Here is a 72,089-nt window from a genome sequence, read left to right as displayed (position 1 = left end):
TATTACCATACAAAACTACTGTATAGTTAAGCCTTTAGCGTAATAATTGGTTTTTAAACCTCAAACTTTGTTGTTTACATTATCCTCATTTTTGTTATTTGAGTACAAAGTTTTGCATGGCCTGGTGTCTAAGTTATCTGTACGCTTTACTCACGTATTCATATCCTGCCAAAACTTGGGTTTGCAACATAAATAATTGCAAAAAAGAGAGCGTTCTTCCTGGCTGTCAGCACAAGGCTGAGCACTCACCAGTACAGCGAGCAATTGCGATTCGCTAACCATAACGGTGTAGCTTCCACGCTAGCCATTTAGACCATCCAATCAACTATTTGTTTTTCGGCAGCTGATTGTAGCAAGAATTCACGGCGATAGAATCACTCGGCAGCCTCATGAGCGAAACACGGTATTTATCAATTCTTGCTACAATCGGCTGCCGAGAAATTCATTTTTCTATGTTTGTATAGAAAAAACAAAAATTTAATTAAATTTAAAGCTCGCTTGAAAACATTCTATTTTACTGAACGTCATAATCAAATCAATTATTTTATTGCAATCGCAAGTGCTCTTATTCTTATAATGTAGAACGACAAAACTAACTTAAACATACTTGCATACTTAAACATCCTTTGGCATGCAATCTTGCTTTTTTGTTGTCTTTAAAACAGTACAATTAACTAATAAGGCTGTGAAACTATATTCAAAAGTTCAACCTGCGATCTAGGTTTACACGAATGTTACAGTTCGTGCAGGACACTAGAGTTTCTGCTGACTGTCTCGTTTAATCAATTGACTCCAGTTATTGCCTCCACTGGAAATGCATAAGATCACCAAACTGTGTGTTTATGTTACTTTTTGCAAGGAACATTAAATTTTACCTGTCACTACTTTTGTTAGCTTTGTTGATGGCGTACTTGTACTGCCTCCTTGGTTTGAACAAACCGCGACGTCGTAATTAGTCCGTGGTGAAAGTGAGGTGATTATATACTGAAAAATTAAATCGGACTAAAATTTTTCTGATATGTATCAATACATGAATAGTTAAAAAAACTTCAAAACAAATAAATATATTCGTACCTGATGTAATTTATTTCATTGACATTAAAATATCCTCAGATACAAAATAACGTTGTTAGCTTGCGTGGTGCAACGTCACGTGTATTACAATATGAAAGTTACGATTGATAAAAAGCTATCTATGCTAGGAACTGCAAACAATATTTCCAAAGCTGACCAGCACAGCCGTCATTAGACAACACAAATTACAAACGATAGACCTTCCTCTACTCCTTTTCAAATTGCTACGTCAATCATGCCGAGAAGTATCTGTATTCTGACCACATTGGAAAGAATTCAAATCAAACATCGCTTTATTTGCAGCATCGCTTACTAAAACTATGGTTGGATTGATTTGTTTAAAATTATTATAATCTCTTCTTTAAGAAGTAGTTGCAGAAGAGGTATTGTTTGTAATCTTCAACATAGTTAAAGTTTACTAATTGTAACTTTTATTCTATGAATATAGTCTTCACTTGCATGACAAAACGTTGTAATTTGATTAAACCTAACAAGCTAAACAAACTAATAGAATCTGCGTGGGTGCTGTCAGGACAATTTTGTTGCAAAAATTTATAAGTGGGAAAGGATAGGGATGGGAAAAATATGACACGAAGTAACAATAATAAAAAATTCTTAGCCTATAAACGATACAAAAAACAAACTCAACACAAGCTGAGCACAAAAGATGCCCTTACGACATGAAGCTGCGTGTTGAGATCATAGCCGCAGGTTACTGGGTCAAAAGCTTCTGTAAATTATGCAAACGCACCATGCTGATCTTCGTAACCATTGAATACCAATATTATTTGAATCTGGCCAATTCCTTAATGCAACTGCCCAAAACAACATGATGTGCCCATTTTATTGAACATACTGTATATGTAATATATAGATTCTATGCTGCATTTCTGTCATAGGCGTACGAGCCAGAGCGAAAACTGCCTCTCTTGTTGTAAAAAGTATTGCTAATTTGAACAAAAGTCTACAATTATGTGGGCTGAGGTTGCTAAACAAAAGGCCTTAAATTACATTTAAAAAATTACAAATTGCACAACATATTATTTTGTTGAAAAGAAAATACAAATACATTACAGAAAATACAAAGTAATTCTGCATCTGAGCAAACCTTTTATGAAAATGCCCAACTCAACACGACATAGTTGTTTCAAACCTCTAATTTTGTTTATTTACACAACAGCATCACTGCATCACGCATATCTCGGCATCTACAAATCATCAAATTATTTGCATCTTGGTTAATTTCTTCATGTAACTGCCCAAAGTAACTCGATGTTGTTGCTCATTTTGTTAAACATGATGCACTTAGTTTAGACGATGGCGTAGCTATCCGATGGATGTTGTGGAAAAATTCAAGGATTACAGGCTTGTGGGGACGGCAATAAAGGAAGGAAACATAATTAATGAATAAGTTTTCTGAATAAAACATTTATTTTATTAAAATAAAATCCTGTTTATTGTTGCAAAGTGAAGCAATGAGACAGTCATGAGCATATTTTAGAGCAAAACTAAGGTTTTATGAATTTTCGAGCCACTACATCGTATTGATTTGGTCAGTTTCATAAAAACGATTAAACAGATTCCAAATAATTTAATGTTATTTTACTGACCAAATCAACATAATGCAGTTGTAAATAAATGAATTTCATAAAATTTTGTTATTTTGTCATTGAAACATCTGCGAGTCTGCCAACTTAAATTCTACAGTGGGCTACATATTTATGACAACTTGCAATTTTTTATATTTATTTAGCAACCTCTGCCCCAAATAATTGTTGATTCTTGCTCAAAGTTGCGTCATTTTACGACAACAGGAGTCTGTACCTTTTGCCCGTGGTTGAGACTGGACTGGCCTATTTTATCCACGATGGTTTTTCGACTTTGTCTTTCATAAAATAATAAATTCATGAATGTGACTACGATGAAGCTGTCAGTCTGCACTTGATTAATTCTATCAATTAATATTTCTATTTGGGAGTTGAATGGCCAGCACAAAAAATAGGAAAAAAATAACAAAATATACTTACAGGTGAGTGCGCATCGTCAACTTGTGCACCGTTACAATTACTAAATGCTGTACCAGTCAAAACGGCTTTGACTTTATAAGAATCTGCACCATCAACGTCGACCCATGATACTGTCACGCTTGTGGATTGACTTAATTCTCGCTTTGGTATGCCAGGAGGATCAATCCCGTGCTGGAGAACATAGTAATCTGTTTAGAAAGTTTTGAGACAAATCACAAAAAAAATAAAAATTTTGATATAACGTACAGCATGTAATTTTCTTCAAGAATAAAAAATCTAATACGTTTTCATAAACTTTAGGAAACTTCTTAGTAGTAACTTATAAAATGACTGTTTGAAATTTGACGTTGAGGCAGGCTCACCCAGCTGGATCGAAGAGGCTAGCGATCGAAGAGGAAGCACGTATAGGCTACATTACCGGAAAACATAAAGACCATTCAGGGTGGAATTTTGGAGGCGGCTGCATCGAGTTGATGGGGGGATCATGTTGTTCAATGCGTTGAAAGCAAAGCAAGGTTGATCAGAACGGGCAAGAACAGCGTTTCAGGGCGAAGACAGCGTGTGATATTTCGAAAGAATTGATTGATTAATACATATAGGCTACAGATCCAGTGATGAATGAAGTTATGTAATTGATATTAATCCAGTCCCAATTCGCAGTATACACGAGGCATTTTATTCCTTTCCTTTTTAATGTTGAATGCTTGGGTTTGTTGAGACTGAAGCATGTTGATAAAACGACACTGATTTATAGACATGTTGATAATGGTGATGGATTTATGAGGCAACAATTATAATGTTATGCCGTCATATAACGTCTAAACGGTTCGCTGTCTTACGCGCTCGGATACTTACTGCAACGTTTTTGTTGTTGGGGAATAAGATTCTGATTGCTGAAGTCGTTTTTGCTAAGACGTAGCCCATCCACGAGTGAGCCCGGCGTTCCGAGCTTTCCAGACGCGAGAGGATCCTTCGATTGAAAGGAAGGCCACTTTTCTAGCCACTTCTGCTACCCACGAGCAGGAACGACGAAGGCCGTTAGAGCTCGTCGGGGCATAGCTCTCGAGGGAGCCTACGACGAACGGAAGTGACAGGACGTTCCTGCAAGGGCGCTTCTTGTCTTCCTTTATGTTGACACAAAAGCTGTGAAGCCTATCTACACTTTATTAAAAGTATGTAGGTTACAGTAGATTTTGTTGTACGTTTTCACATAAATAATTTGTACTTACACATATCGTGCATGCGTGCATGTAAATCATTCCCGTCAGCAACAGCTTTTTCTTCCAACATGAAATCATTATTCGATAAAGTTATGATACTTTGCAGCCAATCTGTGGTAGTCACATAAAACACTTTTCACGAAGCTTGAACCGCTTTCAGAGCAAATATTTCTTTTGCGCTATTAAATTGACTGTATTATTGCCCAGTTTATTTTAATATTAATAATGATATGTATTTTTTTCTTCTAATAAAAGCAATTTCATTAGTTGTGTAATACAATATCTAACAACGCAGTCTTCATTATCAGTATACTTTGCATCATTACTGCTGCTAAAATACAATATTCTGTAAAATAGCTGTTAGCTTACATCCTAACAACCTACAAAGCTGCCTGAGTTTAAAATTTTACATTCACCTTCAACAATTTCAGTTGATTCAAATGACGTCAGTTATTCTGGTCAGTTACTTTACATAAGCCTCAGTATTTGAATTGCAGTGATTACAATAAGCGGAACTCGTTGTATGGATTCTTAATGACTGAACAGTTTGTGTGTTCTAAGTAAGTAGGTAGCTTGTAATTGTGAATAGCTTGTAAATAGGCTGATCTAGCCTTCCCAAGAACAACAGTTCTTTACCTTTGTCATCACGATAACAATATTTCCTGTTGCGTATGGGATTGCTACAGCAACCTATTTCAACAGTTTGGTTTTGCAAGTTTACAATTTTAATATTTCTAAAAAAAATCTTCCGAAATTAACACACAAATGCCTTCCCTGTATAGTATTTTAGATTTCGATACACGGTGTACTTGGCAGACTTTGAACACTTTCGTATAGTCTTATAGTCAACCCATGCAACTAGCCCTTTCACTTTTGAATAATCTTTCAGGAATAACTTTTAATCAAGAAATAACGAGAAAGCAAAATAGCAGCTTAACAAATCGTCTCACACGCATAATTGGTAGCAAACGCTCTCTCGCAGTCAACGCTATTCTGTGAACAATTCGTGATACACATGTAAAATTATTTCAACATTACGATGACTGGTGAGGAAATATTTGACTTGACGTGTTGTTTGGACGCATAACAGAGAGTGAGCTTGCTGTGTAATTTGTTAAAACTTTTCGTCTACATTTCCATTCTACTGCAAAAGACTTTCACTTTAAGAACAAATTCTATTCTACAAATATCAAATCAAAACTTCACTGCAGTAAATAGGCTACTACTAGCTGGATGTATGCTGGATGTTATGCTTATGCTGCATCAATCTCTTACACCACATTTTCTGACCAAGCGTTTCAAACCAAATTAATCCTGAGTACGGTACGCTTGTAAAAAATATCCTGAAAGCTCTAGATTTAGTTCTCTGTGCTGTTTCACCTTCAATTGATTGGTTGGTCTTTAATGATATTATGGTTTAATTTATTGTCGCTCTACAACTGGTACAAGGTCTTTTAGCGACAAGGCTCATTTTTAATTTGTATCAGGTTTACGAGGTCATCACATTATTACTACTCGACCTATTCTCGCTGCGCTGTGGCTTGTGCAAAAAATAACACAATTGGTGCCGTTTTTAAAGTCTTCGGTTTGACCCGACTTGGAATCGATCTCGGATCTACCAGCACCAGAGCCGAAGGCGATAATCACTCGGCCACTGCGCTGGTAATCGGTCACTATTTCTTCTGCTGAAACGCACAAAATGTTTTCGTGTCAGTCAGTATTTTAATTTGTTGTCAAAAAAAGCAAAGTTAGTCATTTTTGCATCAACGTCTGCAGAAGTTGAATCGTTGAATGCAAAAGTGACGGATTTTGTTGGCTGGGTTTGTAGAAGTTTGTTGCAGCGGTTAATTAACAGTTTAATGAAAGATTCCAGGGCATAGATTGCTATGACCAGATTTCAGTCTTAGGTCGCAACAGACTGGACATTATAAAAGTTGCAAAATTATTCATTTATAAATAAAATGTATTGCAAATCACTCTCTAAATACAACTAGGCCTAAAGTTAATTAAAGATTTTAGTGCAAAGACTCCAGAAGTTTGAGTATTCCACTCCTGAAAATCGGATGACAATTGAATACGTGAATTCAAGAAGGTCCCAACTCCCACCATGGTGTATGCTTAGATAAAGCAGTAAGAAGAATATGCCTGAAAATTTCACTTGGTGAAGATTCTATGGAAAAGCTATGAAAAAATTGAAGCCCGATTGCTGGGGATGGGGGCCTTCTTGAAATGAATGGAAATATTGACAAGATATTTTTTTGTGTGTTATTAGACTTAAAAATGTGCTGTTTTAACATGTATCATTCAGAAAACATTGAAAGAAGTCGACGATGTCCAAAAAGTAAAATTTAAAAAGACCCATTTGAATTCATGCATTTAATTGCTGAAGCTCAATCGTCTGCGGACTGCGGTGGGCCGTTTCAACAGCAATGTTCCAATGGGGTCTTGCCGACTCACCATCTTGTGCATTTGGTTCAGATTCTCAGACTACACACCGCATTATCTACCATTGTGCTGCATATCGACCCCAGGACAGATATGTGGACCTCACAACGCTCGATGAACACACAATCCATTGGCAGCTGCGCGTGGGTGTAACAACGTAATCTGCGGCGGCTTCAAACACAAGAAAAATCGCGGTTGGGGTATATAGATAAGTAAGATATGAAAGGGCTTGGCTATGACGAAAAATATTCATTTCAATGACATCTATCAATCATGAAACTGGGTTTTATCTGCATAGTAGCCTAATAGAAAATCATCCAATTCTAGTATAGGCCTATTTGTTATGCAAAAATTCAGCTCTGGCCCAAGTTTACGATAGCTTAGCTGGCCTAATGTTTTCAAACAATGGTGTTAGATGCACTTTGGGCTAAAGAGGAAGCTTGGTCATCAATCACAAATTCTACAGAAGCTGAAGTTAAATGTTTAGGTGAAAAATTTAAGAAGCTTTTATGTTAATTAAGAGATGAATACTGTTGGAATGGTGAGAAACTTTTGGAGATCGTTGTAACTGTCTAATGTCTTAATGTTTTGTTGTAACTGTCTAATGTTATTGTTTTGTTGAAATGGCAACGAAATTTGTTTGTGAATGTCCGTCCAACGTGTTTCAACCTTTTTCTTATAATATACAAGGAATACTTCATGACGTAGGCTACCTCCATTAAAAGTAGTGATGGAAAACATCCTCCGGCTGCTCCCAGGTTTTTCAACTCCGGCTCCAGGCCGGATGTGATAATGACTAAGTGGTGTCCATGAACAAGTACCGTAGTGTCTTTCCCTAATCCGCTATGGTCTTGATATAAATTACTGTAAAACAGTCTTTCACAAAGTGACAAAACCACGTACAATTGGCAGATCAAAGATGAAGTAGTGGGGCATTATACATAGGTTGTGAGTTCAAATCCAGCAAAGAGTACAATTTTTTGCAAATTGTGACGCTGAAATCGTATGAGAGTTCTTTGTGAATGTACATCAAAGCCACTGCGACATCATTTTTTGTCACATCACACAACACGATATGGCTGAGGTAATCACTCTACTTGTATGAAAAGTAACCTATTGTTTTTTAAAACTTGTAATCTGTAGCCCACAATAAATATATTTTACTTACATTGATGTCCGCCCCGTTTGCTCAGTAGTTATGCGGCCGATTTTTTTACACGAAGAAACCTCAAGTTTAACCGACGCTAGTTCGACTCTCGGGGTGTGCACGCAACATATTTCTGGACTGCTCTCCATTCAGCGGCACCTGGTAGATGGAATATTTCACAGCCAACAACACTTAGACAAGCGGAGACTTCATTCTGTCAATCTCGGCAACCAGCCTTGCTTTAGTAGTTCAAAGCCTCTATAAGTATGCGAAACTGTCAGGAATAACCTATCAGAGGCTTTGTCCGTGCGAAGATAAAGATTCAAACCCACCAATGTATAATTTAGTTATCTCACCTTTGAGTCTGTTTTAAAATAATAGCCTGCAAACTGGTAGAAAAATATTACCTACATTTATTGGCTAATCAAATAAAAAGAATGATTAAAAACTAAATAAACACTAACTATGCTCACACTTCCAACCTAAAGATGTTTACCGTAGTTCAGTGATCGCACTGGAAGATTGTAAAAAGAAAACTATTTCTCACGAAAGTAGACAAGGGTAGGCAAACGGATACCTCTCAACTCAAGGGCTCAAACGACTACTTTAGAGCAGAAGAAAATAACAAAAATGATTAACCAACAAATAGGTACGGTAAGTAAAGGTGAGTCCCATACTTGAATCCAAGCATCAGGGGAGGTTCTTATTTTACTAAGCCTTCGGCACTAACGAGGGTAGGGTGGCCGCAGTTTTATTCTCTCGGGCGCCTTTACTTCAGCAACTACGCCCACCCAACTTATTACACCCTGGGTAAAGGTGAGCGGTGTTTGTCAACAACCAGCATAGTCCGGTAGTCAAACCAGGATTGCGTGATTGGAAAGCGAGCGCCTTACCCCCTGCGCCATCCACCGCCCAACAAATAAACAATTCAATATTCAAAAGTTAGTTTGATGTATTTCGTTTGGTTGATTGTAACAATGGTGAAATCTGTGGTGCAACATTTCTTCTTACCAACCTATGACTGTTATTTTGTTTGCTTGGAAAATTCTTGCGTTTTTCAATATTTGAAACAAAGTTTCGCACTTTTTTATTTTGCAAAAAATTCATCAGCACAAACCAAAAATAATTAGTTTGCAGTTATTTGTTGTTCCTATTATGGAACAACGATAGAAGGGTTTATTCAGCAAATTGTGCAACTAAGCCGAATGTTAAATCGAAGCTGAATTGCAATGGATTGATCTGAATTCAATAATTTACTCCACTCGCAACTGTTATAAGTAGACATTGTGATTGTGAGGATAATTTGGACCCGTACCAATAAAACTTTCAAGTCCCAAATTAAGACACTTCTAAGAAAAACGCACCATATCCAACAAATACTAGGTGGTCTCTTGAAGTTCCCGGGCCTTTGGAATGGTTTCGCAGTGATGGGCATTGAAGAGAACAACAAAGTGTTTGATTTAAGCCATCACCACTTGATGTGCAGCGGCGTATCCTGGTGGGTTGAGCAAGGCAAGTAATAAAACTGGTGGGAGGTTAGAGCGTGCCTAAGGCCGCGTATCCTAGATAGGTCCGAGGCATGCTCCCCCGGAATATTTAAAAAAAATTACACTCAAATAATGAATTATTGCGCTTTCTGGAAACACTTTTAGGGTAATATTTGTATGAAATTGATTGATTGATTAACCTTTATCCTCGGACTAGGAAAGCTTCTTGCAGAGCTTAACCCTGGCAGTTTCGCATACTTGTAGAGGCTTTGAATCACTGACGCACGCCCGGTCACCGAGATTGACAGAGTGAAATTTCCGATTGTTGAAGTTTTGTTGCCTGGGAACTATTCCATCCATTAGATGTCGCTGAATGGAGAGCAGTCCTTAATGTGCGTTGCTCAAACGCACACCCCGAGAGTCGTACCAGCGCCGCTATTGATCTTGAAGCTTCTACTTTCCAGAAGTGACGCGCTAACCAATTGAGCTATCGGGGCGGCTATTAGCAGATAAACAGCTATTAACTTGTTAAAGGTAGCTTTTACACACGAACGGGCAAAACTGAGGCTGAAATTGGAGAACACCAAAAACTCAGCTACGCAAAAACCCAACAGAGTAAGCCATTCTGAAATTGCTTCCACAAATTAGTTCAAAGAAAGGTAAATCGCGTAAAATTTACGCTTATTTACGATTTAATTTACGTAATTTACGTAAATTAATTTATTTACGATCTGCAAAATTTATTGGTGTTTTTCTGTGTGTCTAAATCAAGTCCTTGGAGGTGTTAATAACCAGATGTCTTGGAAAACGTAATAAATTTCTACAAATTTTATTGTATTTTTAACAAAGGGCTCAACTTCGGAATCCAAACTTTAAAAATTTGGGGGTGCCATGGCCCCTTTCGCCCTCCCCCCTGGCTACGCCTATGAATACGAGGCTGCTTTTAAGTAAGAATTACAGCAGAAAGAGAAACCTGATTGCAGCATCGTGCATTTTACCACACTTTTCAAAATCAAGACTCTGGAGAGTGAGACTTTATTGCATAGTTTAGGCTTAGATTAGGGCCGTAGCAAGTTAAAAGTTGTTCCTGTTTAAAGTTAAAGAAAATTAGCCATGCAGGAAGTATGAAGTAGATAGGCTATGTATGACCGTCGAGAAAAAATGAAAGAGCAATACAGTAGGCTTATAATCAGGGTTGCCATTGACATGAACCCAAAAATGAGGACAACCAACAAAAATTTATACGAGCCGTGTCATATCACATTCCATCCTTTTTGCCAGAAACAATCTGCTCCAAAAACTCCTTGTTATTAGAAATTCCTTCATGGATCTCACGGCAGCTCAGGTATGGTTTATCTTTACTTGTAGCTGGGATTTGACGGTCATTTCACTAAGTCTGTTCCTTTCCTTGGTTCACTGCGCCGAAACAAGAGAACACACTCTTTCCACAAACGCATTGCTGACCAGAAAGGAGAAAGTGATGCTAACCAGCATGTAGAACAGCGGAAAAGAGTTGTTTCCGGTAAAGATCTTCATCCACTTGTCCTCAGGCTCATCCTTGCTGAACACATCATTTGGAATCTTCTTGAGCAGAGCGTTAACAGCCGAGACCTCATCGAACAGCTTATCTTTCATTGCCATTAGTGGATCAACTTGCTTCGCCAACCCCTTGACTTCTTCGTACTCGATTGCTTGATGTTTCAGCAGGGTCCAGTTGATGTGCGTCGGATGCTTCTCAAATCGATATCACTTGTTGATATATTCCAAAGTAATGGTGTAGAACTTCTGGAAGCTCGCTTTGATAACCTTAGCATGCTCTTCATCAACTGTTCTTAGTAGTTCTTCTGTTTTTGCTCCAAAAAACCTGAACAATGGCGTTGCAATATTTTGATCTTGAAAAATTCAATTATCTCTGCCAGTTCTGGAAATAATGCAGTTGACTTTTGTAGGAGTAACAGTGGTTTATTGAAGAGCAATAAAGCGCTGTGGAGGAATGCTACGATGATCAGTGATTCTTCTGATTTAAAGAAATCTTCCAATATTCTTGGTGGATGTTTCAGCAAAAGAAAATGCGCTTTGAGTGGTTCCCAGAGATCGATCATTCCCTCGAGTACAGCATCAAGTGTGGTCTATCGAGTCGGCGTGTGTGTCTATCGATTTGGTAAAGTCGAACAATTGCTACCAAGCTCCTCACAGAAATGCTTGAGCCTCATCGTTCTACCAGTTTGGGTTTTGAAGTGACTACCAATCTTCAGCACGATTGTTTTCATGTCAAGTGTGAGGCGCTCGGATCCCTTCTCTGCTGCATTGTGCAAAATATGAGCAGGGCAGCCAACTGGGATCAGGTGCAATGTTTGCTCTAAGACGAGAGAAGACGCTGTTTTTTTCTACTATGCTGTGATCCTCCAAAATTCACTGGTGCATTAATTATCAGCACAAAAGGATGACAGCTGTTTCATGTCTAGGCCATTCTCTTGAATAGAGGAGAGAATAAAGTTTGTGATCTGTGCCGAGGTCTCGCCTGGCATCGATCGCAGGTCAAGAAGACGCACTCACACTTTCGTTGAACAATCTGATGATTAGAGGAAATTAATTAGATTAATTTTAGATTATTATGCAACACCGGATACCAGAGGAAAACGATCGAAGTTGTGTAATTGTTGAAAATAAGATAAAACAAGGACGCAATTCGAAAATAAGGACAAGAAAATAATTCAAAAATAAGGACAAATATAATCTCTTAGAAACAGGGACATTTAAGTTTTCTAAGATCTGGCCCTTCAAAATAAGGATAAATCTTAGAAATAAGGACGGTATGGCAACCCTACCTATAGTTTAGTGCTCTCGCCAGAGCGAAAAAAAGTTGGGAGGGGGGGCACCTGCCCAAAGTGAGAAAGCACCAAAATGTTAACCTAATGAACAAGTCATAAAAAAGCCGGCCACACAATAAACGCCATAAGTTTTCGTGGGGCAACAATATTATGAATGTTGAATGGTAATTTTGCAAATCAGAGTTAGCAAATAACTAATCAACATGATAAGAAATCGGTTTATAAGGAGAGGCCACAGAAACAAAAACGTAACAAATAATAGCCTAGTGAATTTGAATTAAAAATCATTAAAAATTCAGCCAGAGAACTGGGAAAGCGCTGCAAACTCACTCAGTGGAATCCGAGAATCGGAAGCTCAGGGAGTTTATCAGAGAGTTTTTGGCATTAAATGGTTAATTTTAACATTGATAAATACGATATTGTTGTTCGGATATAAATTTCGTTTGATTTTGCGTTGTTTGGAATTTTTTCAATTATTGCTGACTTTGCTGTAAACAGCCCTTTAAGCAGAAAGCAAAATACAAAGTTTGGAATTTTTTATGGTATTTTCATTTGATTTAATTATTTTGCCTACTGCACGTAAGCGGCAGTGTAACTCAATTGATAAAAGCATCCAACTGGTATCTGAAGGTATAATTATAAGCACGGCGGTTACCTCAGTGGTTTGATTCTGGATCAAGAGGTTGAAGATTCGATACCCACTGCCGCTGTTGCGATTCTTATAACGCATAACTTACAAAACGTTTTGTCCCTTTACAGTATAATATTATTATGTTCGATTTTTCGTCACGTTGATGAAAACAGTTCGTGCTGCATGGGATGGGGCAGCGCTATTCAAGAAAAAAAAAAATCGTTATCGGACATTATCGGCGATAATTTTATCGTTTATCGATTATCGCTTAACTGAAAAATGAGTTGTCGCGCCCAACACTGAGTTTCAGGTCCCTTAAATCAGTGGTCTTCAACCTTTTTTACAAAATCGCCCCTTTGTTGAAAGTTCGGGTCCAAATCGCCCCCTCAAACGAGGCCTCGAAATTAACGGCGGCCGTGGCCGCCGAAGGGTTCAGAAACGGCCACCGAAAGTAAGCTCTGCTCGGCCGCAGGTAACTCGAGAAGGATACAAGTAACTATCGAGGGCTTTGTATGCGTATTGCGAAAGCAAAACTCGTTTTCTTCTTATCACCATCGGAGATTCGGCGAACCGCGGAGACAAGGCAGTTTAGTTTCACTGCAATGATTTTTGATGGGTGTGCGGCGCACACACCCTGAAAATGGGTGTGCGGCGCACACACCCTGCACAAATCAGTCAGTTTTTTGAAGTGCAGTACCCTACGACAAATAAACGTCCGACTTGCAAGCTACCGATTGTCGAACGAAATTACCACGTGCTTGATCAGAGCACACTCAAAATCGCGCAGGCACACACGCATTTGCATTGCAACAAACGACTCAAACCTGAGTCGAACAAACCAAAAAGTAGGCTAGTTTAAGGATCCAGAACGATCTTGATCGATAATTGCGCTCGGCCTTACCAATCGCCCCCCTAAACAGTAAAATCGCCCTCCAATTTCAAAAATTGTACAAATCGCCCCCGCAATGGCCAAAATCGCCCCTCGGGGGGCGATATCGCCCCCGTTGAAGAACACTGCCTTAAATCATCCCAGGCCCCTTAAATCATCCCAGGCTCGGGTCCAAAAGTACCTTCTGGACCTCCCCTGTAAACGCTACTGTAAGTAGGCCTTGGCACTTTAAGGCACGTGAAGATTATTTTGTTTTATAAACAACAAAGAAAACTACTATAGTCGTACATCAAGAGAATTAGGTTTGTTTATTCAACCATCCGAGTAAGTTATATTAATGAAGCATTTGCTGCGGTATACTTCAGACCAGTTAAGCTGCACAATTTCTTGCTGCAAAGTCTCCTGCGTCAGGCCATCATCATCATGGGTCTAATTAAAAATACAACATTATTCCTGCTTCTCGCTCTCATCAACGAGTGCACTAAATCCCCTTTTCCGCTAAGTTGGTAGTGGAACTGTGCACAATAACTTTGAGTGCTTAGATTGCTATTTTTAAGTCCTTTAAGAGCTCCGACCACAATTGAGCATGTTTTCCATGGTTAAATACACCATTCGCCTCATAAACGTATTGCAAAACAGCCTTTCGTTCTTTTGTAGTGTATACGTGAACAAATAGCATACTTCTAAATTATTAACCCAAACGAACACTAGTCGAAAAGATTGCGACTTGTGAAACTTTTCTTGTGAGAGCGAATCAAAACTAGCCCAAATTCGCAAGAAAACTGCGCAACTGGCAACCGTGAAACAAAGTCAACCACATTAAAAGATTGAATTGGCATGACGGAATCAAAGACATAAGGTTATTGCTGATTACAAATGGTTTATTTGAATTATTGCACACAAATATAAGTAAAAATGATTAGCATTTTCATCTGTATTACAATTTTTTTCATCCTTGCAAGTGCGTACCATCCCACTGAATCTAAAGCATTGTGCTGGACAATTGTAACGTAGCGTCATAACGCCAGTTAATTACGTACAGTATACGTAACCTTACGAAAATTGTAATGAAGCATCATAACGAAACGTATTGAAGTTTATCATCAATATTTAGTTTGCTTTTCAGTCACATGCTCAACTCGCTGTAGGTTTGTAAAACTTCTGCAGTCATTTTTCATAGCCTACGGTGCATTTTGTAACAGTGATTTTCTGAGATTGCGCTGTAGATTAAGGACATTAACTTACTGTATGCATTTTTTTGATAAATCAACACAACAGGAAAATAATTAACGTAACATAATTTAATTGAAGATGTACATACAGCAGTACCTGTGTGAAAACAGTTATAAGAAGCTGAAATATATGGAATTTAACAATGAACATTTAAAAAGTAGGCTACAATACAAAAAACCTAAAAAATGCAGCAACAAGGAAAAAGGCAGAATCGGAAAGCCACATAAAAGTACATTCAATGTCAATAAAAGGGACGCAATCAGAAATATAATTATCAAAGAAAGGGCAAGCTTCATATAGTCAGTAACCAGTAAGACTTTCAGGTAGGAAATGTGTTGATGATTAGGTAGAGTTAGTGGCCAATGAATTGGCTCAAATGCAACAGAAGAGCCAAGACCGAAGACGGCAAAATGAGCTTGACAATATTGATAACACTTGCAAGATGAATAATGATATTCGAAATGGCATGAAAGAAACAATAAAGACCATCCGATAACTGTGGCATGGGTGATTGATGATGACCGTGAATTAAAAAAACACCAATAACAAGTAGGCTAAACACACATATAGGAAACTAAAATCATACAATTTATGAGAGTATGTGATTAAAGAAATATTTCCAAACCCCGATTCAACGATATGCAATCATGGAATCTTAAAATTGTTTGGAACTTTAGCATTCATTGCCCACTTGAGACCATTTCCCAATCACATATCGTATCAAGTCGCACATTACGACAAACTGGCTGTAGAAAATCAGCACTGTATGAAGCTTTAGACAGTATTCTCATATTGTGAAGAGAGTGGAATTGAAGTTTCGTAGGCAGATGAATTTTGATGATCACGATTTCCGTTATTGAAAACAACTTCATACGTAGGAGCCAGGAACTCTTGCACCATATTGTGAAGTAGCATGTACTGCTTCTGAAAAATATGAAGATTAAAGGTTCATTTAAGAAAGTAAATTGGTTCACACTTCAGAAACTTGGGTTTTACCTCATTTTCAACCATCCCCATCCTTTGCATTCTAATTTGATAAACAATTCCAAAAATATCGACGGTTGAGTGTTCTTGCAAATGCTGCATTATGTGATCAATTGCTATGTAGCTTCCTGTTCTTCCTGCACCAGCGCTGGAAAAAGAATCAAGTTATGTAACATTTTTGTTGAAACAACGTGTGATTTTAAACAAAAGTTCTTTGACTGCCATTAAATGATTATAAAATAAGTAGGCTAACAAAACCTCGACTAGCAGGAAAAACAAGAAGATGAAAAAACATAATTTTAAAGTATAACTAATTGAATTGTAAATAATTGCATATAATTGACAAACAAATCAAATGTAGTTATTACTATCTGAAGCCTTTACAAATTGTTTCACCTAACGGATCATCAGAAGGTCTGCAAAAAACATGTAAACAGTAAAGAATCGATAATTCTGAAAAGATATTAAATATTACAACTGTAAATTAATCTGCCAAAAAAAACTCTAAACCTGTACTTCCTGAGAAGATATTAAATATTACAGCTGTAATTTAATCTGCAAAAAAACCTCTAAACCTGCATTCCTGAAAAGATATTAAATATTATAACCGTAATCCAATCTGCAGAAAAAAAACTCCAGAATTACTAAGGACAGCCTCCATCCGCCACGATAAAGTATCAATCAATTTGTCCCAATGGAAACCAAGCAACAATGATGGCAACATCTATGACATCACAAAGAAGCAAAATGCTTGTTATGATCGGCTTAACCTGTAGTAATCTGCACAGAATGAATAAAAATTGTTTTTAAACCTGTAAAAACCAAATGAGATTTATAACCTGTAAAAATCAAATGAAATTTAATTTTTTTTCAAAATTATAACCTGTAAAAATCCCAAGGAATTGTGATGATGTAACCTGTAGTGTCCTGAACAAATGAAATAAAATCCGTTTATAAATCTGTAAAAATTAAATGAGATTTATAGCCTGTAAAAATCAAATGAAATTTTAAAAAACCTGTGAAAATCAAAAGGAATTTATTTTATTTTGAAGTACTTGAGTTTAAATTTGTTTCTATGACGACATTTGCCGACCAGTTCCGAACGCTTGTTCAAAAGGTGGCCACTATCAGCCTTCAGAATGGCCAGCTTTTCAGCCAAACATAGGCCACAATTGTTGCTTGGTTTCCATTGGGACAAATTGATTGATACTTTATCGTGGCGGATGGAGGCTGTCCTTAGTAATTCTGGAGTTTTTTTTCTGCAGATTGGATTACGGTTATAATATTTAATATCTTTTCAGGAATGCAGGTTTAGAGGTTTTTTTTGCAGATTAAATTACAGCTGTAATATTTAATATCTTCTCAGGAAGTACAGGTTTAGAGTTTTTTTTGGCAGATTAATTTACAGTTGTAATATTTAATATCTTTTCAGAATTATCGATTCTTTACTGTTTACATGTTTTTTGCAGACCTTCTGATGATCCGTTAGGTGAAACAATTTGTAAAGGCTTCAGATAGTAATAACTACATTTGATTTAATTCGCTCTGCTTTGCCTTTTTGCTTGGCATTGAGCACTTTTTGTAGTATTAATAGTTTTCATTGTTTTAATTGACAAACAATGTACCTTGAATGAACAATGAAAGGTCCATTGTTGTCCACATCGCTGTCAACTCGACGTCCTACGAAGCGAGCAAATGTCATCAAATCTTCTGTACTTTCTGGCAAACCATGATCTGGCCAATGGAAGAAGTTGAATTGCTGAATACGACGATGGACTGATCCCTGCAAATCATTTTCTATATCTTTAAAAGAACCACAGATGCAGGATATGTTTCCCTAGTTTCACAATTGTTTGTTTCGATTTTGAAAAGCAAAAGTATTAAGCCACTAACCGTTACACTGTAATGTAAAAAATAAACAATTTTTTACTGCTTAAAGTTAGACGACATTAAAATGGAAAAAAATATAACTTTATCTAGTAATATGACATTTCAAGGCCATTCAAAATTCTTTCAACATTACTTTCACGATGTTAAATTCTCGGACACTCCACATTTCGTGCATTGACTTAGAAATCCAAGTGATGGTGAGATCACGTGACGTAAACGATTCTCCCTCACATGGCCAGTAAATGTCGCTTTTATGGTTTTCTATAATATAACATGGAATTATTTTAATAATGACACAATATGCAGTTACATAGATTTACTTTTGATTAGATTTACCTTTTGATAGATTTACATCAGTTAATTGTTTAGTTACTTGTGTTTTTTTTCTGTTTTGTTGAGTGTAACTTGATCTAGTTTAAACCCACCCAACTCGTCAGTTTGAGCGATCATCACAATGCTTCTGCAATTCTGCTCCCAGACAAGTCTCCAAAAGTCAGCTTTTGTTCCTGGAAGAGGTGCTTGTGTGGCAATGTAATCTCTACAACTTGATACCCCCTGTTTAAAAGCAATTATTTAATAATAAGCTGTAATAGGCTATGTGCTTAATTGTCCAACCACAAAGAAAATGTAAACTTTGACTTGGTGGTTTTGAAAAACATGTTCATTATGATATTCACCATACATTTTTAACGTTTAATACAGCTACTTCAAACCAATGCCCACTATTTCGCATTAGATTCGTTTGTTTGCTTTAGTTACTTGTCTTGCTGATATCTCAATGTGTGGTTTGTTTTTTGTGAAAGGGAGTGTCTCCCAAAAAGTACGTTGACTTCGCTTAAAATGTATTAACTTAAACAACACTTAAATCTACGCTGCAGTTTCTTATGTAACTAACATGATTCTTACCAAAATATGTGAAGCGTTGATGTAATCGGATCCAAGTTTATTATTCACTATGCTAAGCTTGACTCTGTTGCTGTCATCTGAAAGTAGATATTATTTCTCTGTGTGGAAAATATGTTTTCTTGCGATATCCGTGACTTCAATTAGTCAGGTACAAAATTAATATCAAGATATTGTCAGAAAAAATATTTTAGTTGTTGGTTGTTGGTTGTAGGAGGCTTATGCTTGAAGACTGAAGATGAAAATGAAGTAAAGTGTTTGGGTGATCAAGGAAGTCAAACTGCTGGACAAATACAATGCATGTCATATTAACTTACTTCTCATGATAAATTTAGCCTACACCATTTCGAAATGAGATTCTCTCAGTCTTCCATTACTTGGCCACACAACTGACAAGATTTTGATAATATATTTCAATTAGGATGATAAAACAAAAACAAGAGAGCACAATGCACATCTACACTATTGAATAGCTTGCACAATCAAGTATTGGTGACAAAGCAGACAAAATCTATTGCATTCCAACAGACTTATTTGATTGAAAATGTAGTTTTAAAACAAAATGAAAAATTAAAAAATCTACAAATTGAAGAATATTCCATCAAGCTGTTTTGATACTTACATGGATGAATGTTTTTATGTCGATTTTTTTCTTTGTTAATAGCCATTAAACCAACCTCTGCCGCTTGATTGCTGATAATACTGACAAGCTCCTGTAATTCAGCATGATTTAACTCCATTTTGAGTTTCAGAATTTTTATTTATCAGTTTTGATGTTGCAAAATGGTGCTGCTATGAATTTTGAACAACACTAGTGGAGCAATTCACTTTCTAACACCAGAAGAACTAACTTGGTCAAATGACCGAAAATGGTTGTGTGCTTGCATTGTCTTGATGAGATTAAATTTTACTCTCTGGTGTTCTGTATAACTTTTATTTTGTACAAGATAGCCGTGACCACACATTGGATAGTCTACTTTATTTCAGAAAAATCGCTTTTATTTTGCAAAAAATTCGGTGAAATGTGTATTGATTTTTATGATGCACCAGAAAGATTTAAGGTCAGTGAAAAAGGAAAGCGTAAAGCTGAAGAGCAAAGAGATGCGGTCGTGACATTCTGCAGTGCAGCTTTTGGCATAATTTTAAAAACAAATTTATGTACAGTGCTTTTTTTATTCTGATTGTTAAGAAAAAGGAACCTAAAGCACAAGTTAAGTGAATTGATTATTAGATTTTGTTTAACCCTTTTTCCTGTGACGTATTTTGGCCAGTTGACTTGCGGACGGGGGGTCGGTTCGACATTATCACTTTGAGCTCGTGTAACTCAAAAACTACGCAAGATAGATCAATCAAATTTTCACATGGTGTAGATAATTTATCTGACAACATAACATCGAAACTATTTTGCAATTTGTTCAACAGCGCAACTTGAAAAATCAAATAATTTGATGGTTGGTCATATTTTTTTATTTGACTTGAGAAATTGCTTCTTAATTAACTTATAATTGAGTGTGACGGGTTAATTCCATTGTGTAGATTTTAATCTCTTACGCGGAGACGTCGTCCACGCTTCAATGAAATCGTAATTGACGTCCGACTCGCGTTTGCTTGTTGTTTTGCCGGAGGCATTGTAAAAAAAATTTGCTTTGTTTCAACATTTGCAGAGAATGAGACAAAACCACCGCAAAAAAACTATTTCAAGTTCTTTTTGAGCCACATGTTTATAGTCTACACTTTTTCAAACGTACTGTCATTACTTGATATTGGAACTAAATCAAGCAAATTTTTTTTCACGTTCACACTGTCGAATTTGGTTATGCTTGATCAATTGATCAACAAACACTTTGTATTTCACAGCACATCTCAGGAAGCTATTTATTTGTTTTTAACATTATTTCAACGTCTAAAGAGGTTGAATCGATGTATAAAGTGTCTGATTTGCTGTCTGGGACAATAGCACTCGGCCTGAAAAAATCTTTCAGGCCGAGTGCTATTGTCGTAAAAAAACAAAAAATCACTGAAGTGTTGACTTTTTCCTTGGGAAAAATTGAAGGTTATTGATATTTTAAAAATGCACGTTTGTGTCAAAATGATGGAAGTGTTTTTTTTCATGTTGTTAACTAGATTTGCAAAATAACGTTTTCTGCATTTTTTTCTAATTTGTTGGACATGCATTTTGTGTCAAGTTATTTATTACGCATTAGAAGATTCCTTTCTGTTCAAATTTTGAAATAGCATTTTAGATGCAGTTTGCGGTTGATGGCGTTACTGCAAAAGCCATCTTTTGTTATTGACACAGATCCAAAAACAAAAGATGCATAAACTACTGTTGGCTGATAGACCACGTCACAATACATCATAATGATGTTTTTCCGAACCGAAGACCCAGAAAACCAATTTTGTCGTATATTAGTTTAGACGTCTGCAGACGTTGAACCAATGACAAAAAGTGATTTGCTGATTTGAAACAAAGTGATTGCTGTTTCCAATGTGCAAACATTTTGATAAAAAGTAATCAAGTTTAGGCCACAGTTTTCTGGTCCATTTAGGCTACTATGGTCAATCAACTCATGTTGCAAATAACTTGTTTTGTGTAAAGTCTTGCTTGTAAAAAACTCGAAGTAAAAACACAAAAATAAAGTAAGCTATATTTACAAAGTATTATATTCTTGAACGAACCATAGTTTTAAAAAAAATAGTTTGAACAGGTTTCATCTGATAGAAACTATAATTAATATCATCGCGAAGGATCAAATAGCTGCGAAAATCACTTCAAGCAATTTTTTGGGGTGATTTTCATTATGCAAGCCAAGGTGAACCTCAATATACATACTTTTATGTGAAGAAAGGCGTTCTTCCCGGCTATCAGCACAAGGCTGATTACTCACTAGCACAGCGAGCTGCAGTGACGCTTCGCTAACCAGAACGGTGTAGCTTCCACGCCAGCCATTGAGACCTCCAATTAAACGTTTAAGTTATTTTGGCAGCCGATTGTAGCATCGAATAGACAGCGATAGACACGTGTTTCGCCCATGAGGCTGGGCTCATCAGTATCGCACCGTATTCTTGCCACTTGAGTAATCGACCGCCGCTTTACCAGTCAGTTTAACTCTTATCTTTGTGGAAAGAAAGAGCCAACAAAACCAGCAGGTGCCAGGGGTAGGTCAATGTGAAGAAAGGCGTTCTTCCCGGCTATCAGCACAAGGCTGATTACAGCACAAGCACAAGCACAAGTAATCAGCCTTGTGCTGATAGCCGGGAAGAACGCCTTTCTTCACATTGACCTACCCCTGGCACCTGCTGGTTTTGTTGGCTCTTTCTTTCCACAAAGATAAGAGTTAAACTGACTGGTAAAGCGGCGGTCGATTACTCAAGTGGCAAGAATACGGTGCGATACTGATGAGCCCAGCCTCATGGGCGAAACACGTGTCTATCGCTGTCTATTCGATGCTACAATCGGCTGCCAAAATAACTTAAACGTTTAATTGGAGGTCTCAATGGCTGGCGTGGAAGCTACACCGTTCTGGTTAGCGAAGCGTCACTGCAGCTCGCTGTGCTAGTGAGTAATCAGCCTTGTGCTGATAGCCGGGAAGAACGCCTTTCTTCACATTGACCTACCCCTGGCACCTGCTGGTTTTGTTGGCTCTTTCTTTCCACAAAGATAAGAGTTAAACTGACTGGTAAAGCGGCGGTCGATTACTCAAGTGGCAAGAATACGGTGCGATACTGATGAGCCCAGCCTCATGGGCGAAACACGTGTCTATCGCTGTCTATTCGATGCTACAATCGGCTGCCAAAATAACTTATACATACTTTTATGCCAAACGATAAAAATCGTTCTTACTTTTTTTCAAGGACAAGGAAAACGATCCGTATATAATATAATTCAATTCAACATATTTTCCTTATTTTGTCAGATATGCATTTTGTGTAACAAAGCTTGAGAAAAATTGCTGAGTATGGTATAGCGTTTGAGATGCAGTCAGAGAATACAACTCTATGGTTGATGGCGTTGTTACAAAAGCCAATCTTTTGTCACGGAAATGTATTCGAAAACAAAAAGGCACAAAAGCGCTGACTGATAGATTACGTTACGATACGTTACAAAAACGAGGCATTGATTTCAGATTCTTTCAACCCAACAAACAACTTTGCTCCAAATGACACAAACGTCCAAATTTATGGAGAAAAAGATACAGGCCTACACCGTTTTGTGAAAATAAGCTTTTGAAGATCAGCATTTGAATGAAAAGTTTGAAGTTATTGAGTTGGTCCTAATAGTGTTTCTGCTGAGATATATCAAAACTTTTCAATCCTCGTATAAAAAAATAATTTTGTAATCTCTCAAGCAACTGCAAAATTACCATTTAGGTAAAGATTCAGTGATGATACAATATGCACAATGCTTGTCAAAGCACAGTAATTTAGCTGCGCGTGTTTTTCCACAAAAGCCAAGCAGTTTAGATAGTCTGTGTCAAGTTCTTTTCAGTATCCATCAATCTCTCGTTTTCATCAAACATTTTCACAACATCCATAAATATTCATGTGAATATAAGTGTACAGGTACATGCAAAAGTTTATTGGCGGGTCAAGAACGCACTCCTTGCTTTCCGACAAGAAATCAAGAAACTTACCACATCAGTATGTTTGTTTTATGAGATAAACAGAGTTTTGTCAAGAATTTTCCTACTACTTCTTGTTATAAGTTAGAAACAAAATGTATTGGCGATAGAAAACAACGTAAAATTACATTTTTTGAGCATAGCTTATCGGAGGCTCTCTGATAATTTCAAAGCAACTCAGATGTAATTAAAAGATTAATCAAAGCAACTCAAAACTCGAGTTTGCAAACAAAAGGCGGAATCATTACGGTTGAAAGCTTTACAACAAAACCAACTCATGAGATATCTGCGTCGCATTTCCACGCACGTCGGCGCTCAGTAATCCTATTAATCCGTATTATTTGAAAACAAAAGGGCTAGCTAGTAGATAGCTAAAATATCAGAGTATGTTATGAAAATCATGCCATATCTCTAAAACTATAGACAATAGCAACGTCATTTAAAGCGGAATAAATACTTGAATAATTTTTAGGAAAAGTCAAGAAATTTTAAAGCTGTGGATCGCGTAGTTCTTTAATGATATTGCTTTGAAAAGTACCAAGTCCCCACCGACCCCCATCCCATAGGAAATAGGGTTAAGACTGTCTAAGAAAAATAATGCAAACTGCTGCAATTTTTAATTTACAATAAACTGCTTGAATTTTACAAAAAAAAAAATTTAAACTATATATTTAAATAAATTTTCTGGAAGATTTAAAGTTATATAAGTTGGAAAGAATCCCACATTCAATATAGAAATTTATTTTAAGAAAATTTGAGGCAATGTTGAAATCTAGTACACAATCAATGTTTATCAAACCAACATCAAGTAGGTCAAAGGTCAACTAACTTCAAATTCCAATTTAAGTTTTGCACCGAAGCATTTCGACATTTCTATCATGCACTCACTGATGTCCGACAGCTTAATAATTCTGAAAATAATTTGAAAGAGTTAGTTCGAAAAAGGTAAATATTGCAAACGATTTTGTTTATTAATGTTTCATACAAAATACAACATTTATATCAAGTTTCAAATTTTGTTTTGATTTTAAATTTTTGTGTCTTGGTTTATTTTTAATTTGGCGAAGTTTGTTTCAAGCATTTCAAGTTCATGGAGATTTACCACGTTTTAGAAAATCAAATAAATTAGTTTAGCAACAAAGCATCTCAAAATTGCAGGTTAGTACGGCCCACCATAGTTTTGTGCCTAGTCATGTGAAAGTTTTGTGTATTCGCTACTGAATAACGATGTTAATGCAACCATCAATATTGAAAAAATGTTGTTATAATGCTGTAACATTTCCTTAGGATCTGTACAACTTATCATCAATGGCTCCTATTTTTTTGCCTTTGAGTAAAAGTGCACTAATGCTAAGACAAGAAATTTAAAGAAGGTTAACAAAAATGTTTTGCCTACTCTACAGTACAAATAACACATGAAGCATATATCTCAGTATTCTTTCTACATCGAAGCATTTATGACATAGGACAACGCTATGAAAAATGTCATTGTGGAACTCCTTACACAGAACGAAACGAACACACTCACCGAGACGGTGAGATCGAAGACTTTGATAAAGCAATATCATTCGTGATCACTTCAAGTCCAGGTCTGGAACATATATCTTGTTATCACAGGTAACAAACTCAAATTTCTATGTCACGAATAAAACACCAGCATTCAATTCAATAATCTTTAACAATCCTTTCTTTGTTAACATAACCTTACAACCAACAACTAGCAGTGGCTCCGAGAGGGGGGTGAAGTCGGGCCAGTTTCCCCCCTAGCAAAACATTGTAAAGGAAAAACGAGTAGTTTTTTGTTTTTGCACTTTTGAGGGGGGCCCATTTTTAGCACTAAAGTAAAAATGTACCAACTAAATAATCAACAAATTCTTAAATGAAGTGCGTAGTTCCAAGTATTTCTCAATCATTGCAAATGTCACTCTCGATGCTTCTCATCAAGAACAAATCATTTTCGTGTTAAGGTAGGCGATGTTGAACAGCTTCAAGGCGTAAAATCTGAAGCTGAAATGATTTCTGTATCACTGAACGGTTTCGATTGTATTGATAGTTTCAACTTGAAAACTGGCGCTGTGTTAGCTAAGCGGGAACTATTTTTGCTTGACAACTGAACCTTAACTTCAAAATCTGCGTTGGCCAGGCATAGGATGTTGTATCCAACATAAGTTATCTGGGAAAGTTAAAGGTGTCAGTCCAAGCACGATTAAAGAAAGTAAATCCTGTATAGTTTTTGTTTATGGATCATCATCATCATCAGTCATTATTTCCGCCTGCATCATATTGCGCATCAACATGAGTTATTTGCTTCCAAGAGTGACGATTTTGAGCCAGCTCGCCCAGTGTCGCCAAGTTGAGTCCGGTCCATGATTGGATGTTGTCTTGCCATCGTTTTGGTTGTCTGCCACATTTTCTTTTTCCTTCTACTTTTCCTTCTGTGCAAACTTTGCTGATTCCGAATTGTGATATTTTAATGTGGCCGAACAGTTTTAAAACTTTTGATTTTATTAACTTATTGATGAAATTGGATGTAATTTTGTCATAGGTAAAAGATCTTCTGTTTTCGTGTGGTCAAGTAGCCTTTTGTTGGTCATGCTTCTCATGATGTGATTTGGAAGGTAGTGAGTATTTTCTTTCTTTGAGTTTTTTGTTTATGGATGTTGTTGCTTAAAGCTAGTTGGAATTCATAATGTTGCCTACAGACAGAGTTGTTCAAATGTCTTATCCTTTTTGGAGTAATTGATTATCTGTAAGCTTGTTGTGGCATCTTTAAAGTTATAGACCAGTGACAGAAAAATGTCTGAAAAATCTAAAGAAAGCTGTCCTATCATTTTGCAAAGAAAATTGACTTCGAGAATGTCATGAAGGCGGGGTGCAGTCAAACCCAATGCTTTACATTACCCTTTTGCAATTGGAGCTCTAAAGACGTTTCTTAAATGCATCAAGTTAGAACCAACAAGAGCTTGATCGGAAGCTGAGACAATGCTAAAGTAGCTTACAACTAGCAGTTTTAAGTTTGTGACTGCTTTGCATTAGGCCTATGTGGATTACGGTCCTAAACAAGATTCACTGATGAATTTAATGAAATTAAAGGAAGATGTAATCTAAGTAAGAGAAAGCTGAGAAGAGTAGGCTACTACTCGCAAGCTAAAGTTGCAGTGACAATTATAAATTTATAAGAAAATGACTTTGTTTTCCTGAGGATAGAACGCTTTTATAACTCCACTTAACTAGCTGAATCATTCGAAGAAAATGTATTCTACCGTACATTGCAAAGGATTCGATCGTTGTTGGAATTGACAAATGCATCAACAAACTTAAACATATCGTCGATGAGTTTGAAGTTCCATGAAAATTTCATCGTATGTCTGTTGTGCAGTTGTGGGCATGTGGGACAAATTTAAACCATCTGTAGGCTACAACAATGACATTTTTCAAGACATTTTGGATGAGTTGGTACTTTTGACAGAAAGCCACACAGCAAACTTCAGCTGCAAACCAGAACGAACCACCCCATAATCTCTACACAAGGAATCATTGATTGCAACTTTCAAGAGGTTTTTCCAAATAATTTTGTTATGATTTTTTTTTTGTGTTCTTATGATTTTTTTTTGTGTTTTTTGTGTTCAAAGCACAACCGTTGGAGGTAGCTACCGTTGGAGGTAGCTACCTCCAACGGTTGTGCTTTGAGAACGTGGTTTCAGCAATTACTGAAATTTGTAAAGAATTGTTTGCGCTCCAGTACGTCTATGACTCAAAACCGATTGAAAAGCCTAACTAGACATGTTGTGCATCAATTCAGACGTCGCAATATTTTATCATTTGATGCTGTGATCCGTAACTTTGCATTGCAAAAAGTCTAAAAAGGGTTGAATTAAATCAGGGATGTCCAAAGTCCGGCCCGCGGACCAACTCCGGCCCACGAAACGTTTTTGTATGGCCCGCGCCTGTTGTACAATGTGTTATTTTTGGCCTGCAGACACACAAAAAACATATAAATTCAACTTGCAGTTTTCAGAAAAATTATTGTGTCTGTTGGCCCGCGAACACTTATTATCAAGACTGGCTCGCGTGGGAAAAGTTTGGACACTCCTGAATTAAATGCTTGGTTGAACTATTTTCGTTGCCTGTAGGTCTATTGTGTGTTTACAAAGCTTTCTAGACAAAATAGTTTGCCTCAATGGCATTTTTGCTGCAAGTGTAATCCAGTGATTATATATTGATGATTTTTACATTGAACGAAGTTCTTTTCATGCTGAGGAAAGTAGGCTAATTTTAGCTTAACACGGACATGCAATGCAATATTTGCTAAAAAATATTATGGGGCCCATTTTTCGTGTTGTTTCCCGACCAGTGCTGATTTCTCTCGGAGGCCCTGACAACTAGGCTACTTATCACACCTTCTCCTAAAATGTTGAGAAGTATAATTACTTACAATTCAAAATTGAATGAGACTGTTCACCGCAGGCATTCAGTTCAATAATATGATACGGTCTTTTGGTACAAAATAAGCTAAACTATCACAAGGTGCTTCAGGTGAGAATCGACATTTATTCCGACATTTCGTTTATGTGGCTGTATTTCTAGTCAAAGTAATGGCTATATTTCTAGCATGGCAAAACACATACTATTTAACTGTGAAACCACTAAACAGACAAAATGCAATTCAATTAAAAAAACCTCGCAAAAATTTTAAAACTGAAAAAAGATTTTTTAATGTTATCAGTCAACGGTCAACAAAGAACTTAAAATGGGAACAAATGAGAGAGTGACCAGTATGAGTCATAAAGAATCAAACATCACTGCACGATTGAAATACGTTAAACAAGTATTTACAGTAATTTTGTTGTAAACATCAGGAAACGAAATGCCATTATTTCGATTCAGTACATGAAACTTTGATGATGATGGCGTATGAGCGATCTTTTCAGGCTAGATTGGAGGGCAGAAAATCTTCAGCCACTCAGCAGTCTCGTCGTCCAGGACCCTCAGACCATGCGCACCGTGTGGAGGCCGGTGGATTAGGCAGTGGTGGATGACATGGTCTGCGGTCTGTTCAGTGGCACCACACTCGCATTCTGATGAAGGAGACTTTGTGGCGGTGGCATGGCGCAGCGGATAAGGCGCTCGCTTTCCAATCATACAATCCTGGTTCGACTCCTGGCTTCAGCTGGTTGTTGAAAAACACCGCTCACCTCTACCCAGAGTGTAATCAATTGGGCGGGTATAGTTGCTGAAGGAAAGGCGCCAAGAGAGAAAGAAACTAGCAACTGGCCACCCTACTCTCGTTAGTGCCGAAGGCTTAGTGTAATGAGAACGTTATCTTTTCACCCCTGATGCTTGGATCAAGTATGGGACTCACCTTTATCTTACATGAGACTTTGATTAATAAACCAAGTTTCAGAAAACAATCGTCTTTGCAATCAGTTTCAACTTCATGAAGCAATGCTACGAGTTATTAAGTTGAAAGTGATTACCAAAATTGAAAGCTATATTTTATTGAATAAATTTAACTTTTTTTTTCAAATCTAAGAGTAGTCTACGTTCCTTAAAGTGCCTCTGACAGGAAAATAAATTTGCTAAATTTACCTAAGATGCCAAAGAGACGACACTAACAAACTTCCCTGACCAACAAATCGTAAAAAATATCAACAGGCTACTAAGTTACACGCTTGCAAACTTTCGTTGACTTTCGGCAAATCTGGCACTCATTCAATTGCGAAAATAAAAACGGCAACCTCGCTGTGACGTCACCATGGGTGGGAAGGATACATTCTTTCTCTGTGGTGAGTTGGTAAGGTATGGTACGACTGCTCCAAAACGTCATTGTGTGGAGCTCTATTGGTCTACTCTAAAGCATGTGCAAAATGAGAATTACCGAAATGAAAAAGTCAACATATTATTACTATCAGGTTTAGATCAAATAGATGGAGTTTATTTTTATCAAACAGCATCTCAATTCAATTGAAATTGCAGTTTTTCTAAACAGTTGTAGGGCTACAATTTGGATAATTTTTTATTTGTCCTAATCTGGCTATAGCCATTTGCAGTGTAACAGCAGTATTTCACAGACAGTACCCTTAATTTATGGTTGAGGTAATGCCTGGAAATTGCTGTTTATGTGACAGAGTCAGTAACAAAGTCGTGTGCTATCTTTTCATGCTTTCAAACAAAACAAGGTGCTGAGAAGAAAATAGTAAAAGTTTTCTTCAAGTCTTCGAAAGTGGGATGGACCATACAAAACTAGTCGTACATCTTCTCTTCACTTCAATGGAGATGATTTTGTTAACACCACTAACCCGATTTGGATCTTCTCAGCAATGAGTGGCGTGCTGGGAACTGTAGGTGGTGCGTTTGCCACAAGTGCGAGTCTATGTCCCAGCCCAATGAATGTGTATGTTGCCATGAAGTGCCACAGGAGAAAGAAGTTTTGAAGAAAGACGCATCTAGCTGTGTTACCAATTTGACCAATTTTGAGGCACACTTACATCCTGCAGTTCTGAGGACTTTTTTTATGAGGAGCAGGAAGAACTGGAGAAAAAGCAATAAACCGAAAGGAGAAAACGGAGACCTATCAAAAGAGTAAGGATGCTACATTAGGCTAAAAATACCCTCAACGCTAAAGAACGCACATTAAACGAAGTGATTTTATTTCCTTGCAGGCAGTATCGGTATTTAGTCGCTTACAGGCATGTAGCCTATTGGAGTGGATACTACAAGGTGATGCTCTCGGAAGCAACAATCGGATTGTGCTTCCGTCATGCATTGTTTGGCGAATCCGAAACAATTTTCAAGTGCAGATGGCCGTTACACCGGATTTCAATGGCCAACTGAAGGCACATTATGAGAGAGAGAGAGAACTTTTATTTATTTATGAATAGTGATGAATGATGATGAATTAAATATGAATGATGCCGTGGCCGAGTGGTTAGCGCGTTGGGCTCGCAGTCGAGAGTCTGCATGTTCGACTCCAGCCACACGCACTTGCTGTTGTTTCTCTGGGCAAGAAACTTTACGATAATTGCCTCTACCTAGTGATCGATTTCGAGTAATGGGTAGTACCAAATTTAAGTCATAAGTAGAGTAGACAACCGGAAACAGACATGTCGGCAGTCGGCTGCAGCGTGGGTCAGGTGTATGTCGGAAGGCGTACACCGATGCATAGCGCTCAAGTCCGCTTTCCCGCAATGCAGGATAAAGATAAACAAACAAACAACAAACAAACAAATGATGATTCGTACGATTTCTTCATTTTTCACTTCAAGTATATTTTAGGTTTTGTAGGAACATATCCAGTACAGTTTTATTAAACTGCAAAAAACAATAAATCTTCGAAAAAAGCAACCTCTTGTACCAACTCCGACAAAACTGTGATCCACCAATTAGATCTAGAAAGCATTTGTTTTATCCGTCGCTAACGACGCCCACCCACGATGACGTAACACCACCAAAGTCGTCCCAGAGCAGTGAAATATGGAGTTTCGCCTGTGGTGGCGCTGCGGAACTGTCGTTTTGTATAAATTTTGCCCTAACCAGTCGAGCTTCGAGATTAAGATTAAAAAGTTCGCTAAGCATAATTCTGCGCTAGAAAATGCTTAGAAAAGTTATACTTTACTTGGGTCCAACCTGTCAGGGGCACTTTAAAGCAAACAGTCAATTAAGAGGTTTTTTTTTCAAAATGCTTTTAAATTTTCAAAGATTTTCAAAATAAACATTGGTTGATTTTGCCTTTTTTGTAATGACGTAATGTGTTGTATTGCAATGATAACGCCAAGACGGCAATTTATTTGAAACGAATAAACGTTTCTAATGTTTGAGATTGAAATAAGAATAAACAAATTGAAAGTTTCACACACAAAATATTTCATAGCTTACATAACAACTTACTTTTTGGTTAATCTTTTCTTTCGAAAGAAATATGTTAAGATTGCAATGATTATAACAAATTCTGCAGCAGCAATTGTCCATCCAACTATCATGGCTATATTGGCTGTGTTAACAAATCAATGTTGTAAACAATATTTGTCGAAGTGAAAGAATTACTTGACAATTTTATCAAAATACAACGTGAAAGTCTAAGTTTAAAAAAGAGTTATAACGAAAATAAAACAAACTCAATAGAATACTAAAAAAATGCAAGCGATAGGCCTATTGCTAAATTACATGAAATCACAATTACGTCACTTGCCTGACTTAGGAACCTTATTTGTGCTCTCTGTTTGGTATGACGTCACATTACTAGAAGAAAACGCAACGCTGACGTCATCAATCGGTGTGGCTGAAAGAGCGTAGAAGCTAAAATCGTAACAAATCAATGCTTTAACAAAATGTATTTTTTTCCTAATTTTACTGTAATAAACAAAAGTGTAAGACTTAGAGGAAAAGTTTTTCAACTTATGGGCATACAAAGAGGCAAATATTGTACTAATCAAGTCAGTGGCGGATCCAGGGAAAGGCGATCGCCTTCCCCTCATAAAACACACAAAAGTAACTTTATTTATGGTATATTTGCAAGGTCAGGTAATGTAGACCTACACATCATAGTGTTTTGATGAAATCGCCCACCAAGGCTACTGACTGGATCCACCCCTGAAACTACAATAGTATAGCCCATGTGCTTAATTTCTACATGCGCGATAACTAAAGCACTATTTTATCACATAGCCTATTATATAGCCTATGTCAGCCTAGCTTTTGTCTGTAAGAGAAATACTTATCCATCGAGCGTACCTCCTCAGCCAAAAAAGTATTTTTTTTTCGATCAAGAACTAAAAATTTTGATTTAATAAAACTAAGTCTTCTAGTATGCTTAAATTTTTAAAACCTGTAAAACTTTCCAGAAATAAGGTTTAGGTTTGTTGCCGAATAGATGTTTTTGTTCGTGTATGTTGTTGGCATCGTTGAAACAGAGTTGATGTCGCACGATGTTACTGATCCATCTCCTAACGTCACATTGATGCTTTTCATTCTAATGATGAACAGAAAGTTCTTGATATTGTTTGTGCATTTGCATTAACAAAGTAGGTATAAGCTACTGCACAGTATTTGTCATTTCTGTACCCTATAACGCGTAATATAAGCAATATGATAAAAGTAATTACAATATACGTACCGGATCTATGGGTGTAGCTAAATTTCAGGATTGAATAATATAAAAAATCTCGATTATAAAAATAAAAAGTTTTAGATCAAGCTCCGGTTTAATTAAAACCAAATTTTATAATAACATTAATTTGCAAGAAGTTTATACTGTATTGTTCAAGTTTAGTTTCAACTATTTTCAAATTGTTTCAAGTGTGTTTTCCAATTTTTTTCTCACCCTATCTCTGCTACAGCAAGATACTCTTCTCCCGGTTGAAGGTTGGCAATGTCATTGCTTGCGATTTTGTCGAGGAATGCCTGTGTAGGTTGTGGTACTGACGGAATGGTGTCATTGGTAGCAGAATATTGACCGATAATAAATATACAGCTGAAAACATTTTTTAATTAAAAATTTCTAAAAATAAAATCACTTAAAAAAGTATATCAAGGTCGTCGGACCACTTGGCATTGCGACAACTCAGCAAGTAGCCTACATTTCAGCTACTCTCAAGTCAGCAAATGAGAATTACGTGCTCACGTCGGACTTGATTGATCATCGCTTGCTAAAGTGAATTTGCTGACTTGTGACTGGCAAAGTTTCGGCTTGCTTAGTTATTATGTACTTTCTCAGTTTTATCATTAGCCACCTTCAGCCACTTGCTGATGTGTTGCTAGCTCAGTTGTCACTTGTAGCAGGCTCGTCTATAAATCTACGAATTAATTTTGAAAACAATGATTACTGATTACAGAACAGTTAGGCCTACTAAAACAGCAACAATAACTTTAAAACATTCTGATAAATCCATTAAATCATTGACGAATACCTTACTGGTCCATTAGTTTGACTCACAAGAGGATATGACAAAGCGATTTCACCTTCATCAGAAACGGTTATTTGCGGAAAAGGCAAGGTTGAAGGGGCTGAACAATTACAAGTTACGTTTTTTTGAACATGTATCTAAAGGAGCCAGATTTTTTTTTATAATTTGCAATAAAAAATCACAATGTCAGAAAATATAATGTGGTAGGTATCAGGGCCGTAGCCAGACCGCAGAGCAAGGGGGGGGGCAACTTTTTTTAGGGAGGGGCCGAAAAAAATGAATCATTATAATTGTAGCTGTTACTCGAGAATGTTGGGATTTTGCCAGGGGGGGCGAACTTTTTTTCATGGGTGGCGAGGCCCCTCCTGGCCCCCGGCTGGCTACGGGCCTGATAGGTACATTTGTGTTTTTCATAGTTGCAACCCTGCCTAATTTAACTTTATTACTTATTTCAATTTCAAGCACCTTTGCGTTTTGGCGCTTCTACCTTTTTCTACACCTTATAGCAAGATCTTGGCTATGTGGACACTGGACATTGCATTGTTTTCTCTGTGATGATCAGAAACAAAAACAACTGCACTGAACATTGCAAACAGCTTTAGAAATTTAATTTGTTTTAGAAAATTAATGGAATGCAGTGTTGCAGCTCTATAAACAGAATTTTCTACCTGCAGGCGGTGTAATGCACCTCCCCTGAGCCATTACTTTTTTTCCATTGCCAGCACATGATTGGCCAAATATTTCTGCAGAGTGCCGACGGTTCGGTTCAGAAGGAAACGAAATATTTCGAGCTTGTGGCAAAGCATTTAACACAAAATTGTTATCATTTTCTAAAGTGCTTGAACTGTTGTTGTTCACTTCGAGCAGGGTGTTGGTTTCCACGTTAACTAAAATCTAGAAAGGAGACAATACAACCACAGTTTTTACGTAGAGATAGATGTTTGTGACAACATTTATTGAAACAAATCAAAAATTTACTCCATAAAAAAAAAAGTTTGTTACGAAGCTTTCATCGAAATGAAATGATGTCAAAAAAGTTTTGCAATAACCTAAGCCTAAACCAAAAAGCGTTTTGCTTCGTTTTAAAATTTTATTGTTTTAAATGAGCAAAACAATACTTTTTTTACAAATAAAAACTAACCCAGTCATAAATCTTACACAAAAGGAAAAGCAACGCCCGTTTATTCAGATAGGTGACATAATGATCAGCTGCAGTAACCTAGGCTACATTGGATTGCTTACAACAATAGATTGATGAAGTTGTTACATTTATTGTGGATTCTTCAAATGAGCATCTAAATACGTTATTACAGTATAATGTAGATATAAATTGAAACGTTAGGTATCAAAATGCAAGTGCTACAACAAGTCTCCGGTTGATGTACAGTGAAAAGAATAAAAAGTTGTAGGGGAAAGCCGTGTAATATGAACTGCTGTGTATTATGAACCCCCTGTTGTTTTCAGAAAACGTGGCAATAAAAATGTTTGATATTTAACAGCTTGAACTAAGTAAGTTTGCTGGTCATTTGACCGGAAATGTTCTTGTTGAAAGTTGGCGTGTTGCTGAAGTTTTGGGGGTATGAAGGTTTAAAGCTTGTGTGATATTATTTTGCAGATGGAGAAATTGTTGTTTTTTTTGTCATTATATCAATGGACTTGTAATTTTTTGATTAATATACCCTCACAGTGGCGGCTGGTGAGTTCTAGAAATGGGGGTGCTGCGTGTTCGCTGAAGGCAAATTCAACAGATGGGGAGATCTGCGGGCCTCCCAAAGAAAATTTAAAAAAATTACATTTGATTAGGTACATTCTGAGCGTATTTTCAGCTCTAAATTGTGATAAAAGTTTTAGATAAAACTGGCTTATTTTAGAGTTTCGCTAATGTGTAATATTTTGAAGGGGACGATCAACAAACAAATGTGAATAACACGTTCTAGCTATTGTGCTGTCGCAGCATCTGAGCATGACAGGGTAATGTTACTCACTTGGTAAAACAATGTTAGTTTTAGTAAAATATTCATTACAGTAGCCCAACAGGCGGCAGGCCTGACTGGTCAGTCATAAACAACAGCTGCAAAGCTTAAAACCAAACAAGTGGTTAGTCATGTGAACAACGTTTAAAAGGCCAAATTAAAAAATGCTAAACAAAATTTTTTGGGCAAAAAAACACAAAAAAGGCCAAAGAACTGCCAAATTTTGAAAAAAGCCAAGCAGGATTTTTTCATGCCAAACAACATAAAAAATGCCAACCTGGCAACTCTGAATGTACTGTTTGAAACGCAGCACAAGCGTTTACTATTCGTTTGTATAGGCAACTCAAGAGAAGACGCGGCTCGTTGACGTCACCACCGAGTGTTTGTTTTATTGTAACCTTGCGCAAAATATTTCACAGCACGCAGAGTTGCCAAATATAATTTACACAGTCAGCAATTCTGTGAACAGAAAACATAAACTACATTTTGGGCTGAAGAAACGCTAAGATATTTGAGAAACTTTTCGTGGAGATTTTTGTGGGAGTGCTGCAGCACCGCAGCACACACTTGCGAGCCGCCCCTGTAACCCTCAAATAAACTTGATGATGGAAATCATAACAAGGTTTGTTTAAAAAATGCATTATTTAGTTGATTATCAGCATTTTAACTGGAATCACCACAAGTGTGTAACATGAACCCTAGCTGAATGTGTAATATGAACCCAAGTTCATATTACCAAGTGCTTTATGATGGTGTAATGAATTTTTGTAAACTGGGGTTCTGTAAACTGGGGTTAAAGTGCCCCTGACAGGTTGGATCCAAGTATAGTAACTTTTTAAAGCATTTCCTAGCGCAGAATTACACTTAGCGAACTTTTTAATCTTAACCTCGTAGCTCGACTGGTTAGGGCGTAATTTAATCAAACGACTGCTCCGCAGCGCCACCACAGGCGAAACTCCATATTTCACTGCTCTGGGACGACTTTGGTGGTATTACGTCATCCTAAGTGGACGTCGTTAGCAACGGATGAAACAAACGCTTCCTAGATGTAATTGGTGGATCACAGTTTGGTCGGAGTTGGTACAAGCGGTTGCTTTTTTCGAAGATTTATTGTTTTTTGCAGTTTAATAAAACTGTACTGGATACGTTCCTACAAAACCTAAAATATACTTTAAGTGAAAAATGAAGAAATCGTACGAATCATCATTCATATTTAATTCATCATCACTATTCAAAAATAAATAAAAGTTCTCTCTCTCTCATAATGTGCCTTCAGTTGGCCATTGAAATCCTGTGTAACGGCTATCTGGATCTGGAAAATTGTTTCGGATTCGCCAAACAATGCATGACGCCATCACAATCCGATTGTTGCTTCCGAGAGCATCACCTTGTAGTATACACTCCAACACATGCCTGTAGGCATTTTTACTTTAGTGGTATTAACAAAATCATCTTCAGTGAAGTGAACATATACGACTAGTTTTGTATGGCCCATCCCACTTTCGAACACTTTGATCATTTTCTTCTCAGCAGCCTACCTTGTTTTGTGGGAAAGTGGGAAAAGAAAGCACACGGTCTTTGTCACTGACAATGTCACATGAACAGCAATTTGTAGGCATTGCCTCAACCACAAATTAAAGGTACTGTTTGTGAGATACTGTTGTTACACTGCAAATGGCTATAGCCAGATTAGGACAAATAAAAAAGTATGAAAATTGTAGCCCTATGAAACTGCAATTTCAATTGAATTGAGATGCTGTTTGATAAAAGTAAACTCAACCTATTTGATCGAAACCTGATAGTAATAATAAGTTCACTTTTTTATTTCAGTAATTTTTAATTTGCACATGCTTTAGACCAACAGAGCCCCACACATTCACGTTTTGCAGTAGCCGTACCATACTTTACCAAGTCATCACAGAGAAAGAATGTATCCTTCCCGCTTACTGTGACGTCACAGCGTTGTTGCCGTTTTTATTTTCGCAATTGAATGATTGCCAGATTCGCCGATGTCAACCAAAGTTTACAAGCGTGTAACTTAGTAGCTTGTTGATATTTTTACGATTTGTTGGTCAGGGAAGTTTGTTAGTGTCATCTTTTTGGTATCTTAGGTAAATTTAGCGAATTTATTTACCTGTCAGAGGCACTTTAAGACTTCAATTTTACCAGCTTTCTCAATGCAGTGCACGTCATTCGATTAATGTTGCTTATCTTTTTGTGAATTTAATGCTTACGTTTAAAAAGTAGTGCATTTTTACTAAAATTGGTGTAAAGTATTTGAAAACCTTTTGGTAATAAATTTTGTTATGCTGCACATGTAATGTGTCTTGCTTTAGTGCAGTTTTTGTGTAGTCAATCCACCTCTATTCAGCAATGATTCAAAGCGGTTCATATTACACATCACAAGGGTTCATATTACACAGAGGGTTGTGCAAAATGAACTCTTTTGGTAAATTAATAAAATTGAAATAACTTTTTTATTGCAAAATATCACATAGGCTACTAATATATTGATGGGGGAATAGGTACGCATGTTAGCTTGCTGTTCTGTAAATATTGTCCATATTTTCATTAAAGTTGTGAAATTAAGAACGTTTATTGTTAGGGGGTTCATAATACACGGCTTCCCTTACAAGTAATCTTGTAAAAACATTTTTGGACCTTCGGCAATTTACAGCAACTGCAAAGTTGAAACAGAATAAAAACGCTACAAAAAGTTAATTAGCTATTTGTTGCTATATTTTCTAGTAAATCGATTTACAAAACTTACAACAAAGTTGTCCACGCTCGGAATATCTTGATCAGACCACAGCCATGTTATCTGGCAGGTGCCACTGTTGAGGAGACGAATTGTTGCATTTTCTACTTCCTGGGGAGTTACATAGCTTGTTTGTGCTGACTGTGACGTCATTATTGGAAGAGTGCAGAAGCTTGGGAGAGCAGACACCTAAAGGTAATATTATTGTGCACTGTCAAGATAATTAGCTTTGGCTCTTATTACTAGGCCTATTGTGTATATTTTTGTTACCTTACTAGGCATAAGTAACAGACTTTCAGTGGATAAAGCATACAATTTTTGTTTAAGTATTCCAATGTAAATGTAAAAGACTGGTTGGTAAACACATTCTAAATACATCCCCACAATAGTAGGCTGGTTGGAGATGCTATGTGACACAAAGTCTCAGCAGTTGGAAAACAACGACACAAAAATACTTGTTGCACTTTCAACCAAACCAGCACAGAGAACAGTTCTTACATCGCCTACAAATAAAATACTTACCATAACGTTGTATACAGTGACAGGCGTCAGGTTTGCAAATTCCGTCAAAATATTTTCTGCGTTGTTTGGCACTACTGTTTTATGGAAGTTTCCGACACGAATTTCGTGTAAAAATCCAACCATAGTTGCAGAAGGACGCCATGTTACCATCAACAGGCTATAATAGCCTTTGATACAAAGTGATGAGATATTTGTAATTGTGGGAGCATTTTCATCTGAAATTTTTTGTCAAGCACAAGTTTCACTTTGCAGGAGCCGCAACAATATTTGCATGCGTTAGTTTGTTCTATTAAGATTCAAGGCTCACCTACAATTTATTTTCCACATTAAATTAAAACAAACAATGTCACATCCTACTAAAAGTTTTTGGTGACATTTTGCATGATATTCAAGATATGGCTACTGTACAAGGATACAGGCCAGATACAGGCTTTCTGCCATTTCGAAATACTTTCGATTTTTATGCACCTCACATAGCTTAGTAGGCAATACTACTACACAAAGTATAAATATGTACGGTACCAATATAATTGCGTTTACTATTCCAGATTAGCAGCTTTAAATTTTGTCGATTTATCCAATAACCTATAGCCTATTTTGCACTTGTAGGTACATTTTTCACCACAGCGCAAAATTTGAACACGAAAAAAACTACACACCATTTCACCATATAAGTTACAAAAAGTTTGATTCTGCCTAATGAACAAGTATGTTTAGTTAGTTAGGCAACATCAAGTAAATGTTTGGGAACAGGCAACATCAATTTTAAATCTTCCACTGCTTGACGTAAGCCTGGATACGATAAAAAAGTAAATGTTGACATACTTATGATTTCACAGACGTAGTCAGCCAAGAGCGCTGTTTCAGAATCGGTTGCATCACAATAATCACTCTCCCACAGCCACTCATTTTCTTTACTCATCAGTGTGCAATTCTTTCCAACAGAAGGCTCATCAACAAGCCAGTTGGTGAATACAACAGGTTGATGATCAGGCCATTCCCAAGTGCTGTTGTTGTTTTTCAAACCTATCCAGGCTATAGAATAAAAAATAAGGTAGGCCTACGTAAAAGGTTTAAGACTTCGTGCTAATCATTTTTTCATGTAGGAAATAACATAAGCAGTTGATTGATTGTGGAAGTATTTATTCTCGACCCGGAACCCGTGTTTAAGAGCTCAATGGCAGTTTAGCATAACCTACTTGTAGAGTAGGGGTTGGCAACCTTTTCTCAAACGCGAGATAAAACTAAACTCTGCAAAATCTTTGCTGCAGAACTTTTATTTCTATCACGGTTTGTGATTTCGTTAAATCCTGAAAACTGATGAAATTTTGATGGGATTAACAGTGTGATAGAAATGATGCATAAAACCAACATAGCCTACATTTGCTGCTACCACAATATAAATGTGATTTTTGATGTTGCATTAGGCTGGAGATTTTCCAAAATCCAGGTAGTAAGTTGGCAGTAAAAAAAGCAGGCAAAATGAGATGTAGTTTAATATATATATATAAATATATAATTTTATATATTACTTTATATATTAATTATTATTATTTATATATATTATTATTTATAATATATTATTATTTATATATTAATTTTATATATTTATATATATTGTCGTAATAATTGTGGCCTATGTTTGGCTGAAAAGCTGGCCATTCTGAAGGCTGATAGTGGCCACCTTTTGAACAAGCGTTCCGAACTGGTGGGTAAATGTCGTCATAGAAACAAATTTAAACTCAAGTACTTCAAAATAAAATAAATTCCTTTTGATTTTCACAGGTTATTTTTAAAAAAAATTTCATTTGATTTTTACAGGTTATAAATCTCATTTAATTTTCACAGGTTTAGAAACAGATTTCCTTTCATTTATTCAGGTTACTACAGGTTACATCATCACAATTCCTTGTGATTTTCACAGGTTATAATTTTGAAAAAATTAAATTTCATTTGATTCTTACAGGTTATAAATCTCATTTAATTTTTACAGGTTTTTAAACAAACAATTTCCATTTATTTTGTTCAGATTACTACAGGTTGCATTGATCATCAAACTGCATTTTGCTTTTTTGTGATGTCATAGAGGTTGCCATCTAGTTGCTTGGTTTCCAGATGGACAAATCCATTGAAACTTTGTAGTATTGGATGAAGGTACTAGCCCTTAGTAATTCTGAGGTTTTTTTTCTGCAGATTGGATTACGGTTATAATATTTAATATCTTTTCAGGAAGTACAGGTTTAAAGGTTTTTTTTGCAGATTAAATTACAGTTGTAATATTTAATATCTTTTCAGGAAGTACAGGTTTAAAGGTTTTTTTTGCAGATTAAATTACAGTTGTAATATTTAATATCTTTTCAGGAATTATCGATTCATTACTTGTTTTGCATGTTTTTGCAGACCTTCTGATGATCCGTTAGGTGAAACAATTTGTAAAGGCTTCAGATAGTAATAACTATATTTGATTTAATTTGCTCTGCTTTGCTTTTTTGCTTAGCATTGAGCACTTTTTTGTAGTATTGATAGTTTTCATTGTTTTAATTTTATATATATTTTACTATAAAATTAAGCTTTGAAAAACTTCTGTAACTAAGAGTTGTACATTTGTACAGGGCGGTGGAGACTGAAAATCTAAGGTGGAGACTAAAAATGATTACTCAAAAGCTCTAATGGAACTCACCATTGTTTGTCCATTGTTGGGTTTTAAACACTTCTTCCATTGCTTGTTGTGTGTAAATGTCATCCACAGAAGCTAAATACCCTCCAATATTTTTGCATTTCGTTTCAGCTTCATCACGATAGAGTGGTTGTTGTTTGTAAAAAGCAAAGTAGTTTTTTCTTATAACTTTGTAAAAATCTAAACAAAAAGTTCTTGAGTTACGCCCGAGACTAGTTTCGTCTTACAACTGACAGCTTACAGGTGCTTACAATGTCACTGAAATCAGCTGAGTGCTATCTATAAATAAGTTAACAAGTTTAATAAACCATTTTAAAATTTTACTAGAGCAATACTTTTTACAATGATTTTTAATTTGATAAATTCTCAAAACTGTTGCACGAATACATCAAATTAAAAATCACTGTAAAAAATATTGCTCTCTAAAAATTCTAAAATGGCTGATTAAACTTGTTTAAAATGTAATAAGCTTACTTATGGATAGCATAATTCTTGCACGAAAAGGTTATTGCTAAGATATAGCTGTTACTTTTCTCGACAGAAATTTTTGTTTGACAATATTGTCAATCATCTGGCTTTAAAAATAAAATGTGACACACATCAAGCGAGAAAGTTTGAAATCTTAGCACGAGCAATATTACAGCTACTTGAAAAGGGTCCTTGACTACAGAATGGTTGAGAACCACTTCTGTGCAGTGTGCAAGTATGCGAACACTTTCAAACAGATAAAACTTCACAAGAAGCTTTTTCAGTTCAAAGTGAAATATTCTCAAAGCAAATAATGCAGTATGATTTAAATATCATAATTGCTATGATTATACCTCACCATTGTTGATGTTAAAGTTGTGTTGCGCATTTGATGACACATCACCGTGAAAAATGTTTACCCCATGGCAAGAAATGACGTTTTGGCCCAAGCAGAATCCACCAAAAAACATTGTCAGTTTACTCTGGACAAGCATTCCACTGGTACTAGTTGCAATACGAAACCAGGATAATGTTGCAGACTCTTCTAAAATACTTTCATTTAATAACCTCCCGTTTAGTTCCCAAGTAACGCTTGGTGCTGGACTGCCTTTGAATTCACATCGAAGTGTGAAGCTGTCGTTGAATATGGTTGACTTCGGATCAAAACTTTGCAATTGTGTAGGCACTGGAACATAGTTTTCATAATTGTGTTATTGCACCTATTATCCTACATGCACATTGTAGTATTTTAACATTTTATTACAAAAACAAACACTGTACAAACTTTTAGAGTCAAAAGTGCTGTTTGAAAAGTTTTTCCAGCTGTTTTTGAATGTCCGACGCAAGATTTTTGATCTCCAGGTCCAAGTCTTAAAACTAGATTTGTACAAATTTAGGACCTGGAGAAAAACTAAACTCAGGATTCAGGAAATTATGTACGAAAAGTTACAACTTTATCTTCAAAAGTTTGCAAAGGAATCACGAAGCGGAATTTCAGAAAAATGTGGTAAAAAAAAGAGAGAAGACAAGAAGAAGGCTTTCAAATGGAAACTCGTCATATAAAAAAGTTGCCTGTGCTGGACTGAGATGCGATGAATTAGTATAATTAGTATGAAAATAAAAATAAATATAAAAATTAGTATAAAAACTTTCACGAAAAAAATTAAAATTTATTATATGAATAAACTTTGTCTGTGACAGTTTTTATTGTCACAACATTGACCACTGTTACCAAATTGTTTCGGACTGAACATTATTGGTACTTCGTACTATATAGGCTGTCAACTTATTAACTGTATTCAAGTCGGCCTATAAACTGACTGATTGTGATATAGTATGAAATTATAAACTATGATTAGGCCTAATTTTAGTGTTTTTGCTTCGTCCTTTATGCTAGTAGTTAACAAACAGTTGTTCTTTTTGCATAGATGTTTTGTTTCTTGTTTTCTTTGTTTTTTTTTCTCATACTTACTTTGTAAGGCATGATATTTTTTGATATTTGAATAAAACCACTGGATTTCACTTGACTATCGCAGCAGTAAAAAAACTTTTTGTTTTCATTTTTACTAAACATAAGCCTACTTTGTTTCAACGTAATGCCGATGCTTGACATTTGTCACATCAAAAACACGGAAAGCAAATGACTCGGTGACTAATACTGTATAGTCTTTTACTGCTTCGTATATCTTTCTAAAGGAATCTAGATTGTTATGGTGCTATTTTATTTGCATTGTTTATAATTGTACCGTATACTATTCTAGCAACAGACGAAATAAAAGGTTTTCCTCTCTTTCTCCCGGAATCCGCATGGTCACACTGAGCCGGTTTCCTGCAAATTTTACCACAACTAAGTTTTTGACTGAGAGACTCCCAAAGTAAAAGCTTTGAGAAACTTATCACTTTTTGAATTTCTTGTCTTGAATCGCACTTGTTGCACTTGAGTGCTAATTGTAGTCGTATTTTTACAACCAAATAAAAGTGTTCTTTTTTCTCTATTTTCTAGGTTTGGTGTTGTGCATTTTTAAGATAGTATTTCCAACACTGTTTTATCGATGTATATTTTAACCTTTTGGTTTGGTCATCTTTCCCTTTTGTTGATGTCAAATTTGTGTGTTTACTTTGTCGGTCTCTACATGTTTGCGTCAGCAATGAAAAACAAAAATTGAATTGAATTGTGCGATTTAGGCCATCAATGATATAAGATGCTGTACAAAACGTTATTTGGTGTCAACGCCAAGTGAAAATCAATGTGAATTCGGTGCTGTATAAAAACAAGTAAAAGTATTTTAAAATATAAAAAAATACAATAGTGCTCAAATTTGAAAGTTTCACAATATTGTAACACTTGTAATGACTAATTAAATCATATCATTCATATGACAGATCTTGGAATAATCAACAACAACACAATTTATTATTATTGGTGCAGATTCAATTATCGTGAGGTTACACGCGCCTCAAGGGAGAAGGGTGAAAGTTTATAACTCCACAAGTATTGCAGATATTCTGGGAGTTTCAAGCCCAAGATGACTTGTTAACATGTTTGTGTTTTTGACTGAAAGCAAAAGTGAATCCTACGATGAAGCTCGGCTAACGTATGTCTCTTCTACAACTAACTAAGGTAGGGTTGGGCAATTACATTGGCCCGAGGGCCACTAAAAGGATTGCGTGGTTGCATTAAACGAAAAACAGCCTCCCTTAATTTAATCGTAAAACTAATCACTAAATAAATAAAAATAAAAAAAAAAACGAACAAAGAAGGTATGCAGAGAAAAGTTTTTCTTTGTGTTGTATTTATGCAAATAGCTTACACTTTATTCAATTCAACTAATTAATTAGGCAAATGTAATCTCACAGTTTTAAAAAGTTTTGGTTTTTGGAGATTTGTAATAAGGCTGCTTGTTGAAATCTTGATTATTGTCTTCAAATTTATGTTAGTCAAAGAAAATCTATTTTTGTTGACTAAGCGCCCTTTTGTGTTCGAGAGGTACACAAGTAATTTGCTGCATCTGAAGTTGCAATAAAGATGTTACATCGTGTTCTTACAGACGATATGCTATTCAAATGTTGATCGAACTATCACATGTGAGACACATGGCACATGTGTGTTAGAATCATAGATGATCGGAAATCATTACTCTGTACGATAGGCTAAGACAGTAAGAATAATTTATTTCAAATATATATGACAATTTTAAGAACAGTTGATTTTTCTGACAAAATTTTAAAGTGTTTTTTTGGCCATTGATTAATCAACGTAGGCCATTGATTCTTATCACAAGTAAATAATCACAAACTTACGATATTGACAAATATTTCCAATATAACCGCCTTTGCATGTGCAGAAGAGATTGCCGGTGTCGTTGATAGAACAAGTTGCATTGTTTAAACACACATCGGGGTTATCTTCAGGTTTGCATGGCCTGAATTCTGCAACACAAAAAAAATTTTCAGAATCACCAGTGTGTTTAATAAACAAAATTTGTATTACTGTACACTAAGCACTGGTATAAAACTGTGTAGTAAAGGAAAATATGACATTAATTATTATCATGTGCCGTCTCCGAGACGAAGGTTGGCTGGCCATTGCTTCCACACGTTACGTTCTTCATCTACTCTTTTTATTTTTCCGATGCTTGACAAATCAGACCACTGTTTTACATCATCTCCCCAAGTTCGTCCCATTCTTCTCTTGCATCTCTTTCTTTCCACCATACCTTCAATAACCAATTGCTGTAGCTGTGCTGCCGGTCCTCTCAAAATATGTCCCGCGAATTTCATCTTTTGTTTTACTAAATCGTTTGCCCATCTATCTTGCACTCCAATTCTTTTTCTAATTGCTTCGTTTGTAATGTGCTATATATTATAATTTTAATATTCTTCTGTAGCACCAGAGTTGAAAGGCATTAATTTTTTTTGTAAACTTTTTTGTTGTAGGTCCAACTTTCACTTCCATGAGACATAACTGATTTGATATAACAAGATACTAGTCTCAGTTTTAATTGCATATCCATATTTCTTCTAAAAAATTCCTTACGTCCCCAAAATGACGCTTTTGCTTGACCGATTACTCTGGTCAACAAATTTTTTTTTTCTTGCATAGGCTTTGAGAACTGATTTAGGGTAACTTTGGGGTGCTGAATCCGAATCTGACCTCAGATTTATCCTATCACGTCAGGTTTGTGAGATATGATAACAGCAAATTGCTACTTTTGTCAAAAGTGGAAGATTTGACGTTGCGTTTACCACCAACATAATGCAGTGCTATAACGAAAGGTTAGTGTTAGACAGGCCAAAACAGCTTAAATAAAGTTACTGGACAAGCATTGCCATAGGCCTGTTTAAATCTTTGTGGTTTCATGCAAAACATTGACGGAGGTGGAGGTCAGTTATACTTTTAGCCTCCCTTTTAGCTTGTTACTACTGCATGGTTAATAATGTTGCTTAGAAAACAAATTGGTATCAAAATTATAGTTGGTGGGTGTATTTCAGCTACTTATGTACTACATGGCGTGGATTTCTGGATATAGCACAATGTGTATGTGCAATAAACGCAACGTCAAATCTTCCACTTTTGACAAAAGTAACAATTTGCTGTTATCATATCTCACAAACCTGACGTGATAGGATAAATCTGAGGTCAGATTCGGATTCAGCACCCCAAAATTACCCTAAATCCATTGAAAAACTCCATGCAAGAAAAGTTGTGTTGACCAGTGCTATTCTTTTTATACATTGGTGCATCTTCCATCCTGTGTAATGATCCTAGGTATGCGTAGGTAGTGTGACTTGTTCCAATTGGTCTCCTTCTAGGTCTCCTTCTCGCTTGATTTTTATTTTGTTATATTCATTGATTTTATCTATCAACGTTGTCTTTATTTTCTTTAAATTTAGTTTCATTCCATACTTATTGCTGATTTCATTGATTTTGTCCATAATTTCCTAACATTAATGAGAAAGCAAAATAATTTAGGCAAAACGTTTCTTATTATAAGTAACTACCATTTTCACATTTCAGTGATGTGAAAACTGCCATTCACTAATCATTAGGGTGGGCCAAAATTGAGCGTTTTTCAAATTTATCTTTCAATCGCTTCAATAAATTAGTAAAAGTTGCCATTTTCTATATGGTTAACGATGGCAAAACAATTTTTTTGAATGAAAAAGTTTTTAGGGTCCCGCAAACGCCCCAAAGTGCTCCAATTTTGTTAAATTTCGCAAAAAAACGACTTAAAACGCCAATTAAACCATCTAAATTATCGCCAATTGTTCTTATACTTGACAAATATATGGAGCAACTTGATACACAACATGTAAAAAAAATTGATTAGCATGGCTCAAATACTTAGTGAGATATTCATGTTTAAAGTTTTAAAATTTTTAGCCACATGGTGGCGCTATAATTTTATATTTCCTTTAATAACTGGTGACACACTGAAGCCACCGACATATACAAGGTATCAATGGAAAGGTAATTAGCACGGCTAAACGATTGTGTATTGAACTTGGTCATGATAATGTTTGATGACCTAATTATGACGTAATATATTGGAAATTGAGTTCATATGAACGATTCATTTGCCTTTTACAGTATATCGAATTCTTAAAGTACAACTTTTAATTAGTGATATTTTCTTCCCAGTTTAAAGTAACATTTTCTTTTGGATGCAGGTGATCGGAAGTACGTGGTTTGTAATTATACACTTATACAGACAGTAAGTGATACTAATGCACAACACTATAAGTCAAGAAATCAGCCAAAATTTTTTTGGTTACTGGTTCAGATGCAGTAGCTGCAGATCGTTGGAATTTTCTAACTGCATCAATCACTTTATATGTTGCTTGTAGCTGCTTTTCATTTTTTGGCTTTGTAGGACCATGAAGAGATGTTGCCATGCCGAGTGCTCTTTCGGCACAATCATTTACCAGTGACAGATTCTTGACAACAGATATGGTATATTGATAGTCTGGTGATTCAGGCCATTTAAACGCTGACAGTTTTAGCAACTCTTCATTGAAATGTAGAAGATCAAAAAGTCTATATGTGTCGGCCCCAACAAAATCTTTCAATTGCTTATTGGAGAATGAAGAGCATTGTGGCATCTCCTGACTTTTTTGAAGAGGTTTTCCTTTGTATTTCACCAAAGCTGAGCGCATTGCTTCTTTGGTTGAGTTATCTACTGATGTATCGAAAAGAGCAAGACCTACCAGCCGTTCACTCAAGTACCAAGTGTGATCTTAAATCTTATCTAGAGCAGGTTGGACAATCTTTAAAAAATCATAGGGCAATATTCCTTTAGCACTGCAGATTTCCTCTAGTGCTTTGATGAAAGCCAAGTCATTTGAGGGAGCTTTGGAAGCAAACATGCATGTTAGCCACGCTTTGGCATAGTAAACGCTGTAGAATGTTGTCAAACTCCGGAGTCTATGTCATGGGAAAAATATGGCCTAAGCATTGCTAACTTCATAACGTAGAGAACTTTAGACATTCATCTTGCATGATGGTACCGTAGGCAGACGGTGCCCGCAGCTTAAATGGCATATATTTTCGTGGAAGAATACCACCAAGATACACGTAGCAAAGTTGGGCCATTTCTAAATAATCATGCCTTAACACTGTGTCATTTTCCAACTAACTTTTCAAAAATTGTTTAGCTTCTTCAATGTGGCGGAATAAAGTGCGTGAAAGTTTCTTCTTATCCAAGAGTTCGAGATTTTGTGTATCTGTATTAATATCATTCCAAGCAGAACACAGCTTCTTAAAAAGTGGTTCATAAGGTGATGTGGTCTTCTTCTTATCTCCAGTTGTAGACAATTTTCCGAGGACGGATTCACTTGCTGCACCACAAAGCAACTCGTAAACATGATCCCGGCAGCTAATTCGAACAGTGCATGGGATAAGGAAGTTTCCAAGTGTTTTACAATGCCAAATTTTACACCAGTATTAGCTGCGGTAGTGTCAAATAACTTACGCATGTGATTATTTTGTTTAGTTCTATGCCCTTTTCTATTAGCAGATTAAGAATTTTGGAGTGCTCTTCAGCTGCAGATCCATTTTTCACAGGTATTATTCCGAGTAATATCTCGTCTCCCTCAGAAGTGGTTGGTAGCTCGGCCACTCGCTCTTCCTTGTCAGCACAGTGAGTGAGAGCTTTGAATATTTTCCCGTCCCAGTGAAGTGTCAAAAAATCAGTAGCTGCAGCAAGTTCATTAGCTAAGAGATTTCTTTCTGCTTCAGTAGAAAATTTTATCTGCTTTCAGCGTAGGCGTACAGTATTTACAGAGAGAATTTTGTTATTAAGACTATTTTCTGCAGTCGCGGCACCTACCATTTCAAACACTTGCCTGTTCGACAAAGAATATTTGGCTGCCAGGCTGCAAACTTGGGGTGTAAGAACTTTCTTTTTCTTGGTTTCCGTTGTCTTGCTTGTTTTTGCCGACAAATACCCCACATAGGTTTGATCCAGATCTTCTCCACTTTCTTCTGTAGAAGTACTGGATTGCAACAAATCTTGCGGAAGTGGTGTATCTAAAGCATCTTTAAGTTTACGTCTTATACCTTGATCTTGTCTCGTTTTCTTTCTTTTCATTTTTATTTGCTCTTGAATATCTAAAGAACCCAAAGTGGCTTTTCGATTTTTACCCCGAATTGCTTAAGATAATTCCAGTCCTCCATTTTCTTATGGTTGGTAGACGTTCTCAAATCGTCTTCTACGCTGTTCTTAACAACCCATAGCGTCTTGCAGATCATCTAAAAATTTCTTTCTGTTTCTCTTTCTTTTCCTTCTCTGTGTTTGCATTTTTTCAAATATTTATACCGGTCTGTCAACTTCTTGACCATGTAAGTTATAGCATCTGTGGTTTTAAGACCGATTCCTGTTTTCTTCCACCATTGTTTAATATCTTCGACAACTAGAATTTTTGCTTCTCGTTTCGGGGAAGTACCTTTCGATTCTTCTTGCTTAATTGTGTGATAACCATGGAAGTGAAGCAACACTTCCTTCCCACATGGAGGATACTTTCCAATAAATCCAAGTCTATGGACACCAGCGTTGAGATTTAGCAAAGGTGATTCGTCAATTAACCATAGTTTTTTTTTTGAATACATTTTATTTGATTAATTGCAGAAAGGCAATTTTAAATAGTATGACGTCATAGTGACGTCATTAAATATTAGTTTGGCCAAGTTTAATACATGATCGCTTAGCCTTGCTAATTACCTTTCCATTGATACCTTGAATGTGTCGCTAGCTTCAGTGTGTCGCCAGTTACTAAAGTAAATATAAAACTACAGCGCCACCATGTGGTTAAAATTTTCAATATTCAAACATCTTCTCCACATGAATATCTCACAAGGTACTTGAGCCATATTCCTCAAATTTTTTTAATATGCTGCGCATCCAGTTGCTTCACACGTGTATCAAATATGAGGAAGATTGCTGGTAATTTAGAAGGTCTTATTGGCGTTTTATGTCGTTTTTTTGCGAAATTTGGCAAAACTGGAACACTTTGGGGCGTTTGCGGGACCCTTAAAAGTTTTTTAATCAAAAAAATTTTTTTACCATTGCTAATCATATAGAAAATGGCAACTTTTTCCAATTTATTGGAACGAAATTCCAAAGTCGGTTTTTTTGGCCCACCCTACTAATCATGCTTGTGTCCATGCTAAAGCATAACTTGTAACGTAAACCTTATAATTGGATGTTTGTACAAATATATAAGAGTGCTATATTCCATTTTGTCGGTTACTTGTTTAAAAAAAAAACATTAAAACTTCCAACGCATTATTGAATACGTTTACCATTACGTAAAATCTGGATTTAATAGTAGTCTAGTTATTATCTATTGAAAATTCTATTTATTGTTTATTTATTTTATTCCGAAACGTCTTTCACGCAACGTCAAAGCCATGATACGCCATAAAATCTGTGTTAAAGGGATACTAAAGGAAAAACCTGACTTGGCAATTTTCCACGTTCTTTGTGTTTAACATGCTACCATAAAACAATTTTCAATAAAATTTTGCCCCATTGCGGTCTGACCACCATTGCGCGCGTGATTTTTCCAGAGCTTTCAAAACGAGATTTGGCCTGAGCAGTGAAGCGTGCGACTGTACAGTTACGTCACTAAAGACTATAGCAATCAGCTAATCGCCCAATAATTGTTACTGCGGGCGATTTGACTGTAGGCTATGTATGTATGTACATCAAAACAACACATTTCAACATCAAAACATCAGACAGTTTGCTCAAAACATCAGATGTGGCAACGTGGCTTTTGTTATTGCTGTCTTTAGTGACGTATTCTCGAGCAGTGTTTGCACTTTTTGGTTATTTTGAAAAAAATGAAAATAAATGAAACATTGGACTTTGGGCCTTACCAGCTCCATTAAAAACAAATTTTTTTCGGTAATTTTTTTTTAAATGTATTCTTGAATGTTCAGTTTACTCATTTTAATGCTTAATTCCCGTTTGAAATTTTCATTTAGTATGCCTTTAAGAACACAAGAAGTAATGCTTTATTTTATTGAAATTTATTTTCAGTTAAGCAGTAAAAATTGTTCAAAAAAAAAATATAAGTGAAAAATTACCGTTTTTCTAGACGCAGGCTTATAGCTGAAAACGTTAGCATTTGTTGTTCCGTTTTGTATTAATGGTAAATGCGGCGTCGCAGTGCTGCCAAGTTCCGTTTGCATTTTGTTGAATGAGGGGTCATTTTTATTTTCTTAGATTGATAATAAAACAAAATATGTTTTCTCTTAAACCGAAGAAGAAAAGTTAAGGCTAGTACATAAGAATGACAGTATGGAAATTATCAACTTACTTGCAAAGCTTTGATGACAGCAGATGATAAGTATGAGACAACATACTAAATGAAAGGACAGCATGCTTCAAATGTTGATAAACAATCTTTGATGGTGATTCTGTACGTTGTTTTTATAATCTTTCTAATGTGTTTTCATTGAATCAATCTGCTTATTTTGTTACTGGTTTATCACAAGCTGGTGTCTGTAAAACATAATTTCATTTTTTTTATAAGTGTACCGCTGCCAATCTTGATTATATCTTTTCATAATCCTGTCCTTAAATCTTTCAGTTAGCTGTCATTTTTTAACAAAAGTCTTTATTTAGCGTTTCTACTTTACTTTTTAAATAATAGTGAAATGATTTTTTAGGTAGCCACTTTAACAAGTCGAAATTCTGCCACTAAACTTGACTAGAATGAAACCGCCAACCAATCATAAGCTACGGTTTAAGTGACGTAAAAAATGGCGAAAAAAAGATGATAGAAAGCAAATTAAGTGATGGATATTTTGTCAGCTGGTTGGCTTAGGGGTTAGGGCTAGAAAGTAGTCATTTCATTGACGCGTGTTCGATTCCCACCACTGCTATTGCTTTTTTTTTTCTATAATTATCAAATAAAGTTCAAAACAAGCATTAACTCTCTGGATGAGTCCTAGAAGGGTCACAATTGGACGGTAGCCTCTTATAACATGTTCTGATTGGTTGGCGGTTGCATTGTAGTCATTCGCAGTGGCAGAATTTCGACTTGTTAAAGTGGCTACCGATTTTTTACACTGTCCCTTGAGAACAATATTTATTTTGTTCATCTGTTCATTTGGTTCCTACACTCATTTTCGTTAGCAACGTCTACTTCCTGGGCAAATTTTGCGACTTGTGTTGTCGTAAAATCAGTTTGCTAAATGAAAGTAAACAAGCGAATTTTGTATTAAGTCAATATCAGTCGGTCAACAAAAGTGTCTGTGTTTCTTGCAAAGTAACGTTGATACAAGTTTAAGTACTTTTGATTCAATCTTTATATTGTGCTTCTTTTTAATTAATCGTTGTATCACATACAAGCTTTAGTAAACTGCTAATGAATTCGACCATGAAATACAAGATAGCTTTTACAAAGCAAACGTTTGCGTTTTTTGTTTCAATTTTGTTTTGATGGTTTTGTTTGTCACAATATCTCAACACTGGGTAGTCCATCTGTTTTGTGTTGGTCGCATTTATTTATCGAGTGCCGTGCATTGTGCAAGCAAATCTTATTATATGATAGTTTCCTTTGCTTTTTTCAATCATTGTGTATAAGTTGAGCAACATTACTGCCAGGGGCAAGTTGAGCAACATATTACGACCATATTACAGTTGCACAACTTGCGCCGTTATCAATTGCACAACTTGTCCTATTCACACTTTTTTTAAAGAACAAAACATTTCAAGAAAACTAACAAATGTACAAAAAAAATTTTACCTGCGAAAATACAACTACATCGCATGTCTACTGACCCCTGCTGCTAAAGTTTGACTAGTTTTATTGTGCAACCAAAAAATCAAAATTTCGTTTGCATCCGAGTTTAGATCCTAAGACCTAAACACCTTATATCGTTGATCAAGCCTAACCTGCCCAAAAAACTGATAACTGCAATTCACGTGCTTCAAAGGTATTATAGGTAAAATATAATAATGGCGTTAAAGATTCATTACGCTCTTTATTTCCTTTCAAAAGGTAACTTGCACAACTTGCCCCGTTGCACAACTTGCCCCGGTCTGCCCTACAGTAGTTTGTGTTGTACGTTTGCACATAAGTAATTTGTACTTACACATATTGTGCATGCGTGTATGTAAGTCATTCCCGCCAGCAATAGCTTATTTTTCTAACATTAAATAATTTTTGGATGAAGTTAAGATAGTTTGTAGCCAATCTGTGGTAGTCACATAAAATAATTTTCACGAAGCTTGAACCGCTTTCAGAGCAAATATTTCTTTTGCGCTACTAAATTGATTGTATTATTGCCCAGTTTATTTTAATATTAATAATCATACGTTTTTTTTTTCTAAAAAAGTATCTGCTTTGGTTGTGTAATATCATATTTATCAACGCAGTCTTTATTAACAATATACTTTGCATTATAACTATCAAATTATTTCAGTAGGACATAGCCCTAAGAAGGGCAGTAGACATTTATTTATTTCTAGAGCAGCGGACTATTAGTATTACTGTTTATCTTGTGAGACATCAATCAAAGGCTACACTTGAAAGGGCGCCATTCCACAATCGACGGCATATTGTTATACAAAAATCCAACATTCAGCAATTTATTTGTTGGCCTACATCCCGGTTACATTTAATGCTTCCTAAGCCTACAATTCTCGTCTTTACTTTCAACAATTTTACATGATTCAAATGACGTCAGTTATTCTGGTCATTTACTTTACATAAGCCTCAGTATTTGTACTGCTGTGATCGTAATAAGCGGAACTCGTGGTATGTATTTTGTATTTATTTGTATATGAGCAACTTGACCCTCACTACCATCTAAAAATAACCAGTAAGTTGATAAATTTTTTTACTAAACTGTTGCATAGCCGAGTGGTGAAAACCCTGGAACGGCAATCGAAAGAGCGCCGGTTCGACTCCACTCAAGAGCAAGCGGCTGAGCCTTTGGCAAGACACTTAAAGGCATGCCTGAAGGTGGACACGAAGATTGGCTTCCTTGCCTTCCCGTCCACTTAATCTAAATCTTCAACCATCGGGCGTAAACCTGGATACGACAAAAAAAACTAAAATGTTCTAAGTGAGTAGTTGGATTTCAAATAGGCTGATCTAATCTTCCCAAGAGCATTTTTATTTTCACAATTTTTCACCTTTTGCCATCACGATAACTTTTCTTACTAATATTTCTTGTTGCTAATGCGATTACTATTACTTTTTTCAAAAGTTTCTTTACAAGTTTCCATCTTTTAATATTTCTGAGAAACCTTTCGTATTAAACACACAAATGTTTTCTCTTTATACGATTTTAGACTTCGTTACACCGTGTACTTGCCAGACTTTTATCAATTTCGTATAGTTTCACATGATCGACTAATGCAATTCACCTTTTCACTTTTGAATAAAATCTTTCAGAAATAACTTTCAATCAATAAAAAAATACGAAATAGCAGGCTAAGAAGTCGTTTCACATAAATTGGTAGCAAACCTGTTTTCGCAGTCAACGTTATCCTGTGGAAAATTCATATTCTAATGCCCATGTATAGTACATGCAGTCATTATTTCAACATTGAGGTAATCGGTGAACACATATTTGACCTGACGTATATTGTTTGGAAGCACAACAGAACCTGGGCTATCTGTGTAGTTAATTACAATTTTTCGTTTAAGCTGCATTTCTCTTTTACTGCAAAAGACTTTCACTTTAAAGTGCCCCTGACAGGTTGGATCCAAGTATAATAACTTTTTTAAGCATTTCCTAGCGCAGAATTATGCTTAGCGAACTTTTTAATCTTAACCTCGTTGCTCGACTGGTTAGGGCGTAGTTTATATCAAACGACTGCTCCGCTGCGCCACCACAGGAAAAACTCCATATTTCACTGCTCTGGGACGACTTTGGTGGTGTGACGTCATCCTAAGTGGGCGTCGTTAGCGACAGATGAAACAAACGTTTTCTAAATGTAATTGGTGGATCACAGTTTGGTCGGAGTTGGTACAAGCGGTTGCTTTTTTTAAAGATTTATTGTTTTTGCAGTTAAAACTGTGCTGGATACGTTCCTACAAAACCTAAAATATACTTGAAGTGAAAAATGAAGAAATCGTACGAATCATCATTCATATTCACTATTCATAAATAAATAAAAGTTCTCTCTCTCTCATAATGTGCCTTCAGTTGGCCATTGAAATCCAGTGTAACGGTCATCTGGACTTGGAAAATTGTTTCGGATTCGCCAAACAATGCATGACGGCAGCACAATCCGATTGTTGCTTGCGAGAGCATCATCTTGTAGTATCCACTCCAATAGGCTACATACCTGCAGGCAACTATCCGATACTCCCTGCAAGGAAATAAAATCACTTCTTTTAGTGTGCATTCTTTAGCATTTAGGGTATTTTTAGCCTAATGTAGCATCCTTACTCGTTTGATAGGTCTCCGTTTTCTCCTTTCGTTTTATTGGTTTTTCTCCAGTTCTTCCTGCTCCTCATAAAAAAGTCCTCAAAACTGCAGGATGAAAGTGTGCCTCAAATTCAGTCAAATTTGTAACACAACTAGATGGGTCTTTCTTCAAAAGTTCTTTCGTCTGTGGCACTTCATGGCAACATACACATCCATTGGGTTGGGGCATAGACTCGCACTTGTGGCAAACGAACCATCTAGAGTGCTAGTTGTGGCAAACGCACCACCATAACAAAATCCTCATGAGTGAAGTGAAGAGAACATATACGACTAGTTTTGTATGGTCCATCCCACTTTGGAACCCTTGAAGAAAACTTTGACCATTTTCTTCTCAGCGCTTTGTTTTGTGGGAAAGCGTGAAAAGATAGCACACGGTCTTGATCACTGACAGTCACACTGTAACATAAACAGCAATTTGTAGGCATTGCCTCAACCATAAATTAAGGGTAACTTACTGTTTGTGAGATACTGTTGTTACACTGCAAATGGCTATAGCCAGATTAGGACAAATAAAAAATTATCAAAATTGTAGCCCTACGAAACTACAATTTCAATTGAATTGAGATGCCGTATGACAAAAATAAACTCCACCTATTTGATCTAAACCTGATAGTAATAACAAGTTTACTTTTTTATTTCGTTAATTCTTATTTTGCACATGCTTTAGACCAACAGAGCCCCACACATTTACGTTTTGCAGTAGTCGTTCTAGGCTATACCTTACCCAGTCACCACAGATGCATCCTTCCCACTTATGGTGACGTCACAGCGGTGTTGCCGTTTTTATTTTCGCAATTGAAGAATTGCCAGATTCGCCGAAAGTCAACGAAAGTTTGCAAGCGTGTAACTTAGTAGCCTGTTGGTATTTTTTACAATTTTCTGGTCAGGTAATTTTCTGGTCAAGTAAGTGATCTTTTTGGTATCTTAGTTAAATTTAGCGAATATATTTACCTGTCAGAGGCATTTTAAGTTACTTATTACAAAGAGTGCGAGATGTCACAAAATGGAAATGGGACTGTTGTTATAAAAAAGTTTAACATTGCTTTTTTCATAATTTACAAATTGTCCCCTTCAAAGTTGTACCTTACCAAGTTAATGCACTTTTGCATTCGATCCTGCCATCCTTGAAAACACTTGGAAAACTGCTCCTCGTTCAGATTTTTCAGATCACTCGTCAGTGAGACCGTGATTTGTTTTGGAGATGAGAAATGATTTCCTTTCAGAATAATTTTTAATTTGGGAAAAAAGCCAAAAGTCGCCAGGCGCCAGATTTCGGGAATATGGAAGGTGGTCAAAGGATATCATTTGTTTTGCCATAGTTTTGTAGTTTACTCTTAAGCCTAGTTATACACGGTAATATGCAAAAAAAAAGCTTCAACTGCATAATATTCTACCCATTTGCATGTTTCCTCAAACCAGTTTCGAAACATCATGTCCTTTTGCAATATCAATAACCTCTGGACTGCTACAGCGGAGTGGCAGTTCAGAAGTGACTGCTAGACCAGAAGTTACAAGGGCTGCCAGTCGCGTCGACATGCAATACAAAATCAAACTTTTTGGAACTAAGTTAAATTAACTGTTTGTTCTGTTCAATTAAATTAATCAATGCTTAAAGCTGTCACTGTGACATTTTGAAGGATTAGAAATTTCATTATTAAAAAAAATTAAGAAATATTTGGCAAACTTGGTCACTTCTGAACTGCAGTCACTTCTGGACCGCTACACCGGGTTCCATGGACATTCATTGCATCGGGCGTGACGAGTGCGACCACAATGGAATGATTGAGTGGTATTTTAAAGTATTCGAGACTTGTGCTACACGACAGTTGTGATGATATTTTTACGTCAGAAATAATATGGCATTGGAAATAACTGATGCAGTCAAAAGAATACGTACAATTGAACATAACGTAGCAAGAAGTTTCTTCAATGTTTATATTAAACAGGTTTCAGCACACCCAGCTACAGTCTTGTCTCTTCATTTCGTTGCTCTTCATGTTATCAAGAAGGTTTTATCAGATGTCTGTATTTTCGTAGATTGGGTTTAAATGGCGAAAAGTTTCATATCTTGTCGAGTTCTCGTAGAGAAGATCTTCATTTTCGTCAATTAAGTCGCTTGAGCTGTTGATAACTTCCAGAACCATTTTGTGAAGTAAGATGTATTGCTTCTGTAGAAAGAAAGTTTGCTGAAAAGGATGTGTAAAACTTATCTATAAAGTTTTCAGGTGCAAAAGTTTTCTGTAGGTTTTACACCGCTCAAAGGGCATGTAACAACGACTGTTTATGGAATCACGGTGTTAGTGTATTTATTGTACATGAAAAATGGCTGCACTGATACAAACCAACCACAAAATTTTGCAACAGTGTTGTAGATTTGTCAAGAACATTTTTCAAAAAGCAATTTTAATTTCTTTCATGACCTGTGCATTTACAAGTCTTTGTAAAACAGAATTATGCATAACAATGGTACAATATTTAAAACTGATGCTTCCTTATCTGCTAATAGGATACCGGGTAGGCTATCAATCATAGTCTCCGTGCTTCCAATACAACAGTATTTTGATGAAAGGGTGAGCAAACAAAATTAGACATTTTAATAAAATTAATGGCAGAATGTGTGTTATCAGACAGATGTACAGATCAATATTAATAGAGTTTCTATTATTGATTTTTTGTTTTTGACATTGCTAATGTGTTTGAAATAAATTTCTTTCTTGACTTTTCAGTTTCTATTGACTGGAATAAATGTATTTGCGTTGGGCTAAAATGCTTCAAAAGATGACATGACATATTTGACTAGCCTATATCAGACTTATAGTGCATTCGTAGGCTATGTCAATACCTGCTTCTTGGGTTATCATTATTTCTTGTAAATCTACTGCATTGGAATGTTTTCAACTAAAGATAAGTTAAGATTGTAATACATTGTTTTGAACAAACATTTTAAACAAAGGTTTCAAGTAAACAAACCTCTGTTTGGACCATATGCATTCGCTGCATCCTCATGTGATGGACTATTTCGAAGATATCGACAGAAAAATTGTCTTGCAAATGCTGAAGTAGGCGATCCATTGCTATGAATGTTCCCGTGCGTTCAACTTCAGCACTGTGAGAAAAAAAAAAAAATAATAATTGACAAAAATTGTTTTATTGTGCAGCACAAAGCAGTGCTGGTGTTAGGGTATTGCGGGCCCTGTGCGGAATATGTTTTGCGGGCCCCAAGGACAATGATCCAATTCAGTAACGTATTTAGAAATGGGAGGGGGTGTTGACGGCGTACCCTAACCCCCTAACCCCCAGAAAATTTTGAAAAACTACTTTGAATTTGGTGCATTCTGAGAGCATGTTCAACAAAAATTTGGGTGTGAATATTACTGTAAAATGGTGTTGTCCGGTGGCATAGCAAAAGGATAATGTTTTCTTGGGCATTTTTCGGAAATAAAGCTAAGTCTCTATGTTTTCTTGTTGCTAATTCCTAGCTGAGATATTTGAATGTTTGGTATTGGCAAAACTCGCTCTTTTAATGTAGTTTCGTTTGAAATTATGCAAACATTGTTTTAGAGACATAGGTTGATCGCTTTTTTGCCAGATTAGGCTATTACAGTTTTATTATTGATTAATTTGTCCTTGATTGATCAAAAAACGATCTTTTTCCGGTAAGCCACTAACTTTTATGCTTTAAAGTTCACCCAAAGTTTAGAAAATGTAAATATACGTCATACATCTCGATGAGTGTCAGACAAAAAGCTTTAAGACAGTGAACTTACTTCATTTCTGATATATTCAAGTTTTGTATAATGAACCACTGTAATCAGCTATATATAAAAGGTCAGTGCAATTTTTCACAGCTGTGGATATTGCAGTGTTTCCATGGACTGTACGAGTTAGCTGCAGACTACTATGGATACTAAACAGTTGTAGAGCATTATAGATCCTATACCATACTAATTTAGTGTTGATTAGAAAGCACAAAACACTGAAAGCATAATTTTCAATATCGTGACATTACCCGCGTTCCAAGGGGAGGAGGGGGTATAACTCCCAAACCCCCACTTGGCTATACGCTATTGATCCAATTTCATTTAAGAAAATCGGTTTACTTTTACTTGATTACATAAATATGCACACAAAGCATGAATGAAAATACATCAAAATCACAATGCTCAACTTTCAAGAAATGTGTGCATATTGTTTTATGGCAGGGGTCGGCAAACTGCGGCCCGCGGGCCAAATGCGGCCCGCGGACAAACTTTTTGCGGCCCACGAACGATCTTACTTTTAGTGCATAAACTAAAGTTTCATCATTATCTACGCGTGAATTTATTTTATATCATAACAAAAAGCCCTTTAACATGTGTCCCGACATTACTCGGTAACTCCCATGTACGCTACAAAATCTTTTGCGAGGTTAGATGGCTAAGTCGCAGTGCTATGTTACAACGGTTTTATGATTTGCAAAACGAAGTAGTGACTTTCTTGATACGGTACAAAAGAATGCAGGTTTCGGCATTGATGAACTTATAGTGATCCTGATTGGTTAACAGATTTAGCCTTTCTCACTGATTTCACTTCTCATATGAACAAGCTAAACTTACAACTACAAGGATAGAAGCAGTTTATTAATCAGATGTATGATCATATTACTGCCTTCGTAAACAAGCTACGTCTTTGGAAAACTCAACTAATCAATTCCAACTTTGCTCATTTTCCTAATTTGCGCCGTTTAAACCTTCCAACCCTGATAAGTACATATCACTTATCGTTTCCACTAAAACTAACTTTGAATTTCGATTTTGCGATTTCAAAATCAAAAAAACAGATTCGATTTATTTGCCATTCCATTTTCAATGGATGTCAATACTGTGCCACCTGAGATGCAAATGGAAATAATTGAACTTCAATCATCCAACATATTGAAGGCCAAATACGATTCAGTTCCAATTGCCAACATTTATAAAGAATGTGTCCAGAAATCCACCTATCCTCATCTGTATGACAATGCAAAACGTGTAATGTGCATGTTTGGAAGCACATATTGCTGTGAGCAGCTTTTTTCGAAAATGAATTACGCAAAAAATAAACTTCGCACTCGCCTGTCAGATCGTCATTTGAATGACGTATTGCAAATATCATCAACAAAGTTGCCAGTTGATTTAAACACCTTGGCCGTCACACAGAAACAACATCATCCTTCTCACATTGATAAATGATAAGTAAATAAAAACAATGCATTGCGTTTTAATACGTGTTTGATAATAAATATGAAACGGCAACAAAAACGTCTCATTGTGCAATAGACACAGGAATAGGAGTTGTAGGTGCACCATGATTTTAAGGATAATGTGGCGATTGTTTATAGGTTGAAATTTATGCGGCCCGCACGTTACCGGAAGTTTGTAAATTTGGCCCAGTAGTACAGAAAGTTTGCTGACCCCTGTTTTATGGGAATATTTAAGCATGAAATATAACAATGCAAAAGAAACAAACCCAACCAAATGCACCTGTGCAGCAACCAGCAAGGACTCCTTATTAAGCTTAAATTGGTCGGAATCCATCTGAACTCAGAAGTAGGTAGATTGAAGTTGTATGAAATGCTTGCAAAATGTCCAGCAGGTTCACTTTAGAAAAAGTTTTTACTAAAACTGCTGGCTGCCAAACTCAAAGTAACCCTGCAACTGAAGATGGGCAATATTCTCTGTCAGAGAGTTTCTATACAGTGGCAAAGCAGCATTTAATTAAATTGTTTGCCTCACTCTCGCAAATGCAAGTTAAAACATAATCAAGCAGGCTAGAAATGGATTTGTACGGCAACAAGGGGAAATTTTAAAGACGAGTGAAGATGTTATTATTGAAGACATCATGCATCAAGTACGTAAATTATGCAACCATGCATCTTAATACTTTGCGGTGAAATACCTCATGTTATGCAAACATATTCAAAAATAAATACAGCTACTCAATCCAAGGAAAAAAGCACATTGAGATGTATATCTCAATAAGTGAAATATGAAGTATATAACATAATAAAAAAAATAAAAAAAAAACCACTGCACTTGTTATTTGCATGCCGCATCTAGTAGCTCAGAGTAAAGACATGTTGTAAAACAATTTCAAGATTATGGTATAGTGCACACTAAGCATGCCATGTAGTTCATTAGGGCTATATAGTGAATGATGTAAAATACATGCAAAAATGCTATGGCCAGGGCCGTTTGAGAAAATATTTATCTGGGATTTCTTATCATCAACACTAAATTTAACTGAATAGACATTTTGTACGCACACTAGCTTTTCGAGCGAAGACTTGGCGTTTAGGTCATTTGGGTAAAAATTAGCCAGCACATCACATTTAGAGGAAATCGAGCATTTCTGCTATTGATCTAACATCATTGCAAGCAGCTGGAGTTTGAATAAGGCAAAGCTGACCTCTGACTTTAGTGGAATTAATCTGTTACCACCAGTAGTGACATCATTTAAGATGTTGTCAAAGAAGTAGATTCACTGGTGTCATTACTGCATTTACTGCAACTAGTATATTTTAAAAACTTAGAACTTGAAGAATGCTTTGTATAACTGCTCAACAACTCTTTTTTTAAATCCTTTTTTTCTTTGCTCCACTTTTACAATGATTAGGTATAGCTAATGGATAAATCACTAATGGTACTCTATTATCGAGTTGAACAACCTTTGCTGGTACAAAAATTACATTGGTATATCATCAATCAATCACAGGATTATATTACTATTCAGTGAAAAAAATCCAAGCAATGAATAAGTGTACAATGTAGCCTACTGCACAAACTGTATCTACGGTAGTTACTGTCAAGAAGTGAAATTTATTGCATTTTATTAATATTTTTCAGATTCCTGATGAGGGCTTAGGTTAAGCCGAAAACGTTTGAATGTTAAACTATTTTGTAAATATGTAAAATATATACTGTTGTAATGCTCAACCCTGTGGTATTGTTGTGTCTTGCCTGTCTTTGGTATAAAAAAGCAAACTCTCTCCCGAAACTATATCATCTAGAAAGAGTTCCTAATTTTGAGAATTCTGCACTTTTCCAAAATTTTAAGGACGAGACAATGTTGTTGCAGTGTAGACAAAGTCCAACCTTCCATCAGTCAGCACCAATGAAATAACAGCAATATCAATTACTTTGCAATGGATGGAGGTTACCAACGAAGGTTTAGCTTCGATAACTTACTGAGCCAGTTGGGCACCAACTGATCGGACACCAGGTTTTGAGGACAACATTGATAGACTCTCAACAACTATATTGATAACTTACAATCGAGCACACGGTATAATTTCACAGGTCAAGCAAAAAACGATGCTGGTCTTGTCGAGGCATCAGATACTGAAACATCTTTGACTTGTGAGGGTTGTTCAATACAACATCTTAACAACACAAGTGGGAGCTGGTATACAAGCCCCCCCCCCCCCCCCTTGGTAACTCATGACAAAGACAGGATTCGACCAAACATATAGGGTGAAACTACTTTACCTTTGCTACACTGTTCAGTGTTCACACACTTCAATCCACATGTTTTGGTCAATTCCTCTTTGTCATGAGTTACCAGGGGGGGGACTTGTATACCATCTCCCACAAATGTAATTACAGACTTTTTGAATTGTGTTTCAAAGCGAATAATAATAATTGAAGGTGTATTTCATCAGTATAATTTTTAGTTTGATCCACTTGACAACTATAATGAAACACATCAACAAATCAAGAATTATTATCACTTCGCAACAGCAATTGCAATTACAGTACATTATTTATGATCAAACATTACAATTATCCACATTTCAAAGCATAGCAAGTTTTCTACCTCAAAGTAGGCACGGTGCTTTGTAATTAGAAATAACAAGTCCGAAGACAAAGAAGCCATAGTAGTCTGAGCGTAAAACGTATTGACCTGGAATAAATTGCGACTTTAACAAATTAGGTATCGTTGGAAAGCTTAACTCCTCTAGATTAAGATTTTTACTCTCCTCCAATCAGAGACCCTTGGCAAAAAAAGTTATGGCCGTTTTTGAAGCAGCACCTTGCGCCGCTAGTGGCGAAACTGTATTTTTCCTTTTGCACAAGTTTTTAGGCTCATTTTTAACTTTTTTCTCTATGTGTATAAGAAAGAGACAACTCACATTTGATAAAATATTATTTACATTTAAATGACGTCACTCTGACGTCATCAAATTAAAATTGCTTACCTATTACTCTCAGCCCATTGATAATTGCAGATCCAATACATTTGTTCTAAAAAATCGTTTTTAGACATAAAGGAGCTTCACATAATGATTCAAGGGGGCATTTTCACCCCAGGTCCGGTTTAATGACGAAACTAAACGCTACAAGTGGCGAGAGTATATTATGGGCATTATACAAAAAATGCGAAAATTTTTAAAACTTTACTTCAATAATTATGCCGTGGAGTGTTTTTGTTTTATTACCTTTATCCTGCATTGCGGGAAAGCGGACTTGAGCGCTATGCATCGGTGTACGCCTTCCGACGTACACTTGACCCACGCTGCAGCCGACTGCAAGGTCTGTTTCCGGTTGTCTACTCTACTCATGACTTAAATTTGATACTACTCGAAATCGATCACTGGGTAGAGGCAATTATCGTAAAGTTTCTTGCCCAGAGAAACAACAGCAAGTGCGGGTGGCTGGAGTCGAACATGCAGGCTCTCGACTGCGAGCCCAACGCGCTAACCACTCGGCCACTGCCCAAGGCGTGTAACTATTGTTCTTGTCGACGGTGAAAATTCGACTCACACTGCTAGTGGATATGCCATGTCTGAGAAGTACAGCTAAACTATCCAGTGGAATCTTTCGGGTAGCCCAAATTTGGGCAATAGGCTACACAAAAATAATATTTATTTGCATCAGACAAAGCTGTCAATATACAAAACAAAGAAATAATACACAAACTGCAAATGCACAAAATCTCACTAAATGGGCTATCTAATGTTACAAGTTTACAGACAATGGTACGGTAGTGTTGCAAGTTAGAAGAACTGAAAGTATTCAGAACGATAAAAACAATCAGATGACATGGCAGCCATCAAAACTAGATATCAGCATACATAGAATTATTATAATGAAAACGATAATTTGATATACGATGGCAATCGGACCTCATCAGGGAGGCAACAATAGCGTTAGACGATACTTCGCATCTTCCAACAAAAGAAAAAACATATTTCCGAAGTAATGCATCAAATGTTATAATGTTGCACAAGACTTGATGTTCACGTCCGCTATAATGTTTAGGCAAATTGTGTATAATTCTAAATGCATTATTGAAGGCAACACGCAGGCGATTAATGTTACGTTGATGATAATTCCCATAGATGACATGCATACATTGGAGTACAATATGAACGGAATAGAACATTTTTAATATCACTGGAGCACTTGTAAAATTTTGATTTTAATTTGTTGGCAGAACAGATCATTTATTGAAACATGATCAAAATGTCGCAATCCTCAGGGCAGTCTTCTTGTACACAACTGAGATTGCAACAAGTTTCCCCACGACACTCTCCACATGCTGTTACGCACTTTAAGCCATGTTTTCTGCAGCTGCAAGACATTGTACCACATTGATTTTTTGTTAGATGATTATAGCGCAATTTGCTGTAATATTTTGAAGTTACCGACAATAAACAATTCTTGAAAAATATCTTCAAGTGGTATAATCTATAGAGCGAAGACGCTTTTATACTAAATGATTACCGGTATTGTGTTACAATACCATTAGGCTACGCACTATTATTTCACCTGCAAATGTACTCTGAAGGAATGAAAACGAATTGCAGCTTCGGTGGGTGGCAATCTATCAGGATGAACAGTGGAAGCTGTTGCAACCATTTGCATGTACTAATTGTACTTGACGTACAGTAGTTGGCCAAGTGAATCGGCAGGTTTTGCACTAAAGCTTGATGGATCAACAAAATATAGTATTACTATCGGTGAATCTCATTCAGACTGGTAAGCTACTCAGCAACATTTTCATTTCTTCTTATTTAATTAACTGTGCACCAATACAGTCCCAGTAACTAACCTTTTCAATAACAAATCTCTTCCAGCATCAGCTATTTGCTCACGTGTAGAATCTAATCTCCCAAATACATCAGCAGATTGTTGAAATTCTTCCTTCTTCAAGTAATTGAAAATCTTTAGCTTTCCTAAGCAACAAGACAGATGACATAATTAATCATTGTCACCGAATAATGTGTGCATACACTCCATACATTGGCATTCCAAATAAAAGTATTACAATATTAGAATAATATTGAGTGGATTTGGTAATGACTACCATCTGAATTCTTGCATATCTTTTAAAAGCTGATCAGAAAATGGTAAAAATGTACTTTCAGACAAGCATGGTAAGCAGTTCAGGAATATATAAAACACTGTAACAAATACTATATATAAAACACTGAAAGCAAGATTAAAATGTACTGCTACCAAAGCTGATTAATTATATTGGTACCTTGTTGATATATTGCAGAAGTTGTATCACATCCACTCCAAGCATGAGCAAACAGCAAGTAATTTTTGACACACCTCATGCACCTTACAACTACTTTCGCTCTCTTCTTTTTCTGTTAGATATTGATAAAGATGACTGTCACCAATGTTTTGTGCATAGCTGATTAATGTCTTCAGTCCACCTCGTTTCACTTCTTGTAGCTTCGATAAATTACGAGATTGGCATTTGATGCATAAACTTTCATTATAAAAAGCTTGATTCTTCTTCTTCTTCTCTCGTATTGTCGCTATATGTCAGGGCATCCGTTGGTTAGCCACTGCCTGGTGTCGTCATCGATGGAAATTAGGCCTTCCATACCATGGGGTGGTCTATATAGCCGACAATCCTTGATAATGTGGGCTGCCGTCTGCATTTCGCCACACTCACAAGCAGCACTCTCTGCCAAGCCCCAGCGCAACATGTCTGCACCATAGCGTCCAACACCAGTGAGAAAACGGTTACGCCTTGATGAGGCAAGTCTAGAGAGGCCATGTCCCAGCTGGTTTTCGGACGGGGATCTGAATACTTGGCGAAGTGGGTACGTGCTGCTTAACCATTGTTCACACCATGCCGCATGGCACCACTGTTTTCTAGGGCTTCCACCAGAGGCTGCCAGAAAGGTCTTGTGCAGCGCGTACAAAAGCTTGATTGTTGTTGATTCTGATTTTCCATTATTCAATGATTCTGATTCTGATTTTCCATTATTCAATTATCTCCATAACATCTGAAAACTAGTCTATCAATTCTAACTGTTTAATAAACTAAGCTATACAACTTAGAAATCATTACCGGTATTTCATAAAAATCTTTAAAGCTGTAAAGAGAGAAAACTAACATCAGACCTGGGAAAAAAATGGCCACACAGAACATTTGCTCTTTCAAACTTAATCTATATCTGAATATGTTATTGCATGGATATCACTAGAAGCTACCAGGTCTCAATAAACACCCTTCCTTTGTCAGTTTGTGCACCAGTGCACTGGTAACAGTGGCCTACTACTACTACCATACTGCATTCATTGGTACAAATACTTCACACCTGCATGCAATGCCATTTAAAATCCAAGATGTTAAATGAAAGAGAACTCAACTAAAAAAACAACAGAAAACTCAAAAATGTAACATAAGCTAGAGATGATAAGACATGCTGCATGTAAAGAACATTTAGACCTGTTTCCTTTAACTTTCATCATAGCCCGGCATACCGTACTGTACACAATTATAGGCCTAGTGTACCTGTGTATCGCCTGCTGCCCGTTACCGTATCTAACGTTTTGACTTCTGTTGCAAACCAAATTAAATGAATAACCTGACACAACTTACGGTACCGATGATGATGATCTGTTTCTGCTGAAAACATAGCTAGATTAGCTGCGCCACTAGCGGCGCAAGGTGTTGCTTAAAAAACGGCCACAACTTTTTTTTCCAAGGGTCCCTGGTTGGAGGAGAGTGATAATCCTAAACTAGAGGAATTAAGCTTTCCAACGATACCAAATTTGTTAAGGTCGCAATTTATTTCAGGCGGCCCTATATTTTCGCGTTTTACGCTTAGACTATAGTACTAGTACGCGTTTTCTAGAATGTCCTTTGCTGTTTCACAATAATACAACCTAGTGCTTTCTATTTATTATGTTATTGTGCCAATGGATTTTCTGGTGTTGTTGTCCAAAGGAAACTGTTTGGACACGCAGCATAATTTTTACTTGTATCACTAAAACAAAGCACAAAAGTTATTTTTTAATTAATTATCTTTCAATCGTGACTGAATCGTGAATGATGAATATTGAATGTTGAATGTTAAATGGTCGTGTATTGTCGATCTGTACCACTTGGATGTTTTATTTAACTTGAAAGTTTTCTTAATTGCAAATGTACGATGACTCGTCCTTACACCTTCAACAGAATATATAACTTTATTTTTAAATCCTTGTGTAGGCTATCTTTTTCAAATAATTATAAATAATTTCAAAGAGGCATGACAGTTAAACAATAAAATAGTCGATACTATTGATTGTTTTATCTCGTTATTCTTGATATTTTTGCATTTTCTTGCAATGTAAAGGACAATATTATGTTGTTGCTATATGGCGTCTTTCCAATGCTGATTACAAAAACTGCTCAATTAGTTTTATAAATTTTAGTGATAAGATTTCATTGTAGCTTAATAGCAGTAGTTGCCACTAATTACTTTGCACAGCACGGTTTCCAAAAAAATGCTTCTATAAATTAATAATAGTCAGCTTAAATTTCAAAATTATTTTAATCTTATTAATTTTAAAGATCAAGATCACTTAAAATAAGTGATCACAAATAATTAGATCAGAACCACCAAAATCAGGTCAAAATCTTGATGTTCAAGGTCATATTGATCTTCAAAATCACAACCACACCCATCTCTCTTGGCAAGAAACATTAGGCTGCGTAGCCGAGTGGTGAGAACGTTTGCGCGACGTTAGAAAGGACGTGAGTTCGACACCGCTCCAGAGCATGCGGCTGTGTCTCGGCGAAGACACTTAATGGCAAGCCAAACTAAGGGGAATAACTGACTCGAAGACTATATGTCACTTTGCTGCTGATGTATCTCATCTGTGATCGCAGTGTACTGAATGTTGTCGCAATGGGCGCAAATAAAAACACGATTATTATTATCATTAAATATCACCTGTTTTTATACATTCGCTAGCTTCCTTGGGGACGTACGTATACTGCTTCCTTGGTTTGAACAAACTCCGATGTCGTACATAGTTCGTGGTAAAAGTGAAGTGATTGTATATAGAAAAATTATGTCTGACTAAAAACTTCTAATTTGCACGAATACATTTAAATTAGAGCTTCGGTAGAGAGTTTGTCTTGTTGAACCATAGGCATACGAAGCCGAGCAACGTGATCAAGTTTAACATAATCAAGTTTATTACATTTCCGGAAACACAAAACTACGCAGCAAATTAAATATTGAACGCTTTCGACATTACAAGATGTTGTCTTCATGAATAACATACATACAATTAAACTACATCTGAATAAAATACAATGATTTACTAAATCTATAAACTGGAAAAATCGAAAACTGCACAGTACTTCTGACTAGCTCAAACTCAACGATATAAACTCTACGAGAATCAAAGGTAACTGCATCAAAAGGTGTTGAGCAGATCACATGATGTGGTAGAAAGGCAAGGTGCGAGAAAACTAATTTTAAAATACAGAGAGCAAGAAAGATGAGCCGCAAGAGTACAATTGTCTGTTCAAAGGTGGATTGCTACTTTTTATGTACAAGGCTTCTAAGATCTTTGTTTGATACTCAGACCCGCCTCTGGAAATGATCTCAAATTGCTTAATAGAAACGTTGTTTCGCATTTTGTTCATGAGAATATGTGATCTTTGCAATCAAAAGTGCAATTAAAGATCACATTGGCAAGCATGGAAAATAACAAACACAAACAAGCAACAAAATATACTGAAAGGTGAGTGTGCATCCTCAACTAGTGCATCGTTGCAATCATTAAGGGTTGTAACAGCAGGAACGACTTTCACTCTATACGAATCTGCACCAACAACCGCGGTCCATGATACTGTCATGCTTGTTGGTTGACTTAATTCCAGTGTAACTCTCGTAGGAGAACTAATCCCGTGCTAAAAAGCATAGTAATCTGTTTAGAAAGTCTTTGAGACAACTCACAAAAATGTACAAAAAATTGATACAACTTACAGAATAAAATTTTCTTCAAGGATAAAAAAATTGTTACTTTTTCTTAAACTATAGACAAGCAAAACAAAGTAACCTTAGCGGGTTTAACATACATGTAATGTACAGTATTACGTAGGCTACAAAACAAAATATATAACATAATGACTCAAACGTTTTCGACACGTACAGTACGTGTGTCCTCAGCAGGAATTAAATCTGCGATATACATCTTAAACTTTTTTATTAACTTTTTACATCTTAAACTACAGTAGTTTTAATTTTCTTAAACTTTAGGAGACCTGTTCTTTCACATGTGAAAAAAAAACTGCAGTAGCTGACTTGAAAATAACTGCATGTTAGAGAAGCATGATAAAACATATTGAACAAATAATTTGTACTTACGCATATCCTGCATGCCAGTATGTAAATCATTCCCGTCAGCAACAGCTTTTTCTTCCAACATGAAATCATTTTTCGATAAAATTAAGATACTTTGTTGCCAATCTGTGGTAGTCACATAAAACACTTTTCACGAAGCTTGAACCACTTTCAGAGGAAATATTTCTTTTGCGCTACTAAATTGATTGTACTATTGCCCAGTTTATTTTAACATTAATAATGATATGTTTTTTTGTTTTTTTTTGTTTTTTCTAAAAATGTATCTGCTTTAGTTGTGTAATATCATATTTATCAACGCAGTCTTTATTAACAATATACTTTGCATTATAGTTATCAAATTATTTCAGTAGGACATAGCCTTAAGAAGGGCCGTAGACATTTATTTCTTTCTAGAGCAGCGGACAATTACTCTTAATCTTGTGAGATATCAAACACTCCTGTCGAAAGGGCGCCACTCCACAATCGACGGCATATTGTTATACCAAATCCAATATTCAGCAATTTATTTGTTGGCATACATCCCGGTTACATTTAATGCTTCCTAAGTCTACAATTCTCGTCTTTACTTTCAACAATTTTAAATGATTCAAATGACTTCAGTTATTCTGTTCATGTTCATTTACTTTACATAAGCCTCAGTATTAGTACTGCTGTGAACGTAATAAGCGGAACTCGTGGTATGTATTTTTGTGTTTATTTGTATTTGGGCAACTTGACCCTCACGACAATGTAAAACTAACCAGTAAGTTGATACATTTTTTTACTAAAATGTTCTAAGTAAGTAGTTGGGTTTCAAATCGGCTGATCTGGTCTTCTCAAGAGCATTTAAAAGTTCTAACAATTTTCACCTCTTGTCATCACGATAACTTTTCTTACTAATATTTCTTGTTGCTAATGCGATTGCTGTAACCTAATTCAAAAGTTTTTTTTACAAGTTTACAACTTTTAATATTTCTGAGAAAACCTTTACGTATCAAACACACAAATGCCTTCTCTTTATGCTATTTTAAATTTCGTTACACCATGTAGGCCTACTTGCCAGACTTTTATCAATTTCGTATAGTTTCACATGATCGACTAATGCAATTCACCTTTTCACTTTTGAATAAAATCTTTCAGAAATAACTTTTAATCAATAAAAAAATACGAAATAGCAGACTAAGAAGTCGTTTCACATAAATTGGTAGCAAACCCGTTTTCGCAGTCAACGTTATCCTGTGGAAAATTCATAATCGAATGCACTGTATAGTACATGCAGTACTTATTTCAACATTGAGGTAATTGGTAAGCACATATTTGACCTGACGTATATTGTTTGGAAGCACAACAGAACGTGGGCTATCTGTGTAGTTAATTACAATGTTTCGTTTAAGCTGCATTTCTCTTTTACTGCAAAAGACTTTCACTAGTGCCCCTGACAGGTTGGATCCAAGTATAATAACTTTTTAAAGCATTTCCTAGCCCAGAATAATAATTAGCGAGCTTTTTAATCTTAACCTCGTTGCTCGACTGGTTAGGGCGTAATTTAATAAAACGACTGCTCCGCAGCGCCACCACAGAAGAAACTCCATATTTTACTGCTCCGGGACGACTTTGGTGGTGTGACGTCATCCTAAGTGGGCGTCGTTAGCGACAGATGAAACAAACGTTTTCTAGATGTAATTGGTGGATCACAGTTTGGTCGGAATTGGTACAAGCGGTTGTTTTTAAGATTTATTGTTTTTGCAGTTAAAACTGTGCTGGATACGTTCCTACAAAACCTAAAATATACTTGAAGTGAAAAATGAAGAAATCGGACGAATCATCATTCATATTCACTATTC

General features: G+C 36.2%; 1 protein-coding gene across 1 annotated transcript; it reads right to left on the bottom strand.

Annotated features, from left to right (window-relative positions):
- Positions 1-14,583: 14,583 nt before the first annotated feature.
- Positions 14,584-45,463, bottom strand: LOC145786234 (uncharacterized). The gene is made up of 22 exons (XM_082597876.1): positions 45,286-45,463; positions 44,984-45,112; positions 42,237-42,368; positions 41,219-41,395; positions 39,364-39,573; positions 38,539-38,705; positions 38,029-38,205; positions 33,954-34,179; positions 33,289-33,385; positions 32,703-32,852; positions 32,208-32,351; positions 31,572-31,678; positions 31,271-31,373; positions 24,912-24,974; positions 24,213-24,294; positions 19,384-19,474; positions 18,765-18,841; positions 18,284-18,413; positions 17,992-18,119; positions 17,594-17,751; positions 15,981-16,116; positions 14,584-15,908 (listed from the first exon to the last, which is right to left on the bottom strand). Exons 1-22 carry the CDS (start codon positions 45,461-45,463, stop codon positions 15,759-15,761), a joined length of 3,012 nt encoding a protein of 1,003 aa, XP_082454002.1. The 3' UTR covers positions 14,584-15,758.
- Between the last annotated feature and the right edge of the window lie 26,626 nt (positions 45,464-72,089).

Source organism: Aplidium turbinatum, chromosome 17 (genome assembly GCF_918807975.1).
Source record: "Aplidium turbinatum chromosome 17, kaAplTurb1.1, whole genome shotgun sequence".
Classification (NCBI taxonomy): domain Eukaryota; kingdom Metazoa; phylum Chordata; class Ascidiacea; order Aplousobranchia; family Polyclinidae; genus Aplidium; species Aplidium turbinatum.
The sequence above is the reverse complement of the archived record's forward strand: the minus strand, read 5'-3'. Positions and strand labels throughout refer to the sequence as shown.

Bases quoted from the DNA above. Each gene is read 5' to 3' on its own strand.
- LOC145786234 (XM_082597876.1), bottom strand. From the start codon at position 45,463: ATGAAATTCGCGGGACATATTTTGAGAGGACCGGCAGCACAGCTACAG. The intron at 39,574-41,218 runs GTGAGTTCCATT...TTTATTCTATAG, and splicing joins CCAACAATGGACAAACAATG to CCTGGATAGGTTTGAAAAAC. The intron at 31,679-32,207 runs GTTTTAAAAATT...TTACGATTTTAG, and splicing joins ATTTCTGGAAAGTTTTACAG to CTTCTACGCTCTTTCAGCCA.